The sequence below is a fragment of the Gobio gobio genome, assembly GCF_949357685.1.
Source record: "Gobio gobio genome assembly, chromosome: 25".
NCBI lineage: Eukaryota > Metazoa > Chordata > Actinopteri > Cypriniformes > Gobionidae > Gobio > Gobio gobio.
Genome location: NC_137121.1, coordinates 32152613 through 32213560, shown reverse-complemented (window position 1 = coordinate 32213560; position 60948 = coordinate 32152613). Strand labels below are relative to the sequence as shown.

Here is a 60948-nt window from a genome sequence, read left to right as displayed (position 1 = left end):
CCTATCTGTCTACGAGTGGAAAGTTGCTTACATTGCATGTTGTTAGAACCAATCAGAATCATTCCACATGGCAGTAATGACGTGTCTAGACCTTGAAAACAGTATAACTGTTCAGAAAATTGTATGTACGTTAGACGGAGGCGGGGAGACTGTTAGAGGGAGCGCGGCCTACAAACTCCTCTTGAAGCTGGCTTCTGCTGATGAAACTGCAAACTATTCTTCAGTAAATTTTCTTTAATTAATCTGACTCCTGACTCCTGGTCTTCATTTTTCACTACTGGTCCTGGGTCCTAAGCTGTTACCCCAACAGTTTATGGTGGAGAATGCGGGCAATCATTCCTTGGTACACCTCTGGCAAACAAGTAGATAAGGTAGTATATTTTTATTATTAGACTTGTCTGACTGGAAGAGACTGGGTTAGGGGAACGGGAGAGCTTTATTTCAATGGGAAATAGGGAATAATTATACTAAGGATTGTGTTTCGGCTACTCTGAGTAAGTCGAGAGCTTTTTGAGAAACACACAAGGGGTATAAGAAGTCGCTCCAGTAGGCCAATAATTTGGAAACGGGGTGCAACGTAGGCATGCTTAAAGGGGAGAGAGCTGATTAAGGGCTAAGGTAAGGATACCACTCCTAAAAGGGGCATGCGGCACTGGACAAAGGGGGCCAGTGCATCACCGCAAACCTTCTCCGTCTCTTCCAACTCAGATAGGGGATCCCCAAATTTAGGACAATAGACAGTTAGGGATTAAGTTATTAGTTAAACAAAATAAAAATAGATTCAGGGTTGTTTGCCAGGGATGCATCAGGAACGATCCCGAGTAAAATGTAAGGTATGACCCAAATTGGAATGGACCAGTAAGTGACCTTTTCGTATAAGTGTACTTTGCAGTTTCATCACGCAGAAGCCACAGCTGTGTTGGTTAAAGATCGCCGCCTCCATCTCTGCTGGTATAATTTCAGGTGAGTATGAACTTTGACTAAAATGATGGCTAAAAATTTGAGTGACATGATCAGTCCAGATAAAGATTTTGAGACGAAAGACAGCAAATGCTGTAAGCAGCGCTGCTCTGAAGCCCTGACGTCAAAGAAATTTGAAATAATTATTAACCCTTTAAGACCTAAGGGTATTTTTACAATTAATTTTCCGCCAGGTGTTATTTACTAAAAAAGCTTGTAAAACATCAACCCTGTTGAGCACAGACAATTGACACACCTCTTTTTTTTCAAGACAAGTAGCACTGTCAGTATTTTTGTGTTGCATTGATGTCACCTGAATGTAAAATTTTTAAAAGTTTAGGGGACCATAAAGACAAATGAAAACATAAAACGGAAATTGAATCACTCAAATATTTATTGAAAACACACACAAATAAATAAAAGCTAAGCATATTTCCTCTGGAAAACAGTTTGTTCAAGTCTTTGGAGTCCTGGAACTCAGGAATAAACATGATAACTTATACAGAACCAAAACTATTTACATTTTTCCAAAAAAAGTCCAGGCGCTTTTGGCCTCTTTGGATTTTGGATATTTACTGGTGCCAAGCCTCAAAACAGTTCCTATCTGGAACTTCTCCACAAACTTTCTTCTCAAACTTTTTCCTCAAACTTTCTCCACAAAACTGCAGCGCGTCTCTCTCTCTATCTCCTCAACACTAGCCGTGCGCCTCTCTCTCTCCACAATAACAGAGCTGTGGTAATGCGTAATGACGCACACCAACGTGGATGACAGATCAGCCTGTCATTGGTCAAACCCTCATCCAAAATGGCAGCTAGCATCGCGCTAGCGGCAAAAATGACGGAAAATTTATAAATTATGGACATCAAGTGGATATATCTTGGATGTAAGCGTTTTGATTTATTGCTGAACAACTCCAAAAAGATGCACATGTTACAGGCTGGATAGAAAACCTTCTGTAAAGGCTATAAAGACACCAAAGACACCCCCGTGATGGCTAGCTCGTTAGCTTTCTGCTGGAAAAAACGGTAAGAAAATCGATCAAAGTTTCATGAAATAATATAGATATTTATCGGAGGTGCCGTGTGACGTCGTGGGCGATGCCGTCGGGCTCTGAGGGTTAAGTAAATGGGCAGCCAAAGTTTTAATTCTAATTGGAAAAGTTAATCAGAAACTTGACTGGCTAAAAGCTAAAAGACTGGAAAAATTTTAATTCCTAACTGTTTGTGAGATAAATTGGCAGAAATCACTGAAAATTATGTAGGATTTGGTCTGTGTAGTCTGAGTAAAAGGACTAAAAAAGGAAAAAGCAGATATAGTCACGGACACAGAGGGATTTTAAACAGAGGTACACAGATTGAAAATAAGGAAATAAGTAATAAGTTCATATATTGACGTCTTAAGGAATTCCTTTTAAAGGAAAGATCCATGATCATTTTAAAATAAATTATGAGGTTAACAATTAATGGCAGTAACTATATAATTAGAGACATAGAGGGTTTAAATGATAAAAATGTTAAAATGATTCGTAAAAAATTCTGATAAAGTTTATTTGACTGGATGTTGGTAAAAACACTGTAGGAGAATTGTGTTAAATGTGTAAATAGTGTTAACTGCTAAAAACCCTAGAAGCTGATGTTTTGGTTTCAAAAGATAAGCTCCTGCTGAGCTGTAATAAAACAATTCGCTTATCTGAATCTGCCCCACCATGTCATTTCTGGTGCTGGGGCTAAAATTGGAAGAGTAACTCAGACTCAATTTGGATGTTTGAAGTTTAAATTTATTGTTTGGGCAAAAGACAAATATAAAATTATGATCATGTGAAAACGTAATTTCTGGCAAAAGATAGAGTTAAAAGGATAATGTCTGATGTTTATTGGAAGATAAATGCAATCTCTAGCCAAGTCTTATGCTGTGCTAGAGTGACAAGTTAAAAGTTTATGAAAATGCAGTACCAGTCCTGAATGCATAGAAGTCTCTCTCTTTCGAAACCAGCTCAAGGCTGATATCTGAGCCTGTGCCACAGATGATAGAAGATATTGATGAGTAAAAGCACATGGCATCACTTGAAAATAATAAGACATGTTTTAGGGAAAACAGTGTTTAAAAGGGTATGAGATGAATTTCACATTGAAGTTAAAGTCTTAGAAGACTGTTAAAAAGGTTAGAGAGAGAGAGAGACTGCTTGTGGGAACAGGGATGGTGCAATCTGTTATCGCCCTGCTAAAGCTGAAACAAAACAAAGAAATGATATCAGAACCAAAACAATCCAGCTGACTTTTGTAGAGACAAATTAATAATAAGCAGACGTAAAAGCTCAGTTTAAATAATAATTTGAGTAAACACTAAAAGTAGAATTTGCGAATGAGCAATTCATGTTTAATGTGTGTGTGGGTGTGACTGCTCTTTATGTTTTGTATGTGTTGTATGTGTTCCTAGAACTGTTATGTCCTAATTGGGTGTCATTAACCTCTGGAATGAGTATTTGACCATTACAGATGGGTTAAGGTAAACGACAACCTTTAGAGAGACTGATAATTTTGAAGGATTCTGGTGAAAAGATGATCCAGAACACGGGACGAGCTTTAAATGGATTGTTATCCAGCTCTGTCTGTTATGACGACTTTTGTCATTTATGATGTTGATTTGAATTACTCTCTGGATTAGTTCAAGTGGAATTGTAAAGTTAAAGATTGCCGTCCATCATGGGTTAAAACCCTTGTCTAAATTCAACTGAGGGCTTAAATTTAATAATGTCAATTGATTAAAAATGGTAAGCGTAAATGTTATAGACTTGACGGCAGAGACAAAGTGACAAATTGGCTGAAGTCACTATCTAAATTATCCAGAGACTCCCTCAAAATTCTGAAAGGCCGGAGGGCGACCAAAGAGATATCTTTATATAGAGAACCACAATTAATGTTAAACAAGCAAGTGACTTTAAGTCTTTCTGTGTCACTGGGATTGAGATAAGAGGAATATAATATTTTGGTTTCTGCAGAGCAGTAGAGATAAGAAACAATAATGATCATATTGTGTGGCATCTGCAGATTGATAGAACAATAATGAGAAATAGCCCAAAGATTAATGATGTGAAATAGAATTTAGGAACACCCGTAAAGTTAAATGGAAAAACAGCTTTAAAGAAATTGATGATGACTTATAGTCCAAATTTAAAGTAATATGGGAAATTATGAAATCTGTAAGCTCTTTGTAAAGTTATGACACGTTTGGGTGTAAGTGGCAAGATAAGGCTAGTGAGGATTTGATGAAGTATCACTACCAAGTGACATGAATTAAGAGGTTTAAGATTTTGGTCATTTGGAGCTTACACCTGAAGAGTTTTAATGAACAAGACATTGAGAATAAAAGAAAATTAAAAAAGGGTACTTTAGAGAAAACCCTGATGAATGATCTTGAATGTTTTACTAATAACATGGTGATTAATAATTTGGTATTTAGTATGATTAAGCATAATGTCAACAAGATAAAGATGAGTGAACAAGCTTATTGAATGGAATATGAATTGATAATTAAGTCATTTTGATGAAAAGGTTTTAACATGAACTATTTTCTTTTTATGGATAAGTTCATCAACAGTTATGTGGGCTATGAGGGGAGAAAATGAGTCTGTTGGAAAAAAATAAATGTAGCAAAAGGGTTCTTGAGTAAAAATTAGGAACAAGTTTATGTTTTAAGTGGAAATAATGAGATGGATGATATGAATGTTTTATTTTATTTTCTATTCTTTTGAGGTGGGGCATGCTATATGAGACTGAATGCAATTGGATGGACTATTATGTGGTTTATTTTTTTATTTTTATTTTATTTTATTTATTTTTTATTTCAGGCCACTATTGAGTTTTATACCTGAAAAGGTCTGTTTTGAAAAAGTAATTACAATCCTATTTTTAATTGGAAATTAGGAACCAGCCTAAATTGGTAGACCATTAATACCCCCACTTTGGCCTCAGGAGAAACTTAAAGGGTGGGTTCTAGAATCCACTGCCTCTCCAATATAATTGGATATATCTTAATTAAATTTATAATCAAAGACTTAGTCAATATTTATCTTTCTATATTATTATCATGAATTGAATTATCCTCCCTAGGTATGATTTTGTTTCTTCCTTTATATTTTCTAAAGTTTGTATTTGCTCTCTGAGTGGTGACTGAGGGTCTGTCCTAGGCGTGTGTGATGTCTCACGAGAACACTCGTATTAGGAAAACTGTGTGATCAGGAACTATTATTAACCTGTCTCCATGTTTTTACTCATTTGAAAGCAGACCCGGGGGCTCTGCTGACTCTTGAATGCACTTTCCAAAAGGCTCCAGAAAATATCGGATCCTGTTTAGGGTCAAAGATCTCAAAGCGATGAGAGGTTGAGCATGATGTGGTTGTTCCCGATGACGGGTAAGACTTCCTACGGCCTGACGGGGGGCAACCCAAGCCAGGGAAATCACGATAAGTCATCTCGGACCCCCCCCCCCCCCCCCCGAAAAAAAAAAAAAAAAAATGGAGGAGGGGGTTTTATGTGAGGTGTGTATGAGAGGTGAGGCAGATGTCTGTGAGGCCAGCAGCATCTCTGTTGGGGGGGGGAAGCTGTGTTTCGTAGGGGCCAAGGTCAAGACTGGACACGGCAGCCCCTGCCCTAATATTGGCCCCTCTATACCGCTCACCAAATACCGCATAATTGAGAGCCAGGAAACACCTTAAAGATTGGCATTCAAGGGTCAGCTGAGATCATTCTGGTCACTTTAACCTTGCACATTTCAGTCATGTGTTCAGATTTTAAGAGGCATCACACACCTCTAACTTGATGGGAATGCAGCAACAGAGATTGCTCATTTAGCCCGGCTTCCAGAGATTAAATATGGATTTGTCTTTCATTTTATTTTATTTTATTTTATTTATATTTCCTTTTACTGAAACCCTCAAGAATTGTATGAAAACTATTGTACTATATTGTCTGTTCCCCTCTCAATGAGAGAAAGCACGTTATCAGTTTGTTGATCAGGAGTTTTGAGAAAAGAAGAACATTGGGGCCCTGTTTGTGAGTGGAAGGGGTAAAGAGCCTCAAAACGGGGACTGGTCTTTTTAGTGGCCAGCATGTCCGTGATGAGGTGAAGAGACAATTGTGACCCTAACGGGAAACATGCGTCACCACTTGACCTTCCGTAGTGACCTCACTTGTAGACCAGACGTGGCGGTATGGGACCCCCACATATGGTCTAAAAGGGGGGAATGAAGGGTCAAGGGTCAAGCCAAACATCACTTGTCTCTTCATCAGACACATATCCTTCAAGAATGATTTTATATCTAATATCAAAATAAGAATTAATGATAATCAATTTATAACCATTTCCTACATTTACTAAATCAATTCACATATAACCTATTTATATTTAATCCTCTCTGTATTCAATGAGTGATTTTGATGATTGAAGTGTTTTTGCTGTGCTTTTGAATTCCTATTGTTGAGGTGCTGCTCTGATGTCTGTGTCAAGACGTGCTGGCAGGCAGATGCCCTTGGTGTAGTAATAACACTCCAGGGAGTCAAATGAGATCAGCATGTGTTAACTATATGTCTTCCTGAGGTGACCCCCCCCCCCCCCCCCCGGGGTCATCCCTGTAACATCTGTGGGATTCTTTGGGGACTCAGGGAAAAATGTACCTCTTTGATATATCTTCTTTCTTTATAGAATAGAATAAAGTCACTTCTGAAGTAGAGTTAGTATCAGCATGTTTTGAAGAAGGACTTTGTTGATAGTTAGTTAAGATGTCCCGACCTTGATGAAAACTGGTATTCTCTGGAAGCTTTGTGTGTGCGTCTCATGATTCTGTGCAGATCCAGTATTGGAGATGGTCCTTTCGGCAGACGATTCTAGACTTGAAGGCGTCTTTTCTATGACCTCCGAGGTCGCTAGGGATTAATCTGGGCCTGGGCGACACAGAGTCTACGCATTTTGAGAGATATATGTCCCTATCTGTCTACGAGTGGAAAGTTGCTTACATTGCATGTTGTTAGAACCAATCAGAATCATTCCACATGGCAGTAATGACGTGTCTAGACCTTGAAAACAGTATAACTGTTCAGAAAATTGTATGTACGTTAGACGGAGGCGGGGAGACTGTTAGAGGGAGCGCGGCCTACAAACTCCTCTTGAAGCTGGCTTCTGCTGATGAAACTGCAAACTATTCTTCAGTAAATTTTCTTTAATTAATCTGACTCCTGACTCCTGGTCTTCATTTTTCACTACTGGTCCTGGGTCCTAAGCTGTTACCCCAACAGCATGAAAATGCATATTTTAATCTAAATGTGTGATTTGGCAACCCTACAGTTTTATTAATGTCAATGAACACAGATGGGTGTGCTGAATGGTTGGAAAGGCTGGAAAGTTTAGAGTTGTGATAGTATAGTTTACATTTGACAATGATATAAACAATCAAGCAGTTGCTGTAGTATATTTCGCTTTATGTGAGTGAACCGTACATCCGCATATAAAACTGGATATACTTATAGTTGGAGGTTTGAGTTAATTTGTTATGCTCTGATATGGAGGATTATAAATCTGTAAGGTTTTGTAGAATAACAATTTGGTGCACTCAAAAAAATGGGACAATTTTTGCCAATTTCCCATTCATATCCTATGGGGGTCATTTTTGACCCGAAGACCCTGAGTGTGACTATTTTTTTTGACGACCACTTAGACTTTTCAAATCCAGTCCCCAATTTGTGTGTGTGTTCATATACCAAATATCAATAAAGTCACCAAGTTTCGTACCATTCCGATGAAGCTACGATTAAAAAAGAAAATATTATTTTGGAAACGAGATGCTGCGAACCGTCGCCATGGGGAACACTTCCGGTGTGACGAATGTCTGAAGCCCTTATACCATCACGCCAATTCATTGGCTAAGCGTCAAACCGTCAGATTTCAGGACGAAGGAAACTACTACTCGAAGAATGTGAATGGCCGGAATCGCAGCGTCTCGTTCCCTATTCAGGGAACCAAGGATACATATGTAACCAAGACATTCCCTATCATAGGTTCACTCAACGCTGCGAACCGTCGCCATGGGAACGATATACCATAACTAGGGCTGCACGATATGAGGAAAAGCTGCGATGTGCGATAATATTGTTTAATATTGCGATGACGATATGACTTGCGACAAAAATTAAAATGTGAATGTTAGCTATAGCCTACTGTTCCCATGTCTTAGTGCTTTAATAGGTTGTGTTCAGTGTTGGGCAGTAACGGAATACATGTACCGGCATTACATATTCAGAATACATATTATGAGTAACTTTATTCCGTTACAGTTAGGCTACAATTTAAATAGTTGATATTTAGAATACAGTTACATTGTTGAAATCAATGGATTACATTTACAATACTTCTCTGTTTCATGAGTTTATTTACTCTCTAAATAAATTAAGGCAACTCAATGTACTTCCCAGAAGCCCCAATATGAAAACTAAAAAATGCAGCCCTGCCAAAATAACACATATTTTACCCCCCAAATGGCTATTTTTCCCGGTGAACCCCCCTGGAAAGCTATTGGGCTTGTTTTTGGCTAGTTTTGAAGAACGTTAGCAATTGGGCGGGTTTCGTTGTAAAAACTTGGCAACCCTGTCTGCACGCTGGAATAAGTAGCCTAACGTTAGAATAAAAAGATGAGTGTAAACGATCTTTGCCGGTGTTGTAAAAAAAGAATTTAAGGATACACAGAGTACTTACCAACACGGTCATCATTTCTGAGAGATATAGTAAAGGTGAATGTATATATGAACAAGTTCTCCATTTAGGATTAGAACAAATTCAACCCAAGCGCTCTTTGATGACGTGAATGATTACGTTACTGTTGATCATCTGTCCATCATCGTCATAAGCCCGCCCTGACAATTTCATTGGTCCGAACAGCTTCTGTTCGGGCATAATTACTTCTCTATTGAGCAAGTCCAGACCGAACTGCCCGAGTAAAAATGTTGTGGGCGGGGCTTAGTTCGGCTGGCATCCAGGCTATGTCAGATTACAAAAGTAGGTTATTTCAAACACTCGATTAAATGTTCTCTTTTGTTGGACAACAGGTTTGTAAACGCTTCTCATTACAAGTTTGGAAAGAGGTTGTTGCTTTTTCTAATGCACATTAAGGGGGCTTTAACACTGGCCATGTTTGCCGTGGTCATGTCAAAACGCGATTGTTCCCGGCGTCCCCAGCAGCGCTGGTCTGGTTTCACACTCAACTTGATTCTATTGAACCCTTGTGTACTTGTTCATCTTACGTCATCAAAAATGTGCACGGCGGATGATGGAAAACACACTGCCGTAAATATTTTGTGTTTTTATTAATTTGGTGCTATTATGCGCAGCTGGGTAAACAACTCTTGGGTTTAGCCTACTGTATGTGCGTCGCATGAAGTTCATTAGTTGCCCTGATTACACGCATATGCGCGAATACACTCGTTTCCAAGGTAAATCATCAACACCATCATCCCTTACGTGTTTTATTGAACTAAATACATTGTAATACGCTAAAACACTTATGCAGGTTACGTTTCTTCCTGAACAAGTGCGCACCCGGGTCCGTTTCACGTGAAACACGGGACAGTTCGAGTGCCACCTCCTTCAGATAGTCTCAGGTACCCCGGTGCGCACCGAGCCCACGATTGACACCTTTTACATTAGCAATTTTTCATGCAAACCGTGCCCCTTTTCGAACTAAAATGCCAATGACTCCTTCTCACAGTGCATTCAGAGATAGAACAGCATTTATTGCGAACCGATCGCCCTGAACAGTGCTGCACATCATCTACACATATATTTATTTATTTATTTATTTGAAAATTGAAGCGATTTTCATAATTTCACAAAGACAAATCTCGATTTTGGTTTAATTTCAGTCAATCGTGCAGCCCTAGATTAACCTCACACAAGCACAAAACAAATTCTCCCTTCACTCAAACGAGCTCTGTCTCACATGCTAAACTGTATGGCACGCGTGCTACTGGGGTAAATATATTCATCGCACTGACCGATTTTTTTATAGCACATGCAACATATATGTCGCACTGTACAGCCCTGATTTCTACCAGAAAGACTCGGGAGAATAAATACTGTGACAATTATCCATTTATTAACAACCGAGCAAGCAATAAAGTACTTTGGCATAGGCCCCGTCTGTAGCTCGCAATCTGAGGGTCCGGACTCTGGCTATCCTGCCTGAAGACGAAGGCAGAGGCATAGCCGACCCCCCTAAAAAATAACCACTTCATGATTAAACAGAACTTGAAGTTATAATTAGTAGATGAGTACTGCACATGAGCAATTAATATCTGCTGCTGCATAAATGTAAACGTTTGGCCGTTTTTTTTTTTTTTTTGGATATAAAGCACATGTATAAACAACAGAGACAAGGCCACAGGGCCACACGGTCTGCTAGACAACGGAGACAAGGCCGCAGGGCCACACAGTCTGCTAGACCACAGAGACAGGGCCACACGGTCTGCTAGACCACAGAGACAAGGCCGCAGGGCCACACGGTCTGCTAGACCACAGAGACAAGGCTGCAAGGCCACACGGTCTGCTAGACCACAGAGACAAGGCTGCAAGGCCACACGGTCTGCTAGACCACAGAGACAAGGCTGCAAGGCCACACGGTCTGCTAGACCACAGAGACAGGGCCACACTGTCTGATAGACCACAGAGACAAGGGCGCAGGGCCACAAGGTCTGCTAGACCACAGAGACAAGGCTGTTTTTTTTTTTTTTTAATTAAACCACCACCAGTAGTTGCATAGGGATTTACTTAGATTTTAGACCATGTACTATTTTGGGTTAAGATGCGAAACCACCGGCCATCGTAGTTCCTGACGCGAGATTCACAGCTACCATGACGTACGGACATATGGACCACAGCCATCTATTGATAGGACACATGGGCCACAGACCATCTTTTAATAGGACACATGTGCCACAGGCCATCTTTTGATAGGACACATGACCACAGCCATCTTTTGATATAGTAGAAAGACCATGCTATTGTTGTGAATTTCCTTTTCCTCGTTTGAAGAAGAGACCAGGAGACGTTGGGATATCTTTAAAGCAGACGTTACTCGTTTATTGAGAATCGTGCTGTTCTTCGGCTGAGGTTCCAAGTCTAACTAAAGGAGTTATACATTGTAATTTATCTATATTTCAGGGGGAGGGATTATACAGCAGGGGAGGAGACACTCTGAACAATACAATACAAATGTTGTATAGGTAAAAGGACACACCCTACTATGAAAGCCCTACCAGTCCCATTGAATCAGCATAACTATTCGCATGCTGATACTGGCCAGGAACTCCAATTCCAAGAGCCATCCCAGAGCCATTAAAGACAAAAGGTGCAACGTCTAGGCTCCGAAAGGTGGAATCGCACTGATCTGACTCATTTAAAACACAATAGAGAAAACAGGTCTGGCAGGAAAGGAGACTCTTTCTAGAGCCTCTGAAATCAGTAAAAACAGGTCTGGAAGATTTGCATAGCTGACTAATTCATCTGATATCATCATTTTTACCTTAAATGCTAAATGCAATGTACTTTCTTAAATTTGTAATCCCACACTATCATAACGTACTGAGCCGAATTGGCAGGAACACCACCATCAGTAGTTGCATAGGGATTTACCTGAACCATTACTGGAGAGCTTGCTGAGCTTCAAGGATGATTTTTGAATCGGTCTTATAAAAGACTCGAATGCAGAAGAACACCATCTTCCCAGTAGCTTGAATGCTGGCCTAGAAATTCTGCGGTTGTAGCTGTAGGAAAGTCCGATACGAAGAGAAGGAGGTAAACTGCAGCTTTTAAGGTCAGTAAAAAAGTGGGTCTGAAATCAGGCCTTAGAGAAAGGTGCTCCATTAGATCAAATAAATAGGGGGGAGTGGTCAGGAGTCTTAGGATGAACGTGAAGATATTTAACCATGGAAGTGAAGGGACATAAATTATTCTTCATCTTAGAAATTGTTAATGTGATACCAGAACCTTTAGAGTCATTCTAGAATGCTTAAGTAAAAGAGTAAAGAATTTGAGTCAGAAGTGAAGATCAGAATAAGAAAGACAGAGAGTAGGATCAACTGATTAGTTTCTAAAGTGAATTTCCTTGGACACATGAAGCCGAAAAGGGCTGATAAAACACGGCTTCTAGCAGAATATCGGTGTAAGTGGAAGAGCGACCTTTACGATTTAAGTGTTAGGAGTTAAATTAAAAGCTTTGAACTTACCTGATGTTTGTTAAGACAAGTAGGTAATCTTAGTTTTACCTTTGGAATTATGGGAGAGTTTACTGAACATGCCTGATGGTTTGAGTATTGCTGAAGAAAACCATCTTGACCATCATGGAATCCCGCATTCAGATGCTTCTTGATAGGGGAGACCTTGGTAGAGGATGCCAACTCCGCGCATTGAGCTATGTTCGTAGCAACACCAATCTGAAGAATGGTCCATACACAGGTGAGTTGGAGAACACATTTCTTTCCATCTGCAGTTAGGAGGATTCTAAACCCCTGGGCGTAGCTCCCGCTCACAGCTTGATAGAACACCATCTAACCGTCAAACCTGCTGAGAGAACCCCCAAAAGAAAATAAACCAGAACAGCATGACAAATACATAACATGCGCATGTGATTGAGAACAACGGATGATGCCCTTGCAAAAGGAAAATAATGTTTTATATGGTTAAGCTTTACTAGCTAATAAAACCATAACTAGCTATATAGGACCCGACACAGCAACCAAACCTATGAAAGAGATCAATGCGAGATTCATCATTTGATAACCTAAGCCAGGATAATACTGTGTGATTTTGGCCACGTTTGGCAGTATGAGACAAACATCGCAATCCTAAAAATTCCTTTGACCCTAGAATAAAATCTGATAACTTTAATAGTTAGTTTGACATGCTCACCAACGCCATGATAAAATTTTGGCCTGAATAATTTTGCTAAGTGAATGGGTTAATGTAAAACTCCGGACAAGTCCTTGTGCGTCTGATTAACGTACAGCCTGCCATTAATGCACTAAGATCCCACAGGGTGACATCAGGATCACAGTCTGAAAAGCAACGAATCACAATAGAAAGAGAAAAAGCTCACTGCGAGAGAGCTTGTCGTTTGCGGTGCAGCCAGGAATCAATACGCATGTGCAGACTGTGTCAACAGTAAACGCTATATTTACTCCCCTGTATATTGTGTTAGTCACGATAGAATAAAAAAATGTTGCTGTTTACAATGCGAGTGTAACCGATCACAGACATGTCTTTTCTGTAGCTCAAACAGTAGAGGGTGGCACCAGCAACGCCAAGCCACGGGTCCGATTCCCAGAGAAAGCAAGACCCGAAAAAATGCCAAATGTGCACCCTGAATGCAATTCAAGTCGCCCTGGACAAAAGCGTCTGCCAAATGCATAAATGTAAATGTCTGTTGAGCGCTTGAATGCAATGCCTAATTGAAGGAGTTTACATAACACAGAAAACACGTAATCGGGATTGAATGGTTCAGAGCTTGTTCACTGCTAATTCTGCCTTTTAGTGCATACGTTTGACCAACGAAGAGTAGAACATGCAATAGATTCATGATTCGGTATAGTCAGATTGACCACAGCAGTTTCCACTGGAGTTTATCTGAACTGAAGCATTTGACAGTTTCATGGGTTTATAAACTATGCTCGAGTGCACTCTGCTCACTGTTTTCATAAAAGATTTGAATAATTGTGTTCCTGTGCTGCGATTTAGATGCTGTCTTTATGTAAACGGGTTGGATTGAGTATGGAATTAAATTAGTGCTGCTATCGAATATCAAGTCAAACCTTGTTTTGTATGCAAACCTTACCCGACATATGGTGCTGAGAATACAAGTGAGATACACATTTGTTTTATTCATAATTGTAGCCATGGCGTCCTAGCACGGAAGGACCAAGTGAGACGTAACACTAAATTCTAAGTTTCTAGAAATAGAAAGAGGTATCCAGATATCAGTAGCTGAATAAAACATGAATAGAGTCAAATTAACTTGAGTAAAGCGAAGATAAAAGCACACAATTACTATATATGTGACGTGTTTGTTTTTATTAACTAATTTATTAATATGTAGTGCATATTTACAATGCAATAAGCAAAGCATCTTTATATGAGCACAGAACGCTACAGTTCTTCCTCATAGGGAAGGAAGCCATGTCGAATCACGAAATGAAGCCATTCCAACATTGGGTGCCCCGTATGTTTGAGCAAAATATGTACTCTGCTGGATGACAGGCCAAAACACTTCTAAGCTTGAAACTATGTTGTGTCAGTTAAATTGCATGTTGTATGTGGCGAACTCACAGCGCTTGGAATATGAATCTAATGCCATTGAATCAGAACAGATAAAAGCACTGATGTCGGTTCTGTACTTAAATAAGCTAATTTGCTCAGCATAGTTTTTTTAATTCAATTTTAGCGATCTGATAACATTGAACCCAATTGCGATTTCAGCTTAACTTCAGTTCATCATGAAGCCCCGATTAAATGGGTGCATGTTGCTTTAAAACCTGTGTTGGTTTCCTTGCATTCGTGGGGAGAATGATAGAGGCTAATTTGCTGTGCCATCTGTTCTGTTTCAGCTTTTCTAAACAAAATACTATCAATAACGGTAACCGGTGTCATGTGAATCATTTACGAGGCACTATGGATAGTTACGACACAAGCAAGCGACATCGAGCGATCACGTTGCACAAGCAGACCTGCAGACACCTGTGCGCGTCTTATATGATGCATGCGTATGTTCTATACAGACATGCTTGCGACAAAATTGAGAAGAGTAAAATACTACACCCAATCGGCACCGTAATGCATAATCATATACATATCACTGTGATGGATGCTGATATAGTGTCACAATTCACCAGTGTGAGTGCCCATGAGAACCACCTGAGGGCACTCCACCCCGGACTTGTCACTTCATCATAAACTACATTACCCATAATCCTTTGCCCGGACTCATCTTCACTCATTGTTTGCACCTGTGTCACATTACCCCATTACCCCAGCCTATATAAACCATATTCACTCTGTCCATCATTGCTAAGTCTTGTTTGTTGTTAACTGCATTTCTGAGCGTTTTCCCTGGTTTCATGTCTGTCGGTTTTTGGATTTCTTGCCTGTCTCCCGGATTACCCTTTTGCCTGTCTCTCCTGCCTTGTTTACCTGTTTGGACTGCTTGCCTGTGTATGACCTTTTGCTTGTTTTTGACTACGATTGTGGATTACCCTCTCAATAAAGCTGCGTTTGGATCCTCAACCTTCTGACTCAGAGCAGTACGTTACATATAGTGATGACGCCAGAATGGTGATGAAGATCACAGCCTTGTCTTTGATAACATGCCCAGTCCTCCATGAAAGTAATTGTTCTGAATCTGAACGCGAGATTGCTCTCGTTAGTGAAGGCACTGTTGCCGCAACAGCCCAATGAACAGAATGATAGGCTGACATGGACTTAGAACGCCACTGTATGCACATTATTAACTTTATAATAGGACCAGCGATCGACCGCTACGGAACATCCGGATCGTCAACTGAATTGGAGCGTCAGCATCTGCAAACTCAGACATGAGTAAGTACCGATCTTTTATACCCAAGTATTAGAATGTGATTGGATAGATAAAAAAGTTGAAGTGACGTGACAATTAAGTCTTCCCGGCAGAACTTATGCTAAAGCTTTCATTTACATACAAAAAAAAGGTGTTTTGGCCGACCACCGCCGGTGCTACCTGCTTAGTTGACGTGCAACTTTACATTCTCCTATGTGCTGATTTACTAGAGCCGTTGGCCCCGTTTGACGTTAGCTAAATATTTTATAATATATGTTTAGTAAGCAGGATTTAATGGCCGCATTCCTACACTTATAAAATGCAATTCAATGTGGAAGTAATCCAAGAATACGGATTCAGAATACGTTACTCAGATTGGCGCATGTAATAAAATGTTTTCCCTTATTCATCGTGTCAGGCTGTCTGTTGCACTGAAAGCACCCGCTCAAACAGATAGGACCTGGGAGCCAGGAGCCGTTTTCACGTCCAGATCGAAGAACTTGATAAAGGTGTTTGGAGAGGACCATCCTGCAGCAACACAGATATCTTCCAAAGAAGAGCCCTTAAAGAGAGCTTGAGAAGATGCCATTCCTCTGGTCGAATGCGCACCTACTCCTAAAGGTGAGGTGAGACCACATGCCTTGTAGGCCGCTGAAATAGCCTCAATAACCCAATGAGACATTCTCTGCTTAGTGACCGCTGCTCCTTTATTCTTGCCACCAAAGCATACAAACAACTGATCCGATTTACGCCACTGGGCAGAACAGTCGACGTAAACTTTTAGCGTCCTGACCGGGCAGAGACCAAGAGGTCGCACACTATCTCCACCTTCTGATTCAGGAGGAGAAAAAGCTTCCAGAACTATCTGCTGGGATCAAAAAGAGGTCGAAGCAACCATAGGAACATAACCTGGCCTAGGTCGCAGCAAAACCTTAACTAATCCAGGTACAAAGTCCATACAGGAGGGACTGGTAGACAAAGCCTGTAAATCTCCAATCCCCTTCAGAGAGGATAAAGCACGAAAACCCCTGCGAGTCACCAAGACTTGGCGGGAGGGATGGCTGTGGGGCGAAATCTTCATGCTTTTGGTCCACCATTGAAATGGTCTCATATGGAGCAGGCCCAACTGTACTACAGGGGATGCCGCTGCCATCATGCCCATCAATCTGTGGCAAAGACCGACACAAACGAGATGACATATCTTGAAGTGGCTCAGGCAGTTCTGCAGAGACTAAAACGCGTGCAGAAGGCAGCCGTGCCCGCATTACATTCGAATCCAAATCCACGCCCAGAAAAGTCGTCTGCTGGGACGGGTGCAAAACGCTCTTCTGGTGGTTCAGATGGAAACCCAGATTCCTCAGGTGGCAGAGAGTTAGATCTCGATGAGCCACAGCCCATTCCTGAGATTGAGCTAATATTAGCCAATCGTCCAGGTAATTTAGAACACGGATGCCCTGGAGCCGCAATGGGGCCAGAGCAGCATCCACACATTTCTTTGTGCTTTGTGCTATAAGCTTTACCCTCGAAAGTGAACCTGAGGAACTTCCTGTGTCTCTTGACGATCTGGATGTGGAAATACTCATCCTTTAGATCAATGGTTACAAACCAATCTCCGGTTTGTATCTGGGTCAGGATGGACTTTAACGTCAACATTTTGAACTTGCTTACTTTGAGTGCAAGATTTAAACGACGCAAGTCAGGAATCGGACGCAATCCGCCACCCTTTTTGGGCACCACAAAGTAACGGCTGTAAAAGCCCGCTTCTGCTTGGGAGGGGGGTTTTTCTTCTATAGCCCCTTTTTCCAAGAAAGACATAACTTCTTGTCTCATAGCTGGGGCTATGACGTGGGGAGAACCCCGCCTGAAAGAGGTGGGCCTTTGCGGAACTGGATGGTGTATCTGTGAAGGATGGTGCGCAGCACCCATTGCGAGACCTCGGGCAGGCGCTGCCACACGGCCCAGTGTTCCGTTAAGGCAGGGGTGTCCAAAGTCCGGCCCGCGGGCCAAATGCGGCCCGGGGATGAATTTCAAACGGCCCGCAGCGCGTCTATTAAAATGTATTATATGTGGCCCGCCACGGATCATTTACAAATCATGCAGTTTCACGATGTCGCCGCAAGGTGGCAGTACTAGACTTTAGGCCAGGGAAACAGCGCCCAAAGCGGAACGAAACAGCGCTACTGCTTGTGCTCTGCGCAACTCGCGAGCTCTGACTCTGAACAAATGTGTTTACCTGTTGAGTGTCTCGATCACGCGCCCACTAAACAGCCTTCCGAAGCCCGTGAGAAGTGTTCGAGTTCAGCGCTGAGGTCTCCGGTACTGAATCTCTCTGTGATTTGATTTAATTTAAATCCAGTTAAATAGCGCTGACTTAATAAACAACACTAACGTGCAAATCAGCTGAGCCGATTCAAAATCATTTTCAAACAACAATTTGCATTTCGAATGTATCATGAATTTACTGTGGTAACACCTGTAACCGTGGTAATTTGTCAGAAATGTAGGTTAATATCTATTTAATTTGTAATGTAGACATGTATTAAATGAGTAATAAAGGCCAAATTGCAGACTATTTTTTTGTCATAAACTTGCAGTTTTGTGCTTTTGTATTTATGTCTACAGACTAAATACCATTATTTATATATATATATATATATATATATATATATATATATATATATATATATATATATATATATATATATATATATATGTATATGTATGTATATGTATGTATATGTATGTATATGTATGTATATGTATGTATATGTATGTATATGTATGTATATGTATGTATATGTATGTATATGTATATGTATATGTATATGTATATGTATATGTATATGTATATGTATATGTATATGTATATGTATATGTATATATATATATATGTATGTATTACTTTTTGCCTTGTGTGCACTGCAAAAAATGCTGTCATTTAGTATTTTTGTCCTGTTTCTAGTTTAAATATATCTAAAAATTCTTAAATCAAGATGTTACGAGATAAGTTAAATGACATTATATATTTTTTCTTGTTTTCTGGAAAATAAAATTTAATTGAAGTGAGTTTTTGTTTAAAACAAGCAAATATATCTGCCAATGGGGTAAGAATAATAAAGTTTCTGTTTAGAATCTTTAAGGAAGATTTTGGAAGATTATTTTTCTAATCCATTGGCAGATAATTTAGTTTGTTTCAAGCAAAAACTCAATTCATTTTTATTTTTCCCCCCAGGAATCAAGAAAAAATATGTAATTTTCCTTAGTAAAAGCATCTTGATTTAAGAACTTTTTGATATTTGGACTGGAAAAAAGACAGAAATACCAAGTCACAAAAGCATGTTTTGTAGTGTGGTTTTACCTGTGGTGATCTAAATAGAGCAATTATTAAATTTAAATAAGAATAGAGTTCTAACTCCGTAATAATATTAAAATTTCACCCATTAAAACTTTTTGGTTGATGAAAGTTTTACAGATATTGTTAAATATCTATATCTATCTATATCTATCTATATCTATATCTATATATATTATATATATATATATATATATATATAATATATATAATAGAAAAGGGACCGGCCCCCGGGTATGTCCACAACATCGAATCCGGCCCCCTTTAAAAAAAAGTTTGGACACCCCTGCGTTAAGGGAATTAAGCGATCTGTTTGAGTCATCCCGTAGGTGTCGATGTAATTCCTGATTGCAAAAAAAAGAAGAAGAAATAATCTCATCAGTAATTGCCTCAGAATCTTTCATTTGAAAATGAGTGTAAACTCACAAAAAAAACCCCGAGTATTGTTCATGGCATGAAACACAATAGATATGTCTCATGTCAAGGCATGCTATGTCTCGCTCCCTCATCTCAGGGAACCGAGGTTATGTTAGTTCCCTTTCGATTTTAGTAAATTCGACTTAACGTCGGAATGCCGATGCGTTAGGGAAACACTGCAAAGGGTTGCTTAGCGTAAACCGAGCCAATGGCCCATATTAGGTGCTTCACAAACAGGAAAACACTGTTTAGTTCATTCAAGTTGCACAAACAGGACATTGTATTTGTACTACATTGTACCACTGTAGTCACATGGATGATTTTAACGATGTCTTTAGTACCTTTCTAGGGCCTTGAAAGTGGTAATTAAATAGCTGTCTATGGAGAGGTCAAAGAGCTCTCGGATTTCCGCTAAAATGGATGACAGATTTTTATGACATAACCGCAGACTTCAGCTTCTCATCACAATTTCTGTCCAATCAAATGCTCTCTCGAATCTGAAGCGCTCCGTCCACTAAACAGACGCTGAAGCTGGGGCTGAAATCGGTCATTTGTTCACACATTTACTATTTTCTACATGGTGAATGGCACATATGTGCACTATATAGGGGATAGGGAACGATTCAGACAGTGTAATGCTTTCAGTTGAGGCGATTGAAGTCTGGTTTCACGTTAGTTTCACGAGCAGGCCGCAGCTCCGGTTCAGAGACACGAGAGCACAGACAACAAAACATAAAAGACTCATTTGAATTCTGCAAAAAATGTTGTATTTGAAAGCAATATGGTGGAGATTTTGATGAGAAACGGTTAGAGATTAGGAAGAAACTGCGACTTTACCGAGCTGAAAGGCTCTAGTCCAGTGGTTCTCAAACTTTTTATACCAAGTTCCACCTCAGAAAATATTTGGCTCTCCAAGTACCACTATAATGACCAACATCAAAATACAGCAGCGTGGTAGGTCTAACTATTCAACTACATCTCTGCACAGTTCAAAAACGAATTATTCCTAATTAGAATATTTATTGTTGTCAATCACTTTAACCCTCAAGCCAGCCTCACATTTACAGCCCTTAATCCCGCCTTCGTGGACATATTTGGGCACGAAGGTCCCAGGTGTGATTCCAAAATTCTTTTTAAATAAATGTTATATCACCATCTTTGATAAAATTAATTCTATCAGTTTATGCCTTTTTTTGTGATTTTTGGGGTATTAATGACTTTATTTACCTCTAAAAGTACCATATGTTGTATGTAAAATATGCTTATTTTTATGTTATTTTTAATATTTCTTTAACTTCAGTAAAAAATTAATAAATAAAACATATAGGCAAGTCCAGAGAGCCAAAACCTAAAAATGTGGTGACTTTGGTGAAATCTGGTGACCTATGTTGGTATTAATTTATTTTTAAAGCTAAAATATCAATAGCCACTAGATGGCAATATAACTCAATGGCTGCATATGAGCTGTAAACCAATGTTTTAACAATATTGTTTAACTTTTTTTTTTTTAATTGCCCAGTTATTTGGCTAATTTAATTCCTTTGTTTGTGTATGTGTGAGTGACTTATTTGGCAAAAAAATAAAATAAAATAAAACTCACTCTGTTATAGGTTCATTCAATGGCTTTGTCACCTTTGGCTTTTGGCTTGCTCAGTTGGGGTCTTGGGGACACTAAATATTAAAATATATTACTGATATGCTCGCATTGACACTATATGATAATTGAACTGAGCTGGATGACATCACTGTTTTCTCCAGAGCGGCTGTACAGCCGAATCAAATTCTGTGTTTCCAGTCTTACACTGCATGTGAAGCTGCTTTGGGACAATCTGCATTGTAAAAAGAGCTATATAAATAAAGGTGACGTGCCTTGACTATGAGACTAGCAAAACCGAAAGATCATAATTTTTTGTTGAGAAGTCAAAACACTGCTCTCATTTTTGTTGTGGTTTTTATTCAAATATATTCCGGTGTGGGACGTTGTTGTTTTCCATTGTTGACATCCATCTGTGTTTAATGACATGGATAAAACTAGGGTTGCCAGCTCACACCTTCCGTCTCAAGCTGCCATTAATAAAATTTACGCAAGAAACAATAACAGGAGTCATTTTAGATTTAGATCTCTACAAGAACAATAAATGACAGTAATATGTGAGTGTTTTCAGGGGCTGCATGTGTTTTATTAGAGAACGTTCTGCCTTTTACCTGTTTGCATTTAAATTGTGCCTTTTCTTTTACATGTTTTCTGTAATTTAGTAATTTTTAACTTAAAGTCTTTAATGCTTTACATCTGTGGACCAGCAAGCTTATATTGTATGACTTACAACACTTTTTAAATACTATAACATGGAGGCCTTTTTACTACACTTTTTTTTTGTTTTGTTTTTTGTTTTTTTGCCACACAATGAAGATAGAACAAAAATAAAGGTATTTTTTCTTTTTAATAAACTAATCAGTAAGAACTCTGACTGGCTTTTAATATTAATTCATGGGGACAGTTTCTTGAAAAACTGCATCTAGTACAACATTAGGCTTTAGTATTTGGGTAATTTGAATATTAACTATTAAGACACAATTTAAAAAAAAATGTGTTGGATCCTTAACCTCTTGTCATTGATATCCTCAAAATCTCACTCCAACCAGCCGAGCAAAGTTGGAAACCCACTGTTAGTTTATGAATAAAACAACTCTATCATTGTTCAATCAGTTTCAAGAGCAAAAATGATATCCATTTAAGCACATCAATGTTCAAAATTATCAATAGCCACTAGATGGCAATAGAACTCAATAGGCTGCAAATGGGCTGTAAACCAATGTTTTAACAATATTTTTTAACTTTTTTTTTTAATTGCCCTGTTATTGGCTCATTTAATTCCTTTGTTTGTGTATGTGTGAGTGACTGTTTTTTATTTGACAAAAATAAAACTCACTCTGTTATAGGCTCATTCAATGGCTTTCAATGATTTAGTGGCTAAATCAAAATATAACATAACTACAATAAGTGGCCAGTGCTTTATTATTTACAATTATTAATTTATGAGACACTTTTGTCCAAAGAGACTTACAAATGAGGAATATAGGAGGCAATGACATAAGAAATAACAATACGAAGTTTAAAACATTGTCCAGAAAAGTACAAGCTAGCTAGAACAAGGAGGATATAAGAAATAGTGAGGAAAATAAGTTGTTTTTTGAGCCACTTTCTATTCCTTGCTTTAAATGAGCAGCTCAAGATGATGATGAATGAGAAACAGATATGACGATTTAAATTTTTATTTACGTGATATGCTGTACATCAGCTTATGAAAACGTATTTAACAAGTTAAAACATTAACACTTGTGTGATCAGATGTATTTATCACGAGAGCCACAGACTCGGATCCTCCGGATGACGTTCGTGTGCTTCAAGCTGCCCAAAACAGCAGCTGTGTGAAAGCCTCCTCACGCCCTCACTGATGCTGATTTCGTTAAAGTCTCTTTCAGACTGTTTGCTGAACACACAGAGAACGCGTTTGAGCTTTTAGCAACTTTTACACTTAAAATATCCATCAATTTAGACGCCGCTTTCCCCCGTGGCTGAGGCTCGCCTTGGATTTGATCTGAAGAATGCATAATAAACATTTCCTCCCCGAGTGTTTTAGTCTCTAATGTAAGCTCTGATTCTCTGCTTTGTGTTCACTTGGTTTGGACTGTGACAAGATATTTTACTACTCCAGTTTTGCCCCAAATGTAAGAGAAGAAAACACACGCATGAGGGGCTCGTGGACGCGCACAGACACCGAGCGGGCAGGCTGAGTCTATAAGGTTCTCGTGTGTTATTTATGAGCGGAGCGCCGCGCGTGAGCCTCTCATTGCTGAAACCAGAGCAGCGTTTGAAAGACTTTAGATCAGACCAGAGAGAGATGGCAGAAACCGCCCCAACCCCGGCCAAAGCGCCCAAGAAGAAGTCCGCTGCGAAAGCCAAGAAAGCAGGTCCAGGCGTCGGTGAGCTCATCGTCAAGGCTGTGTCCGCTTCAAAGGAGAGGAGCGGCGTGTCCCTCGCCGCCCTGAAGAAAGCTCTCGCCGCCAGCGGCTACGACGTGGAGAAGAACAACTCCCGCGTCAAGATCGCCATTAAGAGCCTGGTGACTAAAGGCACCCTGGTGCAGGTCAAAGGGACCGGCGCCTCGGGCTCATTCAAGCTCAACAAGCAGCAAGCCGAGACCAAGAAGAAAGCGGCTCCTAAAGCGAAGAAGCCCGCGGCCAAGAAACCCGCCGCTGCAAAGAAGCCCAAGAGCGCAGCTGCTAAGAAGCCCGCCGCAAAGAAATCGCCCAAGAAAGCCAAGAAACCCGCCGCTAAGAAGGCGACGAAGAGCCCCAAAAAGGCAAAGAAGCCGGCAGCCGCTAAGAAAGCAGCCAAGAGCCCCAAAAAAGCCAAGGTGGCCAAACCTAAGACGGCAAAGCCTAAAGCCGCCAAGCCTAAAAAGGCAGCTTCCAAAAAGAAATAAACGTCTATTGTTTGTTTTTCAACGGCTCTTTTAAGAGCCAACCACAAACTCTGAATAAAGAGCAAAAGTCGTGTATTGGGGGGGGGGGGGGTTTGAAAGAACACCGCTAAGATTTGACTTTTGACCGCATACTCATGCATTCTGAACAAGCAACATGAAATACTTGCTTTATTTAAAGTAACTCTTGAATAACCAAGCCTTGAATAGCTCAAGTTGAGTAAACCCTTTTTACCAAAAAGCTTATGAGGGTTCAGGCAGTGATCACAGTACAGACGGAATAAACACACATACAAAACTGCTGGAGAATTGTAACAATTCAAACAACCCCAAACACAATTAAGCAGTGATAAAACTACAATATTACAATAGGAATATAATACTGTACAGTATCAGAAGGTCAATGGGCACAGAATATACAGTGTGTGAAAAGTGTAGTACCTTTGGTAGAAACGACATAAAGTATCCAAATCCCATGTTTTATAGTGTGCATGTCAAACCCCAGTATTGATATTGATATTAAAGTAAATTATTTGAAAAGATTGTTTAAAGTGTTTCACTATTTTAGTAAAAAAAATGTACACATACTAACACAGGGGGAGAGGTCCCTTTTTTATTTACTTTTCTTATTTTGTTATGCATTTATATTCATGTTCTATAAAATATTTCAATAGTATAATCTCTTCTGTTTTAATGTCACTTAACTGTCACTAATACTTACTCATAATATGAAAAGGGGGTTGGGCTTTGGATGGAAGTTCAGTGATTGGTTGAAATCTGTTCGGACTCTACACCAATGGGCGACTGGCACTCTCCTTTAAAGGCAGTGTGTGGCCCAACGTGATTTCATTCTGTTAACTTCTATTGCGAGGGTTGTATTAACTGTTTAAAAAGAAGAAAAATGAGCGGAAGAGGCAAAACCGGTGGTAAAGCCAGAGCGAAGGCTAAGACTCGCTCCTCCAGAGCAGGACTGCAGTTCCCCGTCGGCCGTGTTCACAGGCTTCTCCGCAAAGGCAACTACGCTCAGCGCGTCGGTGCCGGTGCTCCTGTTTATCTGGCGGCTGTGCTCGAGTACCTTACCGCTGAGATCCTGGAGTTGGCTGGAAACGCCGCTCGGGACAACAAGAAGACCCGCATCATCCCCCGTCACCTGCAGCTGGCGGTGCGTAACGACGAGGAGCTGAACAAACTTCTGGGCGGAGTGACCATCGCTCAGGGCGGCGTGCTGCCCAACATCCAGGCCGTGCTGCTGCCCAAGAAGACCGAGAAGCCCGCCAAATCCAAATAAACGTATTTAAGTATCTTTTACGAAGACCAAAAGGCTCTTTTAAGAGCCACCCATGTCATCTTCTAGAGAGCCCTTTTTTATTTAGTCACACCGTAAAACGCAATGGCATGATTAGAAAATTAACCATTAATACAATCGAACGTGCGATTGCTCCATATACAATATCAAATTAAGATTGTAGCAGTAACTAAGTGTGCATTCTTATAAACATAATAATCTTGTAATGTGTTTGTCTGATAGAGATCATTCAATAGGTCCTGTGTTTTCCCTTTTTTGGCAGTTCAAGTTACTGCCACCAAATGTGAACTAGATCCAGAGCTCTGGACGAAATAAAAACGTTTTTGTTGATGTTTTCCTGTTCCGTTTCACAACGTCCGATCGGATGCTTGAACATTAACTGCATTGTTTTATTTATTTGGTCCCATGAGTCTGAGTAGCCTACCCACCTTTCCCCACTTTTGGCTGTATTACATTCAATTCAAGTTTCCCAATGTTGTTGCCATTATGATTTATTTGTTTTTGGATTATAGCTTTAATTTCATGTCTACTGGGGTCGTGTGTCTTGTTTGGTTGCAGTGATTTTCTACAGATAGTAAAATGCTTTTATTCAAATCTGAGATCTGTCCAACCATTAGGAATGAGGTGAATATATCGGAACAAATAAATACAACAATTTAAAAGCATATGGGTCTGTTCCACTGTTTGGAGAGCAAAAGTAGTAAAGAGAATAAAACACAATGAGCGGGAAAACCCTCCGCTTGTTTGAAAAGAGGGAACGCGCAGTCATTGGCTGGCAGACATAAGCACACGTCACATATCAGCCAATAACAAGCCTCTGCACTCTCGACACTTTGAGCTCACGCTGGTTCAATGCTTTAAAGGCAGGCGTGTAGCAAAAAAGCAGCATTTCCAGCGCCAGCAGGACAGAGAGAAGTGACTCTACAGCAATGGCAAGAACCAAGCAGACCGCTCGTAAATCCACCGGTGGTAAAGCCCCGAGGAAGCAGCTCGCTACTAAGGCCGCCCGTAAGAGCGCTCCGGCCACCGGAGGCGTCAAGAAGCCTCATCGCTACAGGCCCGGGACCGTGGCTCTGCGAGAGATCCGCCGTTATCAGAAGTCCACCGAGTTGCTGATCCGCAAACTGCCCTTCCAGCGTCTGGTGAGGGAAATCGCTCAGGACTTCAAGACGGATCTGCGCTTCCAGAGCTCCGCCGTCATGGCCCTGCAGGAGTCCAGCGAGGCTTATTTGGTCGGCCTGTTTGAGGACACCAACCTGTGCGCCATCCACGCCAAGAGAGTCACCATCATGCCCAAAGACATTCAGCTGGCCCGCCGCATCCGCGGAGAGCGCGCCTAAACCCGCATCTGCAGCAGCCGCTACAAACCCCAAAGGCTCTTTTAAGAGCCACCAAAACTACACAGAACGAGAATATTTCCAGCTTACTCATTATTGAGTACAAAGTTGCATTACATTGTCACTTACTGGGTTTTAGTTAGGTTACCTTTTACAATAAGATTAAAATGTATATGTATGAGATGGAGATATATTTATATGTGTGTATATATATATATTTTTATATGTAAAAAAAAATTGTATTATGTTTTTTAATTAAATGTGATCTCCGTTGTCCTGAGAGGTCTATTTTCAAGTGTTCTGAATGCCAAGGAGACAACAAAGCTGACAATGTCTCCGAATTACACTCGTAACTCATTTTTATACCGTTTTTAATGTATCTGTATTTAGGTGTTTGCCACTTTTATCAACTTCAAACAGTCTGGATGAAAAAATATACAGTAGTTTTTCGTCCAACTCTCTTTTTTAATTTGCTCGTCCAGAGTTCTTATCAAATCTTCAGCTACTCCCTAATAATGGCATGGTCTGTTTTGAAACTTTTATCACATGTTGAAGGCCAAAGAAGAGATTACTCTTATGGTGTAAATTCAGCTAAAGGGAGACGTACAGTGTAAATCACAGAGGCCTGCACTAATTTATATTCTGCAAATATATATGAAATGTCACAAAAATATACTGTTAATGAACTAATTGAATACATTAATTGTCATTCAGCATCTCTGTATATGATATAATGAAGATCTTCATCAAACGAATCGTATAAAACTTGTTTTTTAATATTAAACAAAGGTCAGGTCCGATTAGATCAGGGTTAAAGTTAAATCGAGTTTTGTGCTCGAACTATATAGAGGGGAGGGGCGTGTTGTGCCTTGTGACGCGGCGCTGGTTTCTGTCAGGTCCTGTAAGCAAATATAAACTGCTCTCTTGTAGCCTCTACTCGCCATACGTTGATCTTGTGTCACTGACGGAAACACTTTGACTGAGTTAATCATGTCTGGAAGAGGCAAAGGCGGTAAAGGACTAGGTAAAGGAGGCGCTAAGCGTCACCGCAAAGTTTTGCGCGATAACATCCAGGGAATCACCAAACCCGCCATCCGTCGTCTGGCTCGCCGCGGCGGTGTCAAGCGCATCTCCGGTCTGATCTACGAGGAGACCCGCGGAGTGTTGAAGGTGTTTCTGGAGAACGTTATCCGCGATGCTATGCCGTGCGAAAAGTGACATTTCACAAACTTCCCAGAAGAAGGAGAAGGAGCAGTGTACCCATCCGTCGCCGTCAGTCCGTGTCTTTTTTTGAATGGGATTGATAGAGACGTTAGACGACAGACCGGCGGCGAAGTCACGGCGACGTCATGGTAGGAACGAATACCTACGGCGGCGTGGCGACGGCGTATGTGAGAAATTGACTAAATTTTAACGTCTGAACTAGGCACGTCGCCTTATAAGACGCCTGATACATACGTCGTTTCTATGTACGTCGCCTTATAAGACGCCTGATACATACGTCGTTTCTATGTACGTCGCCTTAGAAGACGCCTGATATATACGTCGTCGCCTTACAATACGCCTATACGGAGAATTAATTATCATACCTTTCCATCTCTCCCTAAAATGAAATAACTTTATTTCAATATAATAAATTACATACCCATCTAAATAATTCCTTAAATCTAAATTTAATATTGGAGAAAACTCTTGTTAATTTTGTGGAACTAAAATTGAAACCACTGAGCATATATATTTTTTCATTATTATTATTATTACTCCAAATTGCTTTGGTCTCAATTGTACAAACTGTCATATATTATTATATGTGTAAATCTCATTGAATACAAACAAATTCATTTTGGTTTACTTAAGAAAGATCGATCACAATTGATTAATAACCTATTTGAACTTGCTAAATACTTTATTCATAATTGCAGATTTTTGAAAACCCCTCCTTTTCTCATTTTACTAATGAACTTAAAGCTTTTGCTGCTTCACGTTGTAGCCTTTCAAGTGAAAAAGCTTCTTCATTAGCCAGTTTTTTAAATAAGCTAAGAGCAATATAGCTCCTTACTATGTATTTTATTTTATTTTCTTCATTTAATTTTTTTAATTCCTTGCCCTTGATTCGAGACTTCATTGCTGTTACTTATTGTAATTTGCCACGTCTGCCTTTTGAGTATTTGCTTATTTTTCAATTAAAACACCTGATACATATACATCGTTTCCATGTATTTTGCCTTTGAAAGCATTTAAAAGTTTGCATTAGTATAGGCTAGATATTTGTTATAGGCTATTTATTTTACAGTTATTAGTTAACTTTCCCAAAAAGTGTCAATAGTGTTTACTACTTATAAGTTTATTTCATTTTTATTATTATTAACAATGTTAACAAATAAAAAAAACTGTCACAAATTGACAAACATTAACATTATGATCGGATTCCAATAAAGAAACGAAAAGAAAGAAAATAATCTGGGCTGCGTTTCCCAAAAGCATGGTAAACCTAAATTGATCGTAAAAACGATCGTACGAGTGATCTTAATATTAAGGTCTGTTTCCCAAAAGCATCGTAACTTAAGTAGCACTTGAAAATGAGCGTAGATCTACGAGTGCTCTTGAGTAGCCTAATCGTAAAGCTCTAAGTGTAGGCTATCGTAAGAAGACAGAGTTATGAGGTCACCTACAGGACAACCGGCAGATTACACCTTTAACTTTATTCAAGTGCATTGTGATATAAGGTTTTGATTGTACTTTATTGTACACTTTTTTTTATTATTATTGTTAATTTTAATATTCTCATTATTACCAATGTTGATAAAAAAAATAACAGTTCTGCTGCTTAATATTTTTGTGGAAACTGACTTTATGATCACTGGATTTTTTTTTTTTTTATGAGGGCAGGTAACAAACAAACAAAAATATAAATACACATCTGAATTAAATGAGGATATTTATTTCGTCTTTTTGAAAGGTATCTTTTCTTGTTTTTTTTTTTGTTCAGCCATTTTGTCAGTGCCTCAGCCTGTAGGTAGTTGCTTTATAGACGTGTTTTGATTGCTAATCCACATCAGATGACAATTATTAGGTGAAACGTTCAGAGGAAACGATTCCATAAGGTTATATTTCAGCACTTCGCAAATGGACAGCGACTCTTAAGTAGCACTTATGTTCATGTTAATTACATTTTTGGGAAACGCACGTGGAATTGCTGCGAGTGATCGTAACTTCGCTCGTAGAACATGCTCTTTAGAGCTAAGATACATCGTTATTGGGAAACCCGGCCCTGAATTTTAAAACGATTCCAAGTAGGAACCGGTTCTCCATGCCCAATACTAATAATGTCGCATACCAAACATTCTAGAGCGCTCTTTAGTTCCTACTAAATTGTAACATGGCGTGCCTTTTTACTTGCCCATTTATCTAGTATTGATGGTCGTTGCAAAAACTGTCATGCAGATCGGCTGAGGATGGGAACCGATGATGGTGAATTTAAATTTTACTATAACTGTAATCATAGGCGCGAGCGAGATGATTGACAGGAAGATAGCGGAGGCACAAGCGCAAGATCAATTTTGTTAATAACAGAAAACACAAACCACAAATTGAGGGTTTCCCATTGAGGAATTTCCAAATATCTTTTATTTATTTGTTATAATTCGGGTATAGCTATTTTATGTCATCCGTCTTATTCGTTTTTTTAACAAAAGTTCCATAAACGCAAGTTTTTTTATGGTAGGCCTACTATTTTATTGCTGTTGTATTTTCATTAAAAATAGGGTAATAACGAAAAAAAAAACATTCGTTTGAAAGTAATTCAAGAGGAAATTATGAGGTAAGCAATATCGAGCAAGAGTGCTATTTTCCAGAGATACTAGCCTATATCAGCACGATTGCAAAATGCGATATTAATTTTATACAACAGTTCAATAAACAACAAGTAGTCATTTTTTACAGTTTTGCTCTATTTTTCCAACAAAAATAGATTCAAACAAAGTAGGCCTATGGGTTTCGTTCTCCCATAAATCACCGTTTTTGAACAGTCGGTTAGAACGAATTATAGTTGAATGATCCATTACGCCGCCAAAATAAATGGAATAAATACATTTTCCCAACATATTCATATTTCTATTATTAAAATATTATATTACAACATAAATTTTAAAATCTCATTACATTATTCAGGCAATTGAAATTACAGTGTAAGTGGATTTTGATAAATAGTAAGATGGATTTTGTTGAGCCTTATTTAATTTAATTCTTATAACAGCCATAGTGTTTCGTGGTAAATAGTGTAATTACTTAAAAGATGGTCAACAATATGTAACTTTACTTTATAAGAGGTGTGCCCTAAAAATTGAGCATGCAATTTTGAGAACACCAAGGAAAGGGCACGTTCTTTAGTCTGTTTGGATACTTAAAACACAAGTTTGCACAGCCTGTTTGATTTACCTGTTTAGCCTACACGTTAGTAACATGCGTTTTGTCCGACTCATAGCGCGCGTCCTCGACGCGTGATTTAGGCCTACCATATAAGCGCGCGTTCTTAACGGAAACGCCCGTTTTCAATGACCCCAAAGCGCACGTTAAGAGCGCGTTTTTGTGGTAAACCACGCGTTAAAGACGCGCGTTTTGCTGTCAAATCGCCAGCGCCCCCACCAGGCGCGCCCACTCGCGATATTCCATTATTATCCAAAATTCTATTATGTAATCTTATGAGGGCACCTATAGACTGTTAGTCCTCTAAAATGTTATATAATATTGAGGAAATACAGAAATGATTTAGAAACGCACAACAGCAGCTACATATAGAATATATATATATATATAGGCTATATATATATATATATATAGATCCATCGCTTTGGCTGCGCCCCTATGCGCCGCATATAGCGCATACCCACTTTGTGCGCCACTTAATGTTATGTTCGTGTTGTGGTGAAGTACAACCAATTAAACATGTTTTGAACATTTAAGACATTGTCTTTTACTTGGACGCTAAAGCCCTATAAGAGCCATTGCACACTTTTTTCTTTCTTCCTTTTTTCTCTTGATCTCACCCTAATTTTCTTTAATTTCATTCAACATTTTCTTCAACATTAAATGGAGAACAAGTCATTGTGAGCCAACATGCTTAGTTTCATGTTTATAGTTTACCCATTTAACCAAATAAGAGGTTACAAAACTATATGATGACGCATTGTTGCCACATTCATATTATTTTCCCACTCAGTTATGTCATAATGAGATGTCGTTTTAACATCTTTTCACGTAATAATAACGACATATATTTTCTCCTAACAAGGACATATATAGGCTATATGTTGTATTGTAATGTGTACAAAATATGCATTTATCCACATTAGAGAATTTATATAACCTATGTGCCTTTGTCGCGCTGTTGCACCGTCTTTATTTAAAAATGTATTGTTTATTAAACGTTTATAAAAGTTTTTAATTTCAAAAGCATTTTTAAATTCAGTTCATATTTCCAACAAACGAAAATCCAAGCCAAAATAACGAAGTGGTAAAGAAAAATTATGTTATTGAAATATTGTAAAGTGCTCACATGAACAAACAATATGCAAAATCAAAATTGAATAGCTCCATATAACGGATTGTGAAAAGTGCGTGCAACCTTCATTAGGGTTAGTAAAATAACGAAATTATAGTTAAGTAAAAAAAATAATAATAATAATTATGTAAAGAGATATAGTAAAATAAAAATTGCTTAAAAGTGCACAACTCTTCTTAAGTGGAAGAAAGCTACGTACTTCCCCCTCACATCCAACCTATTGGAAAGTGCAGATGAGTCATTAATTGGGTTTTTAAAATAACGAAATAGTTTTTAAGAAGAAAAAAAATATTTATGTAAAGATATAGTAAAATAAAAATTCCTTAAAAGTGACCAACTCTTCTTAAGTGGAAGAAAGCTATGGAAAGGGCAGTTGAGTCATAATTTGTTTTATAAAAATAACAAAATTAAGTAGAAATAATATTTATGTTAAGAGGTATAGTAAAATATATCCTTCAACATCCCAACATCCATATTGTGAACTTGTGTATCACCCATTGTATGGTCAACTGTGTAAAGTACAATTCTTACCATTTTCAAAGGTAAAAGCTCAGAATGACACATTACAGAATGTTATGTTTATAGATAATTACTGAATTTATGGGTCAATCTTTAAAGTTGTTAATAATTGTGAAAATAAAATAAAATAATTTGCACATAGCCCTTAATCACCAGGAGAAAGTGAGTGATAAAAAAAACTTGTTTTATTATGCTTGTAAATAGATGACATCAACGATTTACAACGTACAATGCACAATATGTAGCAATAGGCTTAATATATTCAATGTCATCAGAACACATAGGAAAGTAAAAGAAAAAAAGTTAACATAGGTTAATAATAAATAAAGGAGGGATAAGAAAATCTAGAAAAAACAAGGATAAGATACTTGTGGTGGCAATTAGGCTACTTCTCACGACGTTAGTCTCACGAATCTGTTGTGGCGACGTACTTCTCAGCGACGTTGGTGTCACGCGTCTGTTGTGGCGACGTACTTCTCAGCGACGTTGGTGTCACGCCTCTGTTGTGGCGACGTACTTCTCAGCGACGTTGGTGTCACGCCTCTGTTGTGGCGACGTACTTCTCAGCGACGTTGGTGTCACGCCTCTGTTGTGGCGACGTACTTCTCAGCGACGTTGGTGTCACGCGTCTGTTGTGGCGACGTACCCCTTCTCTCACGTAAAAGTACACGACTGTCTACTTCGGTAGGTTATCCGTGGCATTATCCGCTCGCCATACGATGCCGTGACCTACACCGAGCACGCCAAGAGAAAGACCGTCACCGCCATGGATGTTGTGTACGCGCTGAAGCGACAGGGACGCACCCTGTACGGCTTCGGAGGTTAAACGCCTGAAATCAAGAGAACCCACAAACCCAACGGCTCTTTTAAGAGCCACCCACACTGTCATAGAAAGAGTTGTCACAGTAGTTTTGATAATCTATATCTCTTTATATAACCCACGTGGTTTTGAATTAAAACGGAAGTTTGTAAATGTAGCACAAGTAGATATTTTAACTGTAAAATAGCTTCGAAGTCAGCCTTTTTCTCTAATAATTTGAATGGTTATATCAGATAAGTTAACTATTACAATTTAAAGTGATTGAACGGTACAGAACCATGCAAAAAAAAGTTAAAATAAAAGCGAAATGTCTGGGGTGGAAGAGGCTTTTGTGCATAAGAGAATTTATGGTATAACAAGCTAATTAAAAGGGTATTTTATAGTTTATGCGGAATGTCTTAAAAATTGTATTAAAACTAAAAATAAAGAGCGGGAAATGAACAAATGAAATGGCGTCTGTGGCGGGTGTCATTGAAACATAAGACGGCAGGCGTGGCTATCAATTAACCGCCCGAGTTGTCCAATGAAATACGAGTTTTGGGGTATGGCCTATGAAAACAGGCAATCAGAGGTTTTTTCCTATCTCTTTGTAAATTAGCATATGGTAGTGTATAAAGAGCTCTGTTTCGCTCCTGAGCTCACATTGATCCTGAATCAGCATCATGCCTGAACCAGCAAAGTCCGCACCTAAGAAAGGCTCCAAGAAGGCCGTCACGAAGACCGCCGGTAAGGGAGGAAAGAAGCGCAGAAAGTCCAGGAAGGAGAGCTACGCCATCTATGTGTACAAAGTCCTGAAGCAGGTTCACCCTGACACCGGCATCTCCTCCAAGGCGATGGGCATCATGAACTCTTTCGTCAACGACATCTTCGAGCGCATCGGCGGTGAGGCGTCTCGTCTGGCGCACTACAACAAGCGCTCCACCATCACCTCTAGAGAGATCCAGACCGCCGTGCGCCTGCTGCTGCCCGGAGAGCTGGCCAAACACGCCGTGTCCGAGGGCACAAAGGCTGTGACCAAATACACCAGCTCCAAGTAGAGTCAACTGAGACTCAGTGACCCAAAGGCTCTTTTAAGAGCCACCCATAATCTCGTTTAAAGAGCATAAAATGTTTGCAAGCTGAATTAATAGTTTTTCTTGTTGCATTGATCTGTTTCAGCAAGGTACTATTCATTATGAATTAAGCATTTATTATTATAAAGTATCTACAATAGCAGCTTTATTTTTTAATGTCTTACAATTTATCAGGCTATGGCTTCTCTTTTCTAAACTACACAAAAAAGCCACACAGTGTAACATCTCTTTCAAAAGTGAACTATTAATTCAAAACCAGTTGTTTTTTGTAAAATAACTAAAGTCAACCCATTAGATGGACACTACTATCTTGTGTCTTTTGCTTGTTCCGTGTGCAGGAGTCTGTCCCGTGTACATGTGCACTATATGCTTGTTGCACAGTTGATGAAGTTTAATAACTGCTGCTGACTTGAACTGACACTATTGGCTTGTCAGAACTGATTTACAGCCGAATTTGAATATTACTATTGTAAAAATGCTTTGAAACAATCTGAGCACTATATAAATAATTAGGTATAAGTGTTTTCACACATGAAACAAGAACTGTTAGTTTTGAATGATGCATCTAATGTAGAGAACTGTATTTAGCGTTTTGCAAAAGTATATTTTACAATTGCAGACTGAGTGTAAAGCATATAATGTGCATGTAGTTTTTCAGACTATAGGTCTAAGTGAATGGTTTGTCTGAGTGGCCTCAAGTACCACTTTAAGTGTGTAAGCAATTGAAAAAAACCTGTAAAATAAGCAATTGAAAGAGATGCATCTGAAATGTAAACTTATACTTTTGGTTCGGACACACTCTCTTCCTTTATAAGATAACTATGCAATGCATATTAAACGTGTTATTAAATGTGTTACTTTCAATTGATTATCTGCTTTGGGGCATGCATGACAAAATCTTAAATTCTCTCACATCCAGTTTCTGTAGTGAAACATCTTAACGCTTGTCACACCAAATTGCTAATGTGATGGAATTATTTAATTATCATAACTAACACTTATTTGTCTTGCATGATTTACATTTATATGCTTTTGAGAACTAAATGTCCCCAACATTTGAGCCAAAGTGTGTCTGAATCATGTCAGAATATAACAAATTGTATATAACATTGTCTGTAGTCTAATTATTTTTAGTGGAACACTAGAGATCTTATTCCCAAGTGCTAGTGTTCATACGGGGCGAGGCGTCGTCCCACTCAGAGTGAGGCTCTTAGGCCTGAGGATAATTTTGCAGGTGTCAGGGACTCATGGTTAAACTTAGGTAATGTGCGTATAGGGGATAATCTACCACACTATAAATTCTACAAAACCTTACAGATTCATAATCCTCCATATCACAGATTAACACATTAACCCAAACCTCCAACTATACGTTTTATTTGCATAGTTGTACGGTTCACTCACATAAAGCGATATATACTATAGCAACTGCTTGATTGTTTATATCATTGTCAAATATAAACTATACTATCACAGCTCTAAACTGCTCAATGTAGACAAACATGACTTACACAGTATACACAAACCTACAACAACCACAAATGTTGAGTTTAATGCTATTTAAACATTTAACCCTCGTACGTCAATTAAAAAAAGTTACACATCCATAGTGGACAAAAACGACTGTCAAAAATCTGTCATAACAATGTGAAGCTTGGGAGCATAGACTTAAGTTTGGTCTCATTTTAAAGAAGATCCCAAGCAGATTATTGTTGAAGTAAAGAAGGTTTAAAAAAGTGGAGGGAAAAAAAAGTTATAGAGGTTTGAGTTTATGCAAATTATGTATGAACATTATTTTATGTAAAATATATATTTTATGAAACATTTTGAACTCTTAAACAGCTAGAAAATCAATTCTAAACAAGCTGGGTTCTAAATGGGAGGGCGATATCTTGAAAATGAGCTTTCAGGAAGATTTTGCGCAGTGCCAAATATTCCCCATTGGATGCAGCAAAGCTTCACTGGCGCACACAGCGGTTGGTATTGATTTTTGTTGTGTTACACACATACAAACCACACTCTGACATCCATACACACAGACCCACACAATTATAGCTGCATAATTTATCCAATTGGCTTTATAATATGCAACAGAAAACAGGAATAAAGTGAGTATGCTATTTGCTTTATAGGCCAAAACTGAAAAAGTGGCACCATCTGGTAAACAATAAAAAAAAAAAAATTGACAGAAGGAAAGTCTATTAACAAAGATTGCATACTTTAATAGTTAAATGGCCCTGGGATTAAGAAAAATGCAGTGTCATTTACATTCAGGCACTACAAAAACGATAAATGACAGTGAAGCAACTGTTAGCTGCATGTGTTTTATTACAGAGCTTTCTGCCTCTGACATGTTTGCAGTGGCTTTGCTTTTCCTTGTTTTCTGTAATTTAGGGATTTTAAAGTGATTCTTTACATCTGTGGACCAGTCAGCAATTATAATTTATATACAATATAGAGGCCTATTTACTGCACCATATTGCCACACAATGTAGATCATACAAAAATCTATTTAATTTTTGTTTTTAATTAAATAGTAAGAAATCTGACAGGTTGGTATTATTAGCAAAGTTAATAGGGACATTTTCTAAAAAGTGCATCTAGTTCAACATTAGGCTTCAGTATTTGAGTAGTTTGCATTATCAACAACAAAATTAAAAATGTTTGATCCTTAAAACCGTCATCAAAATCTCACCCCAGCCAAACAAAGTTGGAAACCCTGATACTGTTAGTTTATGAATAAAATAATTGGTCCGTTTTAAGAGCAAGATAATATCCATTTAAGCACATCAATGTGCAAAGCATGTTGCTTTAGCCTGATAAGTTTTTCCGTTTTGGTTAAAGAGAGATGGTGTGTTTGGTTTCACGTGTGAGGCACAAAATATCGTGTGCTTCAAGCTGCCCAAAACAGCAGCTGTGTGAAAGCCTCCTCACGCCCTCACTGATGCTGGTTTCATTAAAGTCTCCTTCAGACTGTTTGCTGAATACACAGAGGATGCGTTTGAGCTTTTAGCAACTGTTACACTTAAAATATCCATCAAATTTGCATGCGGCTTCCCCCCGTGGCTGATGCTCGCCATGGATTGGATCTGATGGAGGCAAAAGAAACATTTCCTCTTCGCGTGTTTTAGTCCCTAATGAAAGCTCAGTTTCTCTGCTTTCTATTCACTTTGTTTTGACTGTGACAAGATATTTTACTGCTCCAATTTTACCCCAAATGTAAGTAAAGAAAACACACGCGCGAGGCGCTCGTGGACGCGCACAGACACCGAGCGGGCAGGTTGAGTCTATAAGGTTCTCATGCGTTATTTAAGACCGCAGCACCGCGCTAGCGCCATTCTGTTCTGAAAATAGATCACCGTTTAAAATACTTTATTTTCGATTAGAGAGCGATGGCAGGAACCACACCAGCCCCGGCCAAAGCGCCCAAGAAGAAGTCCGCTGCGAAAGCCAAGAAAGCAGGTCCAGGCGTCGGTGAGCTCATCGTCAAGGCTGTGTCCGCTTCGAAGGAGAGGAGCGGCGTGTCCCTCGCCGCCCTGAAGAAAGCTCTCGCCGCCAGCGGCTACGACGTGGAGAAGAACAACTCCCGCGTCAAGATCGCCATCAAGAGCCTGGTGACTAAAGGCACCCTGGTGCAGGTCAAAGGGACCGGCGCCTCGGGCTCATTCAAGCTCAACAAGCAGCAAGCCGAGACCAAGAAGAAAGCGGCTCCTAAAGCGAAGAAGCCCGCGGCCAAGAAACCCGCCGCTGCAAAGAAGCCCAAGAGCGCAGCGGCAAAAAAGTCCGCCGCCAAGAAATCGCCCAAGAAAGCCAAGAAACCCGCCGCTACAGCCGCTAAGAAGGCGACGAAGAGCCCCAAAAAGGCAAAGAAGCCGGCAGCCGCTAAGAAAGCAGCCAAGAGCCCCAAAAAAACCAAGGCGGCCAAACCCAAGACGGCAAAGCCTAAAGCCGCCAAGCCGAAAAAGGCAGCTCCCAAAAAGAAATAGAAACCTCCACTATTTGTTCCTCAATGGCTCTTTTAAGAGCCAACCACGAACTCTGAAAAAGAGCAAAACTCGTGTATTTTAATGATTTCTGTTCATGTTGAAAGGAAAGAGCCAATATGTAACTTGACCAGATGCTTAATTTTATGTCTAAAATAAGTGACCATGTCTTGAATCACTGAAGTTCAGTAAACCATTTTTGTGCAGAAGACATTAAAAATGGCGAAAAAGCTCATGAGGGTTCAGGCAGTGATCACAGTACAGACAGAATAAACACACACACACACACACACACACACACACACACACACACAGAGTAGCTGGAGAACTGTGACAATACAAACAACCCCACACACAATAAAGGCAGTGATAAAACTACATTACAATATGAATAAAATACTTCACAGTATCAACGCTCAATGTGCCCAGAATATACGGTGTGTGTGTGTGTGTGTGTGTGTGTGTGTGTGTGTGTGTGTGTGTGTGTGTGTGTGTGTGTGTGTGTGTGTGTGTGTGTGTGTGAAAAGTGTAGCACTTTTAGTAGTAACCATGTAACACTGCATGAAAAGTGGGATTTTCGACCCCATAAACGCCTGTATACTCCTGGAAATCTCCCTAATTTTCGGCAGCTTTCGACAATTTAGAGGCAGCGAACGTCGCGTTCGTCTGTGCCACAAATTGTCGTAAACGAACCATGACGTAGGTGGAGAGCCCCCCGCTGAGAGACCGCGCGGAGGTGCGACGCCTCTAATTTGCATATGAATAGCAGCGAAACCAGAGAGTCAAAGGCCAGACTTGAATTTACTCACTCACTATTGGCTGAAGCCACTACATTTAAAAAAGAAAAATCCCTCGTGATTGGTTGGCAGATCACTGCAAACCAATCATTATTGGTCCCCCTGGCTCATTATAAATGTAAACCCCAATAATAATAATAAATATATAATTTATGTTGTAATAATTTGTTTCATATTAATGTTATTGTGCTATGAAGTATTCATACCATCAAGGAATATATGGGCAAATTATACGGACCGTGCCGTTTATTCAAACAAGGGGCTTCATTTATAAGCATACAGCTGTTCATTCAAAGAAAGGGCTTAATTTATAAAACACAGCGGTTGACTCAAAGAAAGAGCTTTATTGTTAAACACACAACTATGTACAGTGCAGCAGTAATGTCTCGTAATGTAATGTAAAGTTCGTCGAGCTCCAGGCTGCGAGAGGGCGGTGGCCGCACAATCCATCCAGAAACCCCGTCAACAAAGCCGTCTTCCTCGTCAGATATGAGTTCAATGGTCGCAGACTTCCAAACGTCCACCTCATCCAGCACACTCTCGCTTCCAGCAACTGTAATACAATCCATAAAGACAATAAGCAACCTGAAAAATACTCACATTGACAAAAAACGGATCTAATATAATAAATCTTACCCTTTTTCTTCTTGATCGACTCCGAGCTAAACTTCGCAGTTTCAGGTTGTTTGTATCTGAAGCTCCGGCGTGTCGATTCATAATACGTCTTACATGCAGCTGGAAAACAATTACATGAGACTGGTATTAATAAAAACAGTCACGGTAAAATTAAACAAGGAATGAGAAACACATTAGAAGTTACTTACACACAATTTCGTCATGATCAGCGGTTAAATCTGGACTCGCGGTAATCGCTCCAAGCAGATAAGAGCTCACGGCTTCGTTATGAGGCGAGGATAGTCTGTGTAAACAAAATGTGCAGTTTTAAGCTCGGATCTATTAACACATCCATTTCCTTATACAGCTGAATAAAAGCATATTCTTTATATCGTAACGTTACATTACCCATGCTGTGGTTCATAGCGACTGCAGTTTGCCTCAGAGTTATGAAGACGAAGACAGCCTCCTGAAAATGAGTCCAAAAAGTTCGTCGCGTCCATGCAGAGATTGAGTTGAAGACGGTGTCCTGTCATTGTTGATCACGAAAAAGGAAAGCAGCAAAAAACATAAAAAAAATAGTTTAAAGCTCGTCTTCTACGCGTCATGGCCATGACCTCGACCTCGCACCCCATTGGACTAGGGCTCTGATATGGAACGCGCCCGGGGCCAAATCTCTTTATACGAAACGCGTGACTTATGATCGTTTCAACCTTCAACACGCCCTGTTTTCCGCTTCACGCACAGTTTTAACATGTTAAGAAGACACATTTGAACGTGTTTCTTAACGCGCACATTCTGTACATGTCGAAGTGTAATATTTTTTTTTTTAAAGCAGACTTACCTTTGTAGCCTAGGCTACATACATATTAATATAAGATATTAATTAATTGCTTAACTGACTACTGTGCTAGAGTAAAGTAGCCTAATGTTACAATGTATATTAAGTAAATGCTTAATATTATACAATTATTATAATTTATCTATATGGGTTATTGTTTGTTTTTTAAAGTTAGGCTATATATAATTTCTAAAAGTATAGGCTAATTTACACAGCACATATTTATAACTGAAAACACACACCACTTTATTCACTTTCACATAATAATGTTTTTGTAATTTGGTGTTTAGTTTGTTGTATAGTTTGTTTATACTGTTCTGTCTCTGTTTTGTTTCCAGGAACATCTGATGAGTGCTATAATAAAATGACTTCATTATATTTAAAATATGTTTTGATATTCATTTTATTTATATTATTAATATTTTATTTACCCATAAACGTGTCTTTAGGAAGCCATAAGTTATAGAGACAAGAATAACTTTTGCCATTTAAATGCCACATTCATTTACTGAGGACCCATACAGCCAATGATCATGTGTGAAAACACATACATAAATTGATCACTTAGAAATCAAAACTAAGGTTTGAGAAAGAAAGAATATGCATACAACAAAATATATTGTTTCATAGCAGCTTCAGTAACAAGTTCAAAACAAATTCTGCTGTAAACCGGCTCTAACAAGCCAATATACAGCTCAAGTGACTTCAGTGTTGATTCAGTTCAGTTGATTTCAGTTCAACTGTAAATTCCTCAGTTGTGCATTGTGTGTAGTTAGATATATGCAAAAACAACATTTTTGGAAATAGTTAAAATAGTTTTGCACAAAGTGTTGCTTTTGCAAGAGATGTCTGATGTTTTGTGTGTAGAGTTACAAGAAATGGAGCCATATTTTCAGAAATTGTGTGTAAGCAATTAGATAAAACTGTAAATGAATCCAGTTTATTTTAGTTCAGGACTCATAGTCCAGGTGTTAGTAATCTGTGCTTAATCTTTGTTCCAGGCAACAATTTTTTAACTCACGATTAACTAGATTAAGGCCTACTCTTGGCATAATTTAAACCCTGTCCAGGAAACCACCTCTTGAAAATCTGCATTGATAATTCATAAAATGTGGTGTGAGCTCAATTTAAATGACAATTACAGAAAAACACAATCTGACTTAACTATAAACACACAAACTTGTACTTTTCACATTTATGATTAATAGCCATTTAAAAAATCATTCACAGTGCAGGGTGGAAAAATTAATGTTGGTATGTAAACTGTATGCTTTACTTGATTTATTTGTGTGCTTTGGTTCATTGTCTTGTTGCATCACATAACCTCTCTAAAGGTTGAAGACATGAACTGCTGTCCTGTATTTTTTTAATTTTTTTTACATAACATTGGTTATTGCTAATGACATACAGAGTAATTAATCTACACTGTGAGCCCGGACAAGTTGAATCTACTTAAAAAATTGGAGCAAACTGGTTGCCCTAAAAATTTAGTAATGTGTACTAAAACGAGTACATTTAACTTAAATTTAAGTTAACATTTTAACTTAAACTTTAAACTTGTTTTAGTCAAAAAAATTCAGAACCTAGATAAAACTCCCCCTGCTGCTACTCTGATTTGCATTTGTGTAGCTCACAGCATGTTCATTTACATGATAAAGCCTCCCCTAGAATTAAGGGGAGGGGGGGGAAACTGCCAAGCAAGGCCCACGTCAATTTCCGACAATTTACGGCAGTTTTCGGTGTTGCCTGCAAATTGCCGTGCACAGTCGTAAACCTGAAGTTTCACGGCAATCTACAGTGTCACATACTGACGAAAATCCCACTTTTCATGCAGTGTAAAATATCTATATTCCATGTTATAATGTCAAACCCCAGTATTGATAATGAAACGCTTGTTTAAATTGTTTCACTGTTTTAGTTAAAACAATGTTTTACACATTTAACTGTGCACACAGAAAGACATCGTTAAAGAGTATTTAAGAATATAATTCCCTTAACGTGTAATCCATTTATATGCATTTTCTATCACAAATATTTCCATAGTTTCACCTTTTCTTTGATCTTAATAGTCATAGTAACAAATGCTTGTGCATAACCAGAAAAGGGGGTTGAGCTTTGGAGGGAAGTTCAGTGATTGGTTGAAATCTTGTCAGATTCTAAACCAATGGGCGACTGGCACTCTTGATTAAAGACAGTGTGTTCAGGGATTGGTTATAACACTCTGTTAACATAGTTGCCATGTCCGCGTATAACACGCGACTTTGGGCTTCTTTTTTTGGCAAGTCGCGTTAAAAAAATCACGAGTCGCGGGTTGCGGTTTTTTGGGCTTATTTTAAAAAATGTGGTTGCTTTTTAGGAAAATATAACGAGCAACTTCGTTTCTTTACATTTATGGTCGCTGGTTTGTCCAATACATTGACTGACACTGTCTTCTCACAGCTAATAGCCATTCAGTGCAACGATACAAGTGCTGTAGTAATCCGTCCTTTTATATCCCGCCTCCTTCTCCCCCTCATTGAAGAAAAATCGCGTTCAACGTGCAGGCATGTGACGTTATAAATGCACGTAATGATAGTCAGTAGACATAAATAGACGTATACATTTTTACAAACAGTAGCACAAGCAGAGATGGAGAGGAAAGAGGGAGGAGAGGCACCTAATTTAATAAAAAAAAATATTTTTGTGTATGTAATGTATTTAAAATTACAGCCTATTATAAAAAAACAAGTCTATTAATAATAAACAGTAGGTATGGTTCGAATTTATTTTATTTTAAATATGTGGCTATATTGCAGCGCTCTAGTGCTTGTGTCCCAATGTGCACACTATCCATCCTAAATAGTGTGACATTAGTAATTTTCAGTACTATTTAGGGCAGATAGTGTGCACAATGAGATGCAGGGCTTGTCTTTTTCACGGTTTGCAGTGTGCGTGTTCACTTACTGCCCCTAATATGTGTGCACTAACTCCGACTATGGGTTACCATAATTGGCCTCCATGTCACTCTTCACTCTCCAAACCTCTTCTGTTCACAGCTGATCGGAGGATATTGTGTGTCCTTTATTGGAATTTGATGATTTTTATAAAATCACATCTGTTTTTGCTTTTCAAACTCTGAGAGGTTTCAGTTTAATATGTTGCAGGCTCATTTATTGATAAAAAAAATGATTTATTATAAATAATATTGATGATAATAAATAATATAATAATATTGGGCTTGTTTTGGGCTTGTTTTTGAAGCTGCGGTTGCTTATTTGTCTCGCGAGAGTTGGCAACACTGTCTGTTAACTTCAACTGAGAAGGTTGTAGCAACTGATTGAAGAAAATGAGCGGCAGAGGCAAAACCGGTGGTAAAGCGAGAGCGAAGGCTAAGACTCGCTCCTCCAGGGCGGGACTGCAGTTCCCCGTCGGCCGTGTTCACAGGCTTCTCCGCAAAGGAAACTACGCTCAGCGCGTCGGTGCCGGTGCTCCTGTTTATCTGGCGGCTGTGCTCGAGTATCTTACCGCTGAGATCCTGGAGTTGGCTGGAAACGCCGCTCGGGACAACAAGAAGACCCGCATCATCCCCCGTCACCTGCAGCTGGCGGTGCGCAACGACGAGGAGCTGAACAAACTTATGGGCGGAGTGACCATCGCTCAGGGCGGCGTGCTGCCCAACATCCAGGCCGTGCTGCTGCCCAAGAAGACCGAGAAGCCCGCCAAATCCAAATAAACGCGCTCCGCGGTTGTCAAACCCCCAAAGGTTCTTTTAAGAACCACTCACTTTCTCCATTTTAAGAGCGTTTTGAAAGTCTTGTGAGCAGATTTATACTTTTAGTAACACTTGGCAATTGAAAACACGTAAAACAAGATTTCGTTTATAACCATCACATGCTGAAATACATATACAAATGTAGCGCATACAAAGTTGAAGATTTGAAAAAGATGTTCAATTTTCATCTCTATAAAATGTCTTTACTGCAACATTACAATAACACATTTTTATAGAAAAGTGCATAAAAAGAATAAGACGTTTGCATAGTTCTTTTCAAGAATTGTTCATTTTAAATTAGGGGACAGAAAAATGACCCTTGCCTTAGATACCGATTGTTTTCACATGCCACAGATAAAACACTTTATGAAAATTGTTGCCATTTTAAAGTACATTTATTTTAAATGTAAATTATCTTCATTGAAGTGTAAAAAATCTGAGTGTGTAGTACTGACAGTGTAGTAAGGACACCACATGTAACCTTAGCAATTACTGTAGAGAAAAACAGACTGTCTTTTGTCAGTGATAGGAGCTATCGCAGTAAAGACTAGGTCAAACTGATTTTCATGTTTCAAAAACAAATACGTTTATGAATTTCTATTGTAACAACAAACTAATTTGAGGCCTTCAGTATTTTCTTTATCCTCCATTATCTTTTCTGGTTTGTCAATTGGGAGACTCACTTTATCTGCTCATTTTCCTTTATTCCCCCTTTTTTGTAATGCTCTTTTTCCATAACTCTTCATATCTTTCTTGGTCTTTTCTCATTACCTCTGCATTTCTGTCATCTTATTGTTCATGAATTTGGTATCAGAATTAGGCCCGTTGTGACCTCCCAGGTCGGGAGAAGGCGCCAGCTTGTCCGGAACAACAAGTCAGTCAATCTCCCTAGGATGCACGTTGTCCACCTCCAATACAGATTTGTAACAAAGAATAGCGCACATACACAGATACACATCTTCTCCAAGGTTGGAGTTGTTTGAGCGTCAACTGAAAACAGCATCTTCTCCAAAACATACATATATATATATATATACCATTTTCTTCTCCTCAGAGAGAAGTACAGGCATTCATTCATCTTTATTCTTTAGTGTTTCAGTAAAAAAGAAAAAAAAAGAAAGACAAATCCATATTTCATCTCTGGAAGCCGGGCTGAATGAGTAAGCACTGTAACTGCACTCCTGCCATGGGCCAGACCCTTAGTCACTCCTCAGAGATCAAATACAAACTTTAGAGAACATATGAAAAGGATAATAAACAATCAAACTAGAATAAATAATTTAAATAATCTTAATATGTAGGAGGATAAATATTGATTAAGGCTTTGTTCATACATTTAATTAGAATTTATTTATATGTCCAAATTAATTAGTTGGGTATTGAGAACATTGAGTACTTTGATTATGGTTGCACTTTTTGTTTGCACTTGATCTATGATCAATTTGTGGGAAGGAGTTGTTGGTGTAACAGCTTAGGACCCAGGACCAGTAGTGAAAAATGAAGACCAGGAGTCAGGAGTCAGATTAATTAAAGAAAATTTTACTGAAGAATAGTTTGCAGTTTCATCAGCAGAAGCCAGCTCAAGAGGAGTTCGTAGGACATCAGACATCAGAGCCGCACCTAAATAATCTGGATTCAAAAGCACAGAGCAACTAAAACACTACAATATCCAAAATCACTCGTTGAATATAGAGAACTGATTTATCAAATGTAGGAAATGGTTATAACTTGATTATCATTCATTCTTATTTTAATATTGAACATAAAATCATTCTTGAAGGATATGTGTCTGATGAAGAGACAAGTGATGTTTGGCTTGACCCTTGACCCTTCAGAGTTCAGTTAGGAGGTCAGAAGTTGTAGAAGCTCATAAATTATGTGCAGTTCCAAGGAATGAAGAGACAATAAAAAAATAAATAAATAAGTCAGTCAGTTGAGTTTGTGCAAAACCTTTTACAGTGCTTGAATATTGTTGTCTTTCACTGCATATGATAATTCATACTCAGAAAGTAGAACTGAAATGACATTCATTACACAATGATGAGTTAAAAGTTAAAACATTTCAAATGCACCTGCAAACAAAATTTCTAGTCATGTATTTCATCATTGAGGATTTCTTAAAAATACTATGTAAAAATCTTGTCTCATCTCGTTCTTGTGAACCCAATCTCGTGTCACATCTCGTCTCGTGAGATAAGTGTCTCGTCACACCCCTAGTGTAAAGTAATATTTATATTAAACTAATTCATTTGAAATAATGTCATATTGTGAAAGAATTTGATTATTGTACGTATCTCAGCATCGAGACCACAGTTGTGGGACATGAGCAAAACTTGTGTTTGGACAAATAAATGCTTCATAATTTTCCATGAAATCACTTTCATTCATTATTTTTTAGTTGCAGAAACATCCATTGGTGGAATATAAAATGGGTAAAATGTCAATATAAGCATTTCAGTCTTACAATTTATTCAATATGTCAAATCTTTTAACCTGCGGCAACAGTTTAAAAGTTGCCCAGCTCACCAGGAAACCCTGTTGAGGGTACATTGATCTTTGAGCGCGCTAGAAACGTGCAGCTATTGGCCGCCTCACATTACGACCGGAGCCATAATTACGACGTAAATACAATTGCCAATCAAAAGCCTCTATTGAAGCGCTGCCCAGGGAGCGCAACACAGTGGCGGAGATTAAAGAGCTGCTGCTACATGTAAAGCCCTGAGGGAGCAGCTCGCTACTAAAGCCGCCCGTAAGAGCTCTCCGGCCACCGGCAGCATAAAGAAGCCTCATCGCTACACTGCAAAAAATGAATCATGGGTCTTGTAATTTTCACAAAATAAATTAAGGTGATAATTAAAAATAGTGTGTATATTTTATTAAGAAAATTGTGGTTCAGTGTTGTATAGAAAATATTGAGAACATTTCACAAATAAAACCAAGAGATATAATTTCCAAACATTTTTAAGGAAATGTAAAACATTTTGAGGCTTGAATTGAGGAACAGAAGAAGCTGATAAAATTAAGGGGGGGAAAGGCTACCTATTTATTTATTAGCTAAATTATTAAATTAGCTAAATTGTGCAGTTTTATTTAGAGACACCATTGTTAGTTCAAGCATGCTTTGCATATGGCTGGAAATGGAGAGATGTATTTTTGAGTGAAGGGAAACATCTGTTAATGTTTAATGTTCAGCTATGTTTGACATTTGAAAGAGTTTCTTTTATGTTGTAGTTTTGACTGTTGCCATTGTGCAGAAGAGTAGAACTTATGGTTAAGTTGTGATGTGAATAACTGCATGTACTAATATTATACAGCACATTGCTTTGTTCAATGAGCAATAACTTTGCTAATGCACTAACAATTTTGTTTCTACTTGTGCTGTGCTAGCAGCATACAGTCTATTAATTGTATAATGGAACTTAATGTCAAATATAAACAGAGCTACATTTAGCTTTTCACTTCCATGATTTCTTCAGAAAAATGCAGCAGCGAGACTGTTGACAGGCACAAGGAAATGGTCTAGCATTTCTCCGGAGCTGGCCTGCAAACTGGCTTCCTGTTGATTTTAGAGTACAATATAAAGTTTTGATTTTGGTGTTTAAAGGTGTAAGACAGCATGAATTCACTCCAAAGATCGGTAGCGAACCGCGGTGAAGGCCGCACGCGTTCAGTGTTTCAGCTGGAAGAATGGATTTGATTATAATATTCTTTATCTGACTCCATTTATCAAAGTTGTCGCATTTAGAAGATAATGCCAACCGGTTGTTTGATCATTTATATTTGATAGTTAATCATACATTTAATCGTTCCGTTTTAACCCTTTGTTGCAATTATACCGTTCCACATTGGAGATAGTTAATAATTACAGATTAATTCAGAACGGATCAAAAATGTAACAATTTATTAACAATCAAGTAAATGTAAAATGTCAATTACATAATAGACAGAAATCTCTTCTAAAAGGAAACATAAATTCTAGTTATGGTTACACTTAAAATCGTTTCAAATAGATGTAAACATAAACCTTTAATTATGCTCAGTAGGCCTCTGCCTAGAATGTTACCTGTGAGATAGAGAGAGAGAAAGAGAGAGAGAGAGAGAGAGAGAGAGAGAGAGAGAGAGAGAGAGAGAGAGAGAGAGAGAGAGAGAGAGAGAGAGAGAGAGAAAGAAAGAGAGAGAGAGCTAAAGAACAGCTCTCTCTACAGAAAGCCAGAGCATCCAAAGAGCCCTCTCAAGAGAAAGCAGAGAATCAAAAGAGAGCGAGCTACAGTTGAAATCCTCTTTTATCCTTTTCCCTGATGTCACCAAATTCAAATATGACTTTGAAAACTGACCAATCAGACCAATCAGACCGTAAGACGTTTGAAAGTAACCAATCAGACAAAACTTCCCCCATTGTATCAAAGGTGTAAAAACCTTTTGCCATCCAGCCATTCTTTTGTTAACTCGGCTGTCTGCTTACTGTTTCGATATTGAATTGATTTAAAAAAATATATTTTCATCTACAAAGCTCGTTGTAATCAAGCTCCTAAATATCTCTCTGACTTAATTGTCACACACAATCCACCCAGATCACTTAGGTCAAGAGATCAGTATCTCCTGTCTGTCTCTCGATATCGCTACAATGCAAAGGTGATCGAGCTTTTGCAGTGGCTGGCCCTAAGTTGTGGAATAACTTACCACTACATGTTAGAACTGCTTCTACATTAGCTGATTTTAAATCTATGCTTAAATCTTATCTTTTCTCATGTGCTTTCTTTGTAATTCTATTGTGTTTCCTAGCTGTGTCTATTTTTTTTATTTTGGTGCATTCTGTTTTTGTTTTCATGTACAGCCCTTTGGCCAAACAAAGTTGTTTTTAAATGTGTTTCATAAATAAAATTCGATTTGATTCAGCGTGGTCTTGTGGCTGTCAGAGCAGAAACAAAAGCTACTTTTCTCTGTTTTTCCATCGCCTCCAGTCACGTTCATATGTAAATTGATTGAGCTTATTTCATCCATAGATCTGAAAAAGCCTATAAATTTACCCACCCATAGAAGTGGTCGAAAGTGGATGTAAACGTGAATGTGTCTCCCTCGTCTACTTGTGATCCGAACGACCAAAATGCATCTTAAAGTAGACTTTTTAAGTTAATCTTGATCGTTATACCTTTGTGAGTACTGTCTATGGAAAAAAAAACTAACTGGATTGGTGCTTGCAACAGGAGCTGTTACAGTTAATGCCCAGAGCTCCCACTCAGCTAAAACGGTAGTTATGGGGGCATATACATAAAGAGTGTCTTGTGCCTCTTAACAGACACAAAATGCAATTAAAATGTCTGTCCAACATGAACAGGGCCTGTCATAGAGAGTAGATACTTGCATTCGTTGATTGACAACCTAGCCGGGTATTGGGATAGTTTGAGAGTAAGAGAGGGCGGGACTAGAGGGGCAGTAACAAGAGACAGAATGAGAGTGTGCTGATGAAGACGGTGTCTGTTGTGAATCGTTGAATAAATAAGTTCTTAGCAACAAGTCGTTGTAAGTGAGACTTATTTGACATGGTGTCAGAAGTTGTGGAGTAGTAGAAATGGCGAAATTTGCTCCACCCACGAACTTCACCTTTGATAGACCTCAAGATTGGGCCGCATGGCGACAGCGCTTCACGAGGTACAGGATAGCCTCGAAACTCACAGAGGAGGATGGCGAGGTACAAGTGAGTACCCTTATATATGCCATGGGACCAGAGGCAGAAAACGTATTCAGCTCGTTCACGTTTGAGAGAGACGAGCAGAAAAAAGAATTTGACGCCGTGCTGAACAAGTTTAATGACTATTTCATCCCGAAAAAGAACATCATCCACGAGAGGGCGTGCTTTTACCAACGCATACAAAGGCCAGGGGAAAAGGCAGAGATGTTCATCCGTGCACTCTACGAATTAGCAGAGAGTTGTGAGTTCGGTGCCCAGAAAACAGAGAACATCAGAGATAAGCTTGTGGTTGGCATCATAGATTAAGAGCTTTCAAGAAGGTTACAGCTGATGACAGACCTTACCTTAGACACGGCGGTGCTGATGGTGAGGCAGGCGGAGGACATCGCTCAGCAGGTGAGCCAACAGGAGGAAAGTACACCAAGCAGTGTTCAGGAGGTACGCAGACGACCTGAAAGGAAAGATAGATGGGGTGAAAAGAAGCCAGCGAGGGAAAAAAACGATAGAACGGTCGGTGGTGGTAGGTGCGGAAAAACGAAACATCACTACAAGGAAAAATGTCCCGCAGCAGAAACTGAGTGTCGAAAATTTAAAAAGAAAGGACACTGGGAGCGTATGTGTTACTCAAGGACAGTTAATGAAGTAATAAGAGGAACACAAACACAGGCAAGTGATGACGATTCATATTACCTGGGAACAGTAAGCAAAACTGGGGCTGACGACACAGAGAACTGGTTTGTGAAATTGAACGTGCAAGGCTCGCGAGTAAAATTTAAAATTGATACTGGAGCTGACGTGACTGTTATGAAAGAAGAGACTTTTAACTCGCTTGGAAGTAAAGTGAAGCTGAGTCAGACACAGGCGAAATATGAAAGCCCAGGTGGAAGGATAAATTGTTTGGGACAATTTGAAACGACCACGGAGTACAAAGGTAAAAAGTTCAAGTTCACAATTCACGTCATGGAGGGCGACACCGTGAACAATTTGCTAAGCAGAGAACAAGCAGTAAACATGGGCTTAGTTAAAAGAATTGAGGAAATCAGCGCAGCATTCGGTGAACAGGGAACAATGAGAACCGAACCAGTTAAAATAAATCTAAAAGAGAATGTAGAGCCATACGCAGTCCACACGGCGAGAAGAGTGCCGTTACCATTGCTTCCCAAAGTTAAGGCCGAACTCCAACGAATGGAGGAGAACGGAGTCAACGAAAAGAAAACGCAACCAACGGACTGGTGCGCACCAATGGTACTGGTGATGAAACCTAACGGGAAAGTGCGCATCTGCGTAGACTTGAAAAAACTCAACGAAAATGTAAAAAGAGAACGGTTCATCCTACCCACGACTGAAGAAATTCTTGCCAAACTCGCCGGGTCAAAAATATTCTCATCATTGGACGCCGCGAGCGGCTTTTATGCAAATTCCCCTACATAGTGAGAGCAGTCTTCTCACTACGTTCATAACGCCTTTTGCTAGGTATTGTTTTAAGCGCTTACCATTTGGCATTAGCATAGCGCCAGAAATATTTCAGCGTAAAATGAACGAACTACTAGGAGGATTAGAGGGAGTTGCGGTCTACATTGACGATTTAATCGTTCACGGCGAAACCCAAGAACAGCACGACGAGCGTCTAAGGCGCGTTCTGGAGAGGATCGAGCGCGCAGAGCTCAAGCTCAACAAAGAGAAGTGTATCTTCAGACAGAAGGAGCTTCATTTCCTGGGACACGTCATAGACGAAAGAGGAGTCAGGCCTGACCCGGAGAAAGTAAGAGCTATCTCAGAGCTGCAAGCCCCACGAAATGTGAGCGAACTGAAACGGGTCCTGGGGATGATAAACTACATGGGACACTACATTCCAAACTTGGCGACAGTGGGCGGGCCGCTGTTTGACCTATTAAAAGGGACAGCATCATGGATGTGGGACCAGTCTCAAGAAAGCGCTTTTCAAAAGCTTAAAGAAACTTTAATGACTGCACCTGTTCTCGCGTACTATGATTCGGGGAAGGCCACGGCGGTGTCAGCAGACGCGAGTAGCTACGGGCTGGGAGGAGTCCTACTACAGCTGCATGGAGACAGCTGGAAGCCGGTGGCATATTGTTCGAGGAGGTTAAATGAGGCAGAAACCAGGTACGCGCAAATTGAAAAAGAGTGTTTGGCCGGGGTATGGGCGTGCGAGAGATTCGAGAAGTATCTCATAGGTCTGGACAGATTTCGCCTAATTACAGACCACAAACCCCTCGTACCACTGGTTAATAAAAAAGACTTGGACGCGGTACCAATACGCTGTCAAAGACTTTTAATGAGACTGATGCGATTCGCAGTGACAGCAGAATACGCACCGGGGAAGACACTGGCAGTAGCCGATACGCTGTCGAGAAGTCCAGTAGGCGAGGATACAACGAGCAGTAGACCAACAGTGAACGAGATAGCCTGTTACGTTGACGCAGTTATAACCGGCTTGCCCGTGTCACAGTCAAAGTTGAGCCTGATTGCAGCAGCGACTGAAAGAGATGAACAGTTACAACTAGTAAGTAAGTTCATTAAGCAGGGATGGCCCGAGCACGTAAGAAACGTACCGGAAGGTATTCGAGACTTTTTCTCTGTGAAAGATGCACTGTCCATAAGTGAAGGACTGATAATTCTGGGCAGACGCATTTGTATTCCAAGGGAACTGAGACAGGACATCCTTGAGCGCATCCACGAGGGTCATTTAGGGTTGACAAAGTGCAGAGAACGGGCGAATTCATCCGTATGGTGGCCTGGTATTTCATCGGATTTAAATAACAAAGTTGACTTGTGTATGTTCTGTCGCGAAAACAGGAAAACACAAAGGAAAGAGCCACTGAAGTCAACCCCGCTACCTAATAGACCGTGGCAGCGCGTCGCAATAGACATTTGCGAGAACAAGGGCCATATGTATCTGATTGTTTCAGATTATTACTCGCGGTTTATAGAGATCCTTCATCTGCCAAAGACAACAAGTAGCCAAGCGCATCCTCAAACAGGACGACCCGCTCCTCGCTTTGATGTGTTACCGTGCAACGCCACATTCATCTACAGGGGCAAGTCCTGCTGAATTATTGATGGGCAGGAAAATTCGAACGACGTTGCCTACGTTGAAGAAAAACCTGCAGCCAAAGTGGCCTAATAGACTGTTGGTGAGAGAAAGAGACGCTTTTGCTAAAACACAAAAAGAATTCTACTTTAATCGGAGACACTGGGTGCGTGACTTACCTGAGTTGAAGCCTGGTGACGCGGTGCTGATGAAACTGGACCGGGAAAAGTCGTGGAAAGGTCCAGTGCTGGTCAGAGCGCAGGAGAGTGCTCCGCGTTCATTCGCGGAGCAGGCTCCGAAGGGGGAAGGTGAGATGAGGCGGAACCGCAGACATTTACAGAAAGTGCCTGCGGAATGTTTAAAGGCCGATGACAGTTGAGGAACAGAGAGGAGTCCGCAGAAGCTTGAAAAACTGTACATCAGCAGTGACAGCGGACAAGTCAATGTCGCAGACACCGAGTGAAACACAAGGAGTGACGGTGACCAGGTCCGGCAGAGTAATAAAACCAACTGTTAAACTAAATTTATAGTTATGGGTAAATTGAAATCTGAGCACATTAAGGTCTAGTGGATGTGAGTTATGCATCTCAAGTAAATGCAATGTTAAATGTTTAAAATGTTCATTGTAGTTCAAGTGAATATGGTCAAATGCTAGTTTGATAATAAGAATTACGGTTACCATAATGTGTTTCTTTAAAAGGGGAAGGTGTCATAGAGAGTAGATACTTGCATTCGTTGGTTGACAACCTAGCCGGGTATTGGGATAGGTTGAGAGTAAGAGAGGGCGGGACTAGAGGGGCAGTAACAAGAGACAGAATGAGAGTGTGCTGATGAAGACGGTGTCTGTTGTGAATCGTTGAATAAAGAAGTTCTTAGCAACAAGTCGTTGTAAGTGAGACTTATTTGACAGGGCCCTTACATGATAACGAGGTGCGTTTAGTCCCTTAGCCATTGTTTAAATTCACCTAAATAGTGTTTTAGACGGCTACCTGTAGTCTCACGCTGAAGTCCCGTGGGAACTCAGTTGTAGCCAGAAAAAGGCAAATAGTCCAGGTGGGAGGAGCTACAGAATCTCGACGATGAAAATTCTTGTATTTTCGCATTCTGTTGCCACAATTCGGAAAGGCACAAACACTAACCATTTCTTCTTCACTTGTGAGCCCATCATCACTCTTCACACACACGACGCTCCTTCCACCTGGACTATTTACCTTTTTCCAGCTACAACTGAGTTCCCACTGGACTTCAGTGCGAGACTAAGTCACCATCATTGGCCACCTTAAGGCCTGCCCTTTTAATTCTCTGAGCAATTTTGTTTTTCCCTGAACAAGGAAAATCACTCTTGCCATAGGGTTAAGTAAAAAAACAAAAACTAATTTATATATATATATATATATATATATATATATATATATATATATATATATATATATATATATATATATATATATATATATATATATATATATATATATATATATATATATATATATATATATATATATATATATATATATATATATATATATATATGTGTGTGTGTGTGTGTGTGTGTGTGTGTAATTATACACTAACTTACTATCTAGTGTTAATGATGAAGAACTGTTTAATGTTTAACTGATCTTATCAGAGCCAATGGCTATGACAAACTTGGACAGGAACTTATCTGCTACACATGAAAAACTGAACTTGGGAACCTCAAATATATCTAACATAAGCCACAAGATATTGAAAATTATATTGACCCATTATATATTGATAAATATATAAATGTAAAATAGTTAATAAAATGTCCTTTGTCCCATAAGTTATGGAATGCATCACTGTACAAATTGAAAGGGAAAAATCTAATAACATTATAGTTAGCTGCATTTATAGGAAACCAGGATCAAATATTGACATGTTTAAGGAAAATATAGCTGAAATATTCAATAATAGTAATAACAAAAAAAAGTTTTTTTATTTGTGGAGATTTCAATATTGATTTGCTCAATCCACAAGAACACAACAAAACTATAGAGTTCATTAATATGATGTACAGTATCGGTTTGTATCCCTCAATCATTCGACCAACTAGAACTACAACAAATAGTGCAACACTAATTGATAATATATTTGCAAATGTTATTGAATACAAAGTTGAAAGTGGACTAATAATAAATGACGTCAGTGATCATCTGCCAGTTTTTGCAACCATACACAGCTACACTAAGACCAAGAAGGACAGCAAAACATATACAATGATTATTAGAACCCAACAAAACATTAATACATTCAAAAAGGATTTACTGAAACAAGATTGGGGTAATGTGTATGTAAAAAATGGGAATGAAGTGTATGATTCGTTTTTGGCTATTGTAACATCACTTTATGAAAAACACTGTCCTCTGATAAAGAAAGAAGTAAAACAGAAATCTGAGGAAAAATTGTGGTTAACTAACGGAATATTAAAGGCATGTATAGAATGTGTTTTTAAAGAAGAGGACAAAAGAATCAGAAAACAAATAAGGCATATAATAATAAACTGACTAGAATCATGAGGTTCATAGAAGTAATATAAGAAATACCTAGAGGGTGCTAAATGAAATTATCAAGAATAAAAAAGGTAAAATAGGAGACTTTAACCATTTTTTTGACTAAAATCAATACAGAGGTTAAGGATATGACCTTAGCTGCAAATTAATTTAATGATTTTTTCGTTGGAGTTGATCCAGGTTTGGCTGGGGAGCTTGCAACGACTGGCAGTATAAATGATGTGATAAGTAAGAATGTAAATATTAGTGAATCTATGTTTGTGAAGGGAACTGATGAAAAATTCATTATTGAGATTGTCAAAACATTTAAGAGTAAAAAGTCCACAGACTGGAATGGTATTGACATGGTTATGGTCAAAAGTATTATTGGTTGTGTTGTTAAACCGTTAGCATATGTATGTAATCAATCTCTGAAAACTGGAGTTTTTCCTGACAAAATGAAAATGGCAAAGGTGATTCCAATATAAAGCTGGTGAAAAACATATATTCTCAAACTACAGACCAGTTTCAGGGCTCTCCCATTTTGGGGTAACAGCTTAGGACCCAGGACCAGTAGTGAAAAATGAAGACCAAGAGTCAGGAGTTAGATTAATTAAAGAAATATTTACTGAAGAATAGTTTGCAGTTTCATCAGCAGAAGCTTCAAGTCTCACAAGGAGTTTGTAGGCCGCGCTCCCTCTAACAGTCTCCCCGCCTCCGCCCATCGTACATACAATTTCTGAACAGTTAAACTGTTTTCAAGGTCTAACCACGTCATTACTGCCATGTGTAATGATTCTGACTGGCAAAGAAAATGCACAGTCAGGATAAATTTCCACACAAGGATAGATAGCAGAGCATATCACTAAACTAGGTAGACTAGTTGTCGCCCCATCACTAGAATTAGATAATTGTTGACCTCGGAGGTTGCAGAAAGCTATCTTCAGGTCTGGTGTTGTGTGCAGAAAGTGTCCATCTTCAATATTGGGCCTGCAAAGATCATGCAACGCACACAAAAAAAAAAGCTCCCTAGATTCACAGATCTCTCAAGGTTGGAGTTGGTGAGATCGGGTCCCAACCAGAGAAAGTTTTCCAAAACATATTGATAACATGTGCTTTTCTTTCCGTGAGAGATACAGACAATACAGACCATATTCATCTTGATTCTTTAGGGTTTCAGTAAGGGGAAATATAAAATGAAATTAAATGAAATGAAAGACAAATTCATATTTCATCTCTGGAAGCCAGGCTAAATGAGCAATCTCTGTTACTGCATTCCTGTCGAGTTGGAGGTGTGTGATGCCCCCAAAATCCAAACACATGACAACATGTTCTGAAATCAAGTGTTCTTGCGAAACAACACACACCACCAGGACAGACCCTCAATCACCACTCAGAGACCAAATACAAACTTTAGAAATTATAAAGGAAGAAACAATCATTGGGTCCTATTGATTAAACAAAAGCATAACTGGAAAGAATAATTAAATCATAATAATTATATAGGAGGATGAACATTGATTGAGGCTTTGATTATGAATTTAATTAGGATATATACAATTATATTGAAGCGGTAGTGGATTTCAGAATCCACCTTTCACCCAGTTCTCAAAAATACTAGAAAAGATTATCTCTATAAGGCTCAACAATTTTATTACTAAACACAATATATTGTGTGATCAGCAATATGGTTTCAGGGCTAATAGGACAACTTCAAAACCTATTCAACTTGTAGAAGAAATAACAACAGCAATAGAACATCAAAAATATGCAGTGGGGATATTCTTGGATATTACAATGGCATTTGATACCATAAATTATTGACCATTAAATTGCATAAATATGGAATTAAATTGAGGGGACAGCATTTTCTTGGTTAAATAACTACATAATCGATATCAATATATAGAACTACAAAACGTTAAATCAAAGTCAAAGGTAATTACCTGTGGGGTTCCCCAGGGGTTAGTGCTGGTGTCACATATTCCCTGTGTGTTTGTTGACACTGAGTTATTTCCTGTCCTGTGCCATGTGTTGTAGTCCTTTGTAGTTTTTCATGTTGTATTAGTTCTCCCAGGTGTTTCCCATTTAGGCACTCCCTTTTGTTACCTCGTTAACCTTGTTTCCCTGTGTATTTATACCCCACTGCTTCAGTTGTTGTTTGTCAGTCGTTGCTCCCGCATGTGCACCTACAAGTGTTCCTGTTGTTTTTGCTCCTGTCGTTGTGCTCCTGCCTGTTTGCCTTCTTGGACTTTCTTTGTTTATATCTTTAATAAATGCTCAAATCTGCACTTGGATCCTCATCCCTGCCGCCGCGTTACAGCTGGGACCGTTGTTGTTTAATTTATATATAAATAATGTATGGGAGGTGTCTAATAAACTGAAAACCATTTTATTTGCTGATAACCCTAATTGTATTTGTTCTGGGGAAAATTTGGATCAACTCTTGGATACAGTGGAAAATTAATTAAAAAAGATGAAGAGCTGGTTTGATGAAAATAAACTAACATTGAACTTAACCAAAACTAAATTCTTAATTTTTGGTAATCGTTCATCATATTTACACAAGAAACTTATGATAAATGACATTGAAATAGAGAAAGTAAAAGAATATACATTTTTGGGAGTAATAATTGATGAAAAATTATGTTGGAAGCCACATATACATTATATTAAGGCCAAAATATCCAGACTAACCGCAATACTGTATAAAACCAAATATCTATTAAATCAATGCTCATTGTACACGTTGTATTGTTCCTTCATACTTCCATATATTAATTATTGTTTGGAAGTTTGGGGAAACGCACAAAACGAACACTGAATCGATATTCATTAGGGGTGTAACGATTCATCTACTACATCGATGTATCGATTTATATTCCTATGATCTAACTACATCGATCTGTGCTCGGCAAGTTGGCCTTCCGGACGACATATATCGATCTAACATCGTTTTAAAAGGTAATCAATCGATTGTATCGATAATAGGAAATAACGCATTGGATATAAGCACGTCAGACTTTATATGGATGTTTTTTCTTAGCACTTTTAATGATAAAGGCGTTAAACGTTACTCGATTCAGTCTGCCTATCTGTGACATCATCGCAACGCACCAGCAGTAGCGCTAAGAAAACAAAACATAGCATGGCGGATGGCAGAGGAGAAGCCAACAAGCGAGAAATTATCAAGCCACCAGGAGAAAGAGCTACCTGTACTTTCAACCCTGGCTAAATGTAACCTGTGCATTCCTGGCCCCAGTGTGCCAGCAGAGTGAGTTTTAGTACTGCTGGCGACATAGTGAACGCACAGAGAAGTGTTCTGCGGTCAGATCATGTTGATCAGTTGATATTTTTGAAAAAAAAATCTGTAGAGTCATTAAAGAGTAGTAAGTTACATTTTATCTTTTGTTAAATATTGTTTGTTTATTAAACTGAGAGTAGTAGCAGGTTCAGCCAGTTTATTCAACCTGAAGAAATGTTGGTTGCACTTTATTTTTTATATTAATATTGTATTTGTATTATTTTAATGTTGAAAAACAACAGCAAAAGTAGCAGGTAAACCTACTACTAATTAAACCTGAAGAGAAGTTAGTTGCACTTTATTTTTTATATTAATATTGTAATATTTTTATGTTGGAAAACAAAAGCAGAAGTAGCAGGTTAACCTACTGTTGAAATGTTGGTTGCACTTACTTTGCTTTTATTGAAAATGTATTGAATATTGAAAATGAGAGCAGAAAAGGTTAACTTCCAGTTAATTCAACCTAAACTGTTGGTTGCAATTTATTCAAATATAATTTGAATGCATTTGCCATTAATTGTTGTTTGTTTACTTGTTTGTTTATATCCATAATTAATTGATACCTGATTCCATTACAAGAAACAACAGGAATCTAGGAAACTTCACCTGCACTGACCAGTATCCAGATATTTATTTCAGTCACACAATTTTTGGCTAAAAAGTTACTGAATCGATTTCAAGTCACTGAATCGTTTTGAATCGTATCGTTCTAAATGAACCAATATCGTCCTTGAATCGTATCGACAACCTCAAATCGTGACACGAATAGAATCGTTGTTAAATCGAATCGTTACACCCCTAATATTCATACTTCAAAAGAGAGCCTTAAGAATTATAAATAAAACCTAGAGAGCACCAACTAATCCAGTTTTCATCAAACTAAAAGCATTACAATTTAGAGATATTGTTGACTTTAAAACTTTACATATTATGTATAAAGTATATAATCAACAATTATCGAAAAGTATCCAACACTCTAAAACCTAACAGTTGTATGTAACATTGTAACTTGAAATATGTAACAGTAACTAGAGAGATGCTCAGTCGCAGCTCTACTCTTGCATCATTAACAATAACCCTGGAAACTCCAAGAAACTTTTCTCCACTATAAACCACATCCTCAAACCGCAAAGTCACTCTTTTTCAGAAGCCACAGAAGAGAGATGCAATAAGTTCATGACCTTTTTTAGGAACAAAGTAGACAACATCCACTTTCACCTTTCTAGCACCTCCGCTCTGCCTGTCCCGACTGTCGATCCACAGCCTGGGACTTTCCAACATCTCTGCTGCTTCTCCATCATCACACAGCGCGAGGTTGAGGACATCATCAGAAAGATAAAACCATCCACCTCTGCACTGGATCCTTTTACCACAGCCTTGGTAAAATCTAACCTCTGTGTCTTAAGTCCCAAGATCATTAATCATTCCCTCCAGGCTGGCCATGTTCCTTCATCACTTCAAACTGCTATCATCAGACTACTTCTTAAAAAACCCACTTTAGACCCAGATATTACTGACATCTACAGACCCATCTCCAACCTTCCATTCCTCTCTAGGGTGCTGGAAAAAGTTGTTGCTGCACAGCTTCAGGTCCTTTTAAAACAAAACAATCTGTATGAGAAATTTCAGTCTGGTTTCCGCACAGGACACAGCACAGAAACAGCTTTGGTCAGGGTCACAAACGACCTTTTGATGGCGGCAGATGCTGGTTCCCCATCCCTTCTCATCCTCCTGGACTTATCTGCAGCTTTCGATACGGTTGATCATAACATTGAAGCAGCAGGTGAAGCGGCAGGTCAGATACCTGTCTCTTCTTTTATACACATATCCTTTTCAATTATTCTTTTTATTATATCCATAACCTGAATAATCAAGGATAATCAAAATAAATATCTCTTTCTCTGCTTTCATATGTAATCTAGAGATGATTGTAATTCTGTGTGATTTCATACCTTTATATATTTAGTTT

General features: G+C 38.9%; 7 protein-coding genes across 7 annotated transcripts; 6 read left to right on the top strand and 1 right to left on the bottom strand.

Annotated features, from left to right (window-relative positions):
- Positions 1-23237: 23237 nt before the first annotated feature.
- Positions 23238-23822, top strand: LOC307121924 (histone H1-like; the record flags this gene model as incomplete). The annotated part of the gene is made up of 1 exon (XM_079809713.1): positions 23238-23822. The coding sequence occupies one exon, from the start codon at positions 23238-23240 to the stop codon at positions 23820-23822; it is 585 nt and encodes a 194-aa protein (XP_079665839.1).
- An 898-nt stretch (positions 23823-24720) lies between these two features.
- On the top strand, positions 24721-25107 carry LOC307121946 (histone H2A-like; the record flags this gene model as incomplete). Its single annotated transcript, XM_079809735.1, has 1 exon — positions 24721-25107. The coding sequence occupies one exon, from the start codon at positions 24721-24723 to the stop codon at positions 25105-25107; it is 387 nt and encodes a 128-aa protein (XP_079665861.1).
- A 947-nt stretch (positions 25108-26054) lies between these two features.
- LOC307121929 (histone H3.2-like) lies at positions 26055-26465 on the top strand (the record flags this gene model as incomplete). Its single annotated transcript, XM_079809718.1, has 1 exon — positions 26055-26465. One exon carries the CDS (start codon positions 26055-26057, stop codon positions 26463-26465), a length of 411 nt encoding a protein of 136 aa, XP_079665844.1.
- A 7558-nt stretch (positions 26466-34023) lies between these two features.
- Positions 34024-34398, top strand: LOC307121952 (histone H2B-like; the record flags this gene model as incomplete). The annotated part of the gene is made up of 1 exon (XM_079809740.1): positions 34024-34398. One exon carries the CDS (start codon positions 34024-34026, stop codon positions 34396-34398), a length of 375 nt encoding a protein of 124 aa, XP_079665866.1.
- A 3428-nt stretch (positions 34399-37826) lies between these two features.
- Positions 37827-38420, top strand: LOC307121922 (histone H1-like; the record flags this gene model as incomplete). Its single annotated transcript, XM_079809711.1, has 1 exon — positions 37827-38420. One exon carries the CDS (start codon positions 37827-37829, stop codon positions 38418-38420), a length of 594 nt encoding a protein of 197 aa, XP_079665837.1.
- A 1026-nt stretch (positions 38421-39446) lies between these two features.
- On the bottom strand, positions 39447-40366 carry LOC307121927 (uncharacterized protein). Its single transcript, XM_079809716.1, has 4 exons — positions 40238-40366; positions 40039-40133; positions 39851-39949; positions 39447-39767 (listed from the first exon to the last, which is right to left on the bottom strand). Exons 1-4 carry the CDS (start codon positions 40363-40365, stop codon positions 39544-39546), a joined length of 546 nt encoding a protein of 181 aa, XP_079665842.1. The 5' UTR covers position 40366; the 3' UTR covers positions 39447-39543.
- Positions 40367-43995: 3629 nt separating this feature from the next.
- Positions 43996-44382, top strand: LOC307121937 (histone H2A-like; the record flags this gene model as incomplete). Its single annotated transcript, XM_079809726.1, has 1 exon — positions 43996-44382. The coding sequence occupies one exon, from the start codon at positions 43996-43998 to the stop codon at positions 44380-44382; it is 387 nt and encodes a 128-aa protein (XP_079665852.1).
- Positions 44383-60948: the final 16566 nt, after the last annotated feature.

Bases quoted from the DNA above. Each gene is read 5' to 3' on its own strand.
- LOC307121927 (XM_079809716.1), bottom strand. From the start codon at position 40,365: ATGACAGGACACCGTCTTCAACTCAATCTCTGCATGGACGCGACGAAC. The intron at 40,134-40,237 runs GTAATGTAACGT...TTGTTTACACAG, and splicing joins CGCTATGAACCACAGCATGG to ACTATCCTCGCCTCATAACG. The intron at 39,950-40,038 runs GTAAGTAACTTC...ATTGTTTTCCAG, and splicing joins TGATCATGACGAAATTGTGT to CTGCATGTAAGACGTATTAT.